This window comes from Schistocerca nitens, chromosome 4, assembly GCF_023898315.1.
Source record: "Schistocerca nitens isolate TAMUIC-IGC-003100 chromosome 4, iqSchNite1.1, whole genome shotgun sequence".
Classification (NCBI taxonomy): Eukaryota; Metazoa; Arthropoda; class Insecta; order Orthoptera; family Acrididae; genus Schistocerca; species Schistocerca nitens.
Window position 1 is genome coordinate 131134592 of NC_064617.1, and position 72089 is coordinate 131206680.

The window sequence follows — 72089 nt, forward strand, 5'->3', positions numbered from 1 at the left end:
GGGTACACGAGTGGGCCTTCGGCTCCGAAAGCCCATATCGATGATGTTTCGTTGAGTGGTTCGCACGCTGACACTTGTTGATGACCCAGCACTGAAATCCGCAGCGATTTGAGGAAGGATTGCATTTCTGTCAAGTCGAACGATTGTCTTCGGTCCTCGTTGGACCCGTTCCTGCAGGATCTTCTTCCGGACGCAGCGATGTCGGATATTTGATGTTTTACCGTATTCCTGATATTCACGGTACACTCGTGAAATGATCGTATTGGAAAATTCCCACTTCATCGGTACCTCGTAGATGTTATGACCCATCGCCTGTCCGCTGATGATAACACCACGTTCAAAGTCACTTATATCTTGATAACCTACCGTTGTAGCAGCAGTAACCGACCTAACAACTGCGCCACACACTTGTTGTCATATATATTCGTTGCCGACCACAGCGCCGTATTCTGCCTGATTACATTACACTGTATCTAAATATAAGATGAATTCTAAGGCTGTGATTATATACCTTACCAGACAAAACCGTATTTTATTCACCATAAGATGTGTTGAAAGGTGCGGGAATGTGAGTGAGTGTGAAGGGGGGGGGCGGGGGGGGGGTTGAGGGAGATGTCTTCCTTCAGCTTATCACATCGAGCCCGTAATACGAAATCACTGCTCTGCTTCGTTTCAGATACTTTTCACGAAGAACAGTTTAACACTTGAAGCTAACTTGGTCAAAGTAGGAGAGTAATCTACATCAGTTCAGACTTCTTATTTTCGCAGAAGATCTTTTAATTCCCATCACATGGATTAACTAAAACGACAACATTAAAATATTACTTATTTGTGTAGGTAAAACATGCACATTGTCATGTTCCTTGTGATTCATGACGGTAATATAGCACTCGATTTTTATTTTTGTGTTGTCTTACGCAACTTAATTGTTTTCGACTTTTTGTTGCTATCATCCTCCTCTCAATGTGCCTACACTGTTGCCTGCTAAACATGGTTTATATTAATTAAAAATTTGTTGTTATTTCGATTTATACAATCAATACACTTCAGCCATAAAAGTAACAACGTATCATAATTTGATCAAAAATCAGTATTGTTACTATGACGTGAAGTTCGTAGGACACATGGAGACGAGTCGAAGTGTAGCTTGAAAAGCATCTTTGCAGTTAAACTAGAGAGTACGAAGCTTAGACACGACTTATTCAAGCCATGCATCTTGCGTAACTTTCAAACAATCCAAGTGAAAGGGCTATTAAGCTGTTAATACTCACTTCAGCAGTGAACATTTTACAGCGATGTTAGTTCTAGTATATGATTTGATTTTGATTTGATAAGTAATATTATGTGTATAACAACTGCATAAATAATTTCATGTTACTTGGCTGCAGTCAACTCAGAGGAGAATCCGAGGAACTACGCCTATGTACGAGACACTGATTCTGAATAGTACAAGCTAAGTATCTTATTTGACAGTCTGTATGTTTATCATTTTAATCACTAGGTTTTTCCCAAGTAACATTGATTCCTAGTAACCCGTTTGGACGACACTAACAATTCTGATACATTTTAAGTGGAAGTATTACTTTCCGTCATCCATTGTCTATGTCCAGCTGGCAAATTCAATATTTCTAGAGCGATAGTCTGTCACCAAATAGCAGGTATACTGTGGGCTGCACAAGATATGAGCTGTTAGATGTACGGCATAATTTCATTTTTAATTTTGCTTCTTTGTGCATGGGTTTGTTGAGTTCACTTTTAAAAACATATGCAGGTGTGTCCACTACTATTCACATAAAAATTTTATGTACATTGAAAAGACTTAATTGTTTACGAGTTACATAATGTACAAAAATCTACTAAAATACAGTTATATGAGTGCTTTATTACATTCAGAAAGTTCCACTTGCGTGGAAAGAAGCACCATATTAATTTTTCTTTTTCAGCATTTTATGGCGTTTCCAGATAAAGCATTACATGACACTTCGCTTTCTGAAATTTACAACTTCTTATCAGATAAAATCTTTCTCTAGTTTGTAGGCATTTTCTTTAGCCAAAAATTAATTCTGTCTCTAGAAAATTCCTTCTAAGTCGTTAAGCGCTGCTGTAAAACCGTCAAGAGACGGTATTTTAAAACATGACATCAGCGTGCAGTCTTGCGTCTGTGTTCATGCTAACACACATGAGCCTAGCCTATGACATTGCCCAGTCACGGTGTTTTTTGTTAAACCACTTCCTGGAGCAACCACACAATCTGAACTGATTTCCGACAGCGCCAAATGTCCTCCATTATTTTGTCGATGTCGATTTATTCAGCGCACACCGGAAATGGCGCTGGGATTGCCATCGCACTGATTTCGCAGAATAAACCCTTCACATGGTCAGTAAACAAAACAGCGATGTCGGTCCATTTATTCTGACACTTACAGTGACCTGTCGTGGAATGTCTTCTACACAGAAATTAAAGTTATAGATTTCTATTCAATTCTCTTGAACTACCCTTGTAATGTTTTAGGGCCTCACATTCGGTCCCACAAAGCCATACCTTATCGAGGCTGCGGGCACTAAATTTAAGTCTGCACGTCTCTTGATGTAACCATGAGGCTGTTGCGACGTCTTCGATACAGACTAGTACTCTGACGTAATAAAACGCCCATTCAGTTTTGAAATTCTAAGAAAATTAATTTTTGTGTGTTTAGTTGAAGTTTAAGTGATTTTTTTTGATTTTATGATGAAGGCACCTATAGACGGTGTCGAAACCAGGTTAAAGTAAAATGTTGTTGCAGCCGGTTGGCTGTATTACACTCATCATATTCTTGTACGGTTACTGTCTCACAGTTATATTTGAAATCCACAAAATGTAAATGGGTCAATTAATTAGTTGGTCTATGAGCTAGAGTTGTTTATACAATCCAGTCAAAAAGGCTAAATTGTACATAAAATATTGAAAGAGAAAGTAGAGGAATGTTATATAGAAATATGAGCTATCAAGTAATGAAACGTTCACTTTGGTAAGTACTTTACTTGAGCAAATGGAAATATGCATAAACATTTCTTTACAACTGAGTGACTAACTGAGCAAAATAAATAATCTGTAGTAGGTAATACAGCAAGAACCTAAGCCATCTTTAAGGAACTCGTCGTCAACGGTAAATCTTAATTTTCATTTCTTTCAAAAAATGAATCGATCGAACTAGCTAATTCTGCCATAACGCACACTGCAAGATAGTGACAGGAAGGAACCTGTTCTAGGACAATAGCGAAGCGAGTGATTTCATGTTCAAGTCACTACTCAGAAACTTTGTCCTTTCCATCACGCACTCCCATCACATCCGCAATCGGAGGAGAAAACTGGTGATTCAAATTTCATGACAAGATCTCGTCGCAACGAAAAACGCTTTTGTTTTAATGATTGTCGGTCCAATCCAGTATCATGTCTGGGGCGCTATCCCCTCGATTTCGCGATAATACGAAACGAGCTGCCCTTCTTTGTACTTTATCGATGTCATGCGTCAGTCCCATCTGATGCGGATCCCACATCGCACAGCAATATTCCAGGATAGGGCGGACTAGCGTGGTGTAAGCAGTCTCTTTAGTAGACCTGTTGCACTTTTTACGTGTTCTGCCAATGAATCGCAGTCTTTGGTTTGCTCTATCCACAGCATTATCGATACTGAACGGAACAGATGAAGCCAGCAGCGCACCGATCACAGCACGCGTTTAACAGCGTCCACAATAATTCACGGAGCTATGTTCCGTCTTTGTAACTAAGTGATGGAGCATACCTCATGAATTCTGAAGCCACTGAGGAACGATGGAATCGGAAAAATGACAATACGCAATAATACACAAGATAATAATGAAGTGATTTTTAAATACCAGTTTCAAAAATGAAATACTTCTTTCAGTTAGGCAGAGTACATCAGTATCGTTCATACTACGCGTATGTAAGTAAAATGATATTCTTCTGTATAAAAAATATCTGCATAAGACTATATATGAATCTTTAAGAGAACTAAAAATAAAACTTTCTTACTTCAGTCACCGTTGGAAGTGACATAGTCTCCAGCAGTATCCATAGCAAGACATTGATAGGTAAAATTTCAAGAGATGTCTATTTAAAACAATATTTTGAAGGCGAGGCGTTGTCTGTTTCTAGTAAGAGTCTTAAACTCTTGATCTCAATGGTATCTGGAACAGACGTGTTTTTCCTTTAAATATAAGCAGTATGAAAGACTGCAGGAAGCTCCAGTGTCTATGGTGCACCAGTTCATGTTGGCAACGCTGAAGCAGGACTCATGCTTGGCAGACGCCATCCTGCATTATTTCCAACATACTATAGTCAGGAATTATTTGACTTCTGACGCTGGGGATCCAGAGTGTCTGCTGCGAGTCGCCACAGAGCTCCCATCTTTGTGACGAGACGAAAACTCTTCTAAAGTCTATACATACGGCAAACAGACATTCAAAGAATAGGAAATTTACCTGTGGAGTAGCTCTCAACTGTGCTTCAAAGCATGCCAAAAATCCATTCTTAACTTTAATAACGAACAGATGTTTCTATTCTGGGTGAAATTATCCCATCTGTAGTGTTTAATAAAAAAAAATAAATGTGAGAAGAGAGACCGTGAAAAAGGGAAAGAATGAAAAGCAAATCGGACTTCGTATTACAGAAAATCTATCGGACTTCGTTATTCGGAAAAGCTATTGTTGGGGTGGTCCTTACGGCGTTTTTGAGCAAACGTTAAACCAATTTCCACTACAAAATTTTTTTAAAAAGAACAGAGAACAACAAAATGTAACTGACAGGGGGAAATGGCGTAGCTTTGAGTTCATTCTTTACCAGATTAACATGTCTTCTTTCGGGCGGCGTCCAGGTCTTCAAAAATCTCCTTCATTTCTGCATGAAAAAAACTGCTCCGAAATCTTGCAATAGTCCTGGAATCACTAATTTATACCAATTAAAATCATCTTGATACGGTATGCAATTTAATTCACTTTGCTACTTCCATCATCCGAATTTCTTAACAACTTCCACAATGTCTAACATTACAATCAGACTAGCTATTAAGTTTTTTACGTCAGCATCAGATCACGTCTGCCTTCAGCTTCGGCTAACAAGAGACAATTGAAAACGGATAGAAAAACAAAAAAGGTTACAATTTTGGTATTTTCTCTGCCGTCGAGCGCTCATACCGCTGCGACGGGATATTTTTATCCGAGGGAACGAGCGTAGCGCGGCGAAATTCAAAGTCCCGCTACACATCCAAGAAACAGCTATAAACTTATCATGTTGTGTCTCGAAAATTGTTTTACTCAATGAAATAACCGGTGCTCAGCAACGGATCTTTTCAAAGTTGCGTATCACATTGCCTTGTTATTATTTAACTTTTAACTAATCCTATCGTCCTGCACTAATCACATAAAGGATTTGTAATTCGCTTAAGGTATTTATTTCTCTAGTATCTCTAAGAATGTCATGAACCTAATCTTAAGTTTAATCAGCGCCAGAGTTATGTTTCGTTTCTTGAAGCAGATGACATTTCTGCGTCCATAAAAGTCAGCTACTTGCGTACTGGCAAGCTCAGTGCTCTGCAGAAGTAGTTGTAAACGGTCGGATCTGACGATGCTAGTGAAATTCCTGTTGGTGTATAGACGGAGCAATTCACCACACTAACTTTCAAACTCGGACTGTAGTCAGTCAACTGTGTGTGAAAATACTTTATTAATTTGATGAAAATTTCATGTTGAATAAAGAAGTTAGTGAAGTTAAACGTATCGTTGAAAACCTAGGCGCTGTTGGAATCTCAAGAAAAGTTATATTCAGACATTGGTGTGCCACAAATGAGGTCCGCCAGCAACACAGATCGTTGCTGGGGGTTGGCGACACTTGGGCCAGCTAGCTCGTTGGCAGCGCCGCGCTGTGTGAGTTTCAAAATTAACAACGTGGTACTGCTAGCGCGGTGTCATAGAAAAACAAACACAACAATACAGGACAGTAACAACAGCAACGAGTTTTTGCCATACGTAGCTATGGCAGACGTATTTTTTTTTTGGCAGATGTATTTTATAGCTCCATTTCAGTGTTTACATGATCTTTTTCGAAGTACTCCGGTCACACTTCAACACAATTTTATAGTGTCTCTGCCGATCCTGGAACACATGATGCAGGTCACTCTTCATCAGCTCCTTGACAATCGCCTCACTTTTCTTGAGCACGGCTTCAGAGCTCAAAAATCCATTGTCTTTGGTGATGGATATAAAAAGAGTCATAGAGTGCGATATCGGTACACAGGTAATGTAGTATTGAGCCAGGAACTGCATGACTTGATTTGCGACCCGAGTCTGCGCAGTGTTATGATGAAGTCGGAAACCTGTCCGAGAAAGTTCTGCTCGTTTCTTTGCAATGTGTGTCCTCAGCTTAACCAATAATGACGTGTGGTATCCTGCTGTAACAGTAGTGTGAGGGGGAACAGTATGCTGATAAATCACCCCATGCCAGTCGAAAGAAGTGATCATCGTCACTCTCCCTGCTTGTGGAACCACTTCTTGCCTTTTTGGTATTGGAAAAACTAGTGATTTCCCCTCTGTGTTGGCTTTTTTTCCTTCAGGATCGTAGTGATGCAACCATAACTCATCACCGTCATAATCGACACCAGAAACGCAGATCCTCCATCATGCAACACCTCGCGGCTTATCTCCTTTTGCTCAGACTTTTATTCGGCAGTCAACAGAAGTGGTACCCAACAGACACAAACACAGGCCATATGGAGACGATCAAGCAAAATCTAAAAAACAATGCTGTATTAAATTCTCAAGACTTCACTGAGGTTACGTAACGTTATCCGCTGAACCTCACGGTCAATCGCAGCAGCGATGTTGATGTCAACTTCAGTCACAACAGAACTAGAAACATCAGGCACACCTTACCTAACGCACGCAAGTCAGCCTTCTTCGAAGTCCATCAACCACCTAAACACTGTTGCACGAGGTAGTGCACCTTCACTGCAATCTTGCTGCAGCTTTTCTTAAGTTTCAGCGGCTCTATGGTACAAAAGAATTCCCATTTTTCTTGAACCATACTGATATTCTCCCGTCACGTCTATTTTTTGGTACGCGAAATGCAAAAAGCGTCTACAAAACACAGCATTACTACCAATCAATCACTACAAGAATGGTACCGCCTATGGACATTATATATAGCTACCCGCTGTTTTCAAATATTCTTGGTACGGATAAGGAACTGCCACGGAAACTACAGGAAAAAAAATCGTCTTTGTTGATCGGCTCTGTATAAGGAATGCAAGTGGTATTTCTCCTGTCCAATTGGTCCGGTTGCATTGGAATGTTAATAATTTATATATCGGAGCGTATAGTATATATCATATTAAATTGACGAGGCACAACATTAGATGAATGTTGAAAATAACATTCAAATATAATTTATTACTGAGAAACCCGCTAAATAATTGTTCCTTACATGATATATGTAGATGCCGTTACTCCTGCCTAATTTGTCCGGTTCCACTGAAATGCTAATCATTTACATATCCAACCATAATTATCCGATTTTGCATTTGTCGTGTACTGTCTTAATGGCTTTGCAATTTTTGTGCCAAGCAGTACCCACAAGCTGCTTGACCAATATCTGAAAGAACCCGTGATCTGGTGCGCTTGTAATTAAACTCTTGTTATAGTTATGTAGGAATCGCTCCGGCATTGGGAACCGATTTAAAGTACAATGAAAACGCAGTCGACCAGTCGGGAGTTATACGGGCTAGAGTGAACAACAAACAGATAAAAACATTCCTATATCAGGCATTCCGTATCAGCTGCACTGTAGGAGGCCAGGCGTTTTGTTGGATCTCCGAATGCGCACGTGCTGCTTTGCCCGTCACTAACTCGTTCTTCATCAGATTACTGTCCACTTTGCAATAAATTATTTCTTGGACCGGGTTAACTTCATTCTGTCATAGGTGATCATAGTATTACGTCCACCCTTATCTGCTATTTACTATCCGTGATGTGGAGCGCTCGTTTTATTTTGGTGAAAGGTGTTGGAGGAAGTCAGTCTTCCGCCCCTTTCCCAATATCCCTGTCACCTGTTTATGAGCTATCACTAGTGTGGACAGACAAATCCATCTCGGTAGCACACAAACGGCTACAAATGGGACTCAGGACTTGAAGACCACATTCCAAGGAGAATCATCAACTTACGTATTATAGTGCCTCTTCTAATTTCGTTTCCAGTATTTATTCCCTGCCATCTTTCTCCTCTCCTGCCCGTTGTTGATGGTTACTGGGGCATTTGCCAGCTGCTACAAACTTTTTACACTCTTAGAATTAACTGACCTCCTCAGTATGGACTTTCGATGCAAAATACACAAAGTTACTCCCCTACTAAAGCAACAGAAGCATAATCAATCCTTTACAGGTTGCGGAACTTCAGTGATTAAGCAGTTAGTGTAATTCTGTGTACAATACACGTTAGGGATGTAATGCTGCAGGCACAGTTAACGACTTTATGCTGTGGATCACACCAGACGTGGACATATGGCTGGAGAATTTGTAACTGGTATTGGAAACACTAACTCTAAGTGACTGCTGAGGTCATCGGTCCCTAAGCTTACACACTACTTAATCTAACTTAAACTAAGTTGCACTAAGGACAACACACACCCAATCCCGAGGGAGGAGTCGATCATCTTCCGAAAGAATATGTGGAGAAAGAAGTGAGATACCGAAATTCTGAGGAATGACGTTGTGAGTTAGACTGTGTTATGTGGATACTGTATTCTACTCTAGGCAGTTGAGTTTAAGAAGAAGGGGCATCGCTGAAAACTGCAGTAACAGAAGTTAAACAGACAAATATTGTTACACGGAACTACGATAAAACCTCGGGTAACACAAGAAATATTTGAATAGAAAGATGAAAAAAAGGGAATACAAAAATGTTGAGAAAAATGCAGGAATAGAGCAATGTAAGCGATTTAAGAGAATGTGCCTCTAGGGTACAAAATTGTAGGGAAGAGAATAGCAGAGTCTGTAAAAATCGAAACAAAAGCTAACAGGTGCGTTTGAAATATGGAAAATAACGTGGGCTTTAAGTAACGATGAGATCCTCCACACAGTCGGTGAGCACAGTAGAGTGTCGAATCACTGACCAGAAGAAGGAAGATAATATTAGGATATGTGCCGAGATCAGGGAATGATTTCCAACATACTAGCGGTAGCCGTAGAGGACAGAAACTTTAGGTGGAAGACAAACAGTGGTTTAAACCTGAGATATAATTGAAAACGTTTGGTAAGGTGTTATTCTGAGATGAAGAAGTTGGCACTGGACAGGATGGTGAGGCAGGTCGAATTAAATCAGCAAAAGGACAGATGAAATTTGTCTACATGTAGAGTACAATTGTAAAACAGTAATGTTAGACAGGTATGTTTAAAAACTGCATTCTACACGTTTTGTTGCTAATGTTAGTAAACCATCTAATTTCTGTAATGAATCCTGCGATGAGTTCATAAAACGGTATTTAGTATAGAATAAGTTTTCACTGCTCTCAGTGAGCTGTGACAATTTGGGTAGATAAGTTATGGGAGGGAAGTCGGCTGAGGTGCCAAAGTATGAGTAACGATGTGAGAATGCGACCGAAGTCAGCAGCCCACGCCCAAGTGGCCGCCAGCCAGTAGCCAGTTTATAGCCAAACTCTGAACCACAGAGTCGGGTAGCGCAGGATGGCCAGGCGGGGCCGGCGGTTGAGGAAGAGACGCGCCATTAACTCCGGCAGCTCTGGTGAGGAACGGCGCCGCAGCTGCCGCACCAGTTACTCGCCTCGGCCGCTGGCGGAGCCACCTAGTAGAGCACTCACAAGCTGCGTGAAGGGCGGGACGTTATCGCTCCTGTGAAAAAGATATAGAATTCCTTAGAGAGTAACTCCGCGACGTCAGTGAGGTAAAATGAACGCCTCTTCACCACGTTTTATGTTCTGAAAACGAACAAGCGTGGTATAGGACAGTGGCAAAAAAGTGGCAGGTAATTACGAAATAACATTCACCTGTTATCGTTCGTGACGGTGGGAGTGGCCCAGCGGTTCTAGACGCTACAGTCTGAAACCGCGTGACTGCTACGGTCGCAGGTTTCAAACCTGCCTTGGACATGGATGTGTATGACGTTTTTAGGTGAGCTAGGTTTAAGTAGTTCTAGGTTCTAGGGGACTGATGACCTCAGAAGTTAAGTCCCATAGTGCTCAGAGCCATTTTTTTGTTATCGTTCGTCAACTACAGCGAGAAGATAAGTTACCTGTTATAGGAGCAGGCAAATATTTGATATACATCGCTTTTCAGTTGTCACTGTACCGCATAAATTATCTCACCAAAAATAGCTGGAAGCCTATTAGTGGACAATAATACGGCGTATGTCCATCCTTCACCTCTATGACGATTTGAACTCTGCTGTGGTCTGAAGTGTCTCAATGGCTTTCGAAGATTGGCAGCTACTTCTTAGAGTGATGTTGGAACTGGGTTCTGAGGCGAAGTCGATGCTCTAACTCATCAGAAATGTGTTTAAAGGGATGACATTGACTCTGAACCGGTCCATTTCAGGAAAGTGATTGTCACTACCTCACTGGGTGAATTGTCATCCTGCAGTCTGGAACCGCAAGACCGCTACGGTCGCAGGTTCGAATCCTGCCTCGGGCATGGATGTTTGTGATGTCCTTAGGTTAGTTAGGTTTAACTAGTTCTAAGTTCTAGGGGACTAATGACCTCAGCAGTTGAGTCCCATAGTGCTCAGAGCCATTTGAACCATTTCTTGAATTGTCATCCTGATACAATCACTGTCTCTGAACTGTCTCTCTACTGTACGTGGTACATAAAATTGTAATGGGACCACACCATAATCATAAAAATACCACCACACTATAGCACCACCTCCTCCGTATTTTACTGTTAATACTACCGCACAAGACGGAAGGTAACGTTCACCAGGAATTCGGCAAACCTTCCACCATCCTCTCACAATCATCACCATAAATCAGTCGTTCTCCAGTCAGTCGCTGTCCACTGGCGGCGCTGTTCACATCCGCTTCGACCGTCACTTAGAACTGACTATAGAAATGTGTCGAGAAGCTACTCAAGCAGTGTGCTTCCTTGTTCTTAACTCCCTATACTGTTACACTGTGCTTTGTGGACTGCTGGTAGTGCTTCGGAACTGAAAGGTGATCCGCTCCCCTGTGATTTTTTTACAGTCACATTCCGCAATGCTCGATGGCCCCTGACCATCACTAAATGAGGTCTGTCTTGTGTTGTTTTAGCTGTGGTTGTTTCTTCGCGGTTCCAGTTCACTATAACGTCACCAGCAACCGATCTGGGCAGCTTTGCAAAGGCTGTAACGCCTCTGATCGATCGATCTATTACTCAGGTGACATCTACTGACTAATCCGCGTTCATCAGCAATGACCTCCCCTGAACGACCAATTCTGCTGTTTCTGCTTCTCTACTGACAAATCAATACTCCAGACCTTTTTTGTTACTGATGGATCCACCTCTCGTGACATCTCGCGTCAACCACCCATATAGCCCTGTGTGCAAAAGCGGCCACTTCAGGCCCCGATTCGAATCCTCCCGGAAAGTTAACGAAGGCCGGATGTGTAACTTCAGAAATTTTCCGTGCGTATTTCTTCTTCTAATAATTTTCTGGTGTGCTGCCGGACCCCTTCGAGATTCTGCTACGATATTTCCGATATTTCGGCCTAGACACTTCCGACCACCTTCAGGTGAGCAGATAACTACTGAAGAGCGTTTATGCCAAAAGTCGCGCAAGCGAAATGTGCTGGTGTCTTTTGGCGCAAACGTCAGGTACTGATATGCGCGGGAAAGCCGAATTGTTTGTGCTGCCCTCGATGGTGGAAGTGAGAGATGATGTAACAACCATCGATTATCGAATGAACCTGTCGATTCCGCTGTCGCTCTATAATTCTAATGTCATCACCCGACGCATGTGCTGAAAGAAGCCAGCACATTTCCCATGCGCGAGATTTGGCATAAATAACGTGAATGCACCTGGGCTCTTCAGTTTTTGTCTACTCACCCGAAGATGGGAGGACGCCTCTGGGCAGAAATATCATGGCACAATGTCGGCGGGATCCGGATGCACACCCGAAAGTTATAAGAAGATGGCTGGATGTGGTTTTCAAGCGGTTTCCGCATCCCACTAGATGAATACCCGGCCGACGTCCAGCTTCATATAGGAGCTGCGAAAACAATTAGGAAACTTTCTAACCTCGGTACGAAAAATTTACTCTAGAGGCAGACAAATGGGATACCTTGATTCAGTCCTGGTTGACGAATAGGGCACGGGGAGCATTAGATGTTTAATCTTCTTAAAGACACAATCAACGGCAGCAGATATATAGTTTCGGCTCAGCATTACACAGTGGTGCCACGATTCTTTTGATCATATAGCGTATACCAAGTGTCCAACGAAAAGATTGATTTTATTATCGATGAAACTGATGATATGGTGTTGTGTGAGCACAGTTTAAAGTTCTATGAGACAAATGTGGATAAGATCGCTATATTATTAAACCGTGAACTGAGTAGGAAAACATAAAAAACTCCCTGTAAAACTCAGAGAAGAAACGGAAAAAGCAGGAGAAATAAATGAAATAACATAGCAGACAGCTATAGCTGGCTAATCGCTGGAAAAAACGGATATGTCAGCCAGTTTATAGCACCTAGAATCTCCAACCTAAAAGATTAGACTGAAGTCCGGACACTTCGCAAAGGTTTAAAAGTTTTACCGCACTCGTCATCGTAAAATGGATGGCAGACCCCACCGTCGAAGAAAGGAATATTACGCATAAAAGTCGCTTCGACATGGCGGTCGTTACGGATACAACACTAGCTCGCAAGGGTTCGAGAATGGGAAACGAAATCGGTTGTGTCCACGTATAGGAACAATCCCGTCATTCGCGCAGAATGATTTACAGGAATCACGGAAAACCCAAATCTGGATTATTTATTTATTTATTTACACGTCTAGTTCCGTAATATCAAATTAAGGGGCAAATCTCCATGATCACGAAACGTCTCAATAGATGAAATTGCAACATAAAAGTAATAATAAGTAAAATAAAACGTTCATGAGCCCAAAAAATTTCAAGCCATAAGTTTAAGCAAACGCAATCAACAATGAAACATAAGAATAAGCTTAATTTTCAAGAAAATCCTCAACAGAATCGAAGGACCCATGAGGAAACTTGAGTTTAGACTTGATTACTGCAAAATTTTTTTAAATTTTTGTGGTAGCTTATTCAAATTGGATGCAGCAGTATACAGCACACCTTCCCACACAAGAGTTAACGAAGTCGATCCAAATGCAGATTGGTTTTCTGCTGAGTATTAACTGAGTGAAGGCTGCTAATTCTTGGGAATAAGCTTATATTAATAACAATAAACGACAGTAAAGAATATATATATATATATATATATATATATATATATATATATATATATATATATATATATATATACACTAAGAGGCCAATGTCAAAATACCCAGACCACTGAACAGGATTCTGTAAGAGTTATGCAGACTTACACCTTATTGCCATAACTGCCCGTTTCTGAGCCAAAAATATTCTTTTATAATGGGATGAGCTACCCCAAAATATAAGATCATTCTACGCAAGCGAACGAAAATAAGCAAAGTAGACTAACTTTCGTGTCGAATGATCACTTACTTCAGATACGGTTCGAATAGTAAAAATGGCAGTATCAAGTCTTTGAACAAGATTCTGAACGTGGGCTTTCCAGGACAGTTTATTATATCTCTGATCACCTAGAAATTTAAAATGTTCAGTTTTACTAATCGTATGCCCATTCTGTGAAATTAAAACATCGGGTTTTGTTGAATTGTGTGTTAGAAACTGCAGAACCTGATCTTGCTGTGATTTGGAATTAGTTTACTTTCTATAGGCTAAGAATTTATGTTATGAACTGCACTGTTTGAAACAGAGCGAATGTTGCAGACAACAACATTTACTACCAAGCTAGTGTCACTAGCAAACAGAAATATTTTAGAATTACCCATAGTACTAGAGGGCATATCATTTATATAAATAGGGAACAGGACTGGCCCTAACACTGATCCCTGGAGCACCCCCATTTGACCGTGCCCTGTTCAGACACCCATATCACAGCCATTCTCACCACTGTAAATAACGACCTTTCGATGTCTGTTGTTAAAAGGTGAACGAATTTTGAGCTGCTCCCCTATTCCGTAATGGTCCAACTTCTGGAGCAATATTTTGTGATCAACACAATCAAACGTCTTAGTTAAATCAAAATACATGCCTAGCGTTCTAAACCTTTTGTTTTGTCCGTCCAGTATCTCACAGAGAAAAGGGAATATAGCATTTTCCATTGTTAAACGACTTCTAAAACCGAACTGTACATTTGATAGCAAATTATGTGATATAAAATGGTCAATTATCCTTAACATACACAGCCTTTTCAGTAACTTTAGCAAACACTGGTGGTATAGAAATAGGTCTAAAATGGTCTACAACACTCCATTCTCCATTTTTATAAAGCGACTTTACTACTGAGTACTTTAATCGTTCAGGAAACTGACCATTCTCTAACGGTAACATACTAATATGGCTCAGCACAGGGCTAACCTGTGCTGCAAAGTACTTTAATATTTTGCTACGCCCTCCATCATGTGAGTACTTATTCTTCAGTGATTTAATTAATGCCTCAGTCTCCTCCTTGTCAGTCTCACAGAAGAATATTTCAGACATCAGTCTCGGAAAGCCATTTTCCAAGAGAGTTATATGATTCCTTGTAGAAACTAGGTACTTTTTTTTTAAAATTCACCAGCAATGCTTATTTGAACCGACGTCCTCTGGGATGCAAGTGCAGTGTGGTCACCACTGGTTGCCCACGTAGACATACAAGCGACGTCGGCGCAGAAAATTCGGTCGGCAGCTCGAACTAACAATTGTTGCAATAGATGTGCACTCTACGATTTAGTTGTGAACAGGCAGCGGCAAGTGCAACCACAGTGTGTCATTGTTGTTCCGTCACAAATTGGAACAGAGCAACATATCTAAATCAGGTGCTCTCCAGAATGTTTTCAAGAAAAGAGAAAGTGTGTACTAGATTTGTCCCGCACACCTTGACTCCCAAACACAAAGAAGGAGACGCCTGCCGCAACTTCATTAAGAAGCGAACTGTGAGCAGTTCTTTTGTGCAGAGAAACCCGATAGGTGACGAGACTTGGTATTATCAATACGAATCTACCACAAATCCACACAGAGAATAATAGTGCGTAAAGGGTCGATGCTTTGATGACAATGGACTTTCAAGCCGTTGTGACTGGAGAATTGAGCAATGTCTCAAAGGAGCACTATTCTGACAGTTTCACATGGTTCCATGAACGTTCAGATCTTGATACTCAAGTGGTAGGAGACGTTGTAGACCACCTGAAGCGTCCAAAACAATAGTATTGACGTTTCTCTTTTTTTATTGATCCGTTCACGAGACGTTTTGCACAGACTTGGTAAAAATGCTGTAGTCCTCCATGATCGATTGCATGAAATTCACAATGAGAAGACACTGCCCTGACAATTCAGTTTGGAATCATTCTTCGTGTATTTAATACACCCCTCAGTATACGCAAAACATGTCCATTATAGAAAATTTCCATTATCAGTGGTTTATGTGCGTAATTTATAAGTTGCGTAGCACGAGTTTGAAAAAAGTAATATAAACTGTGTGCCACCTGGGTCAGACATGGAAACTTCCATTCACGGATCAGGTACAACACGATTTAATCGACTCATCCAGTCAAAGAAGTTGTTGGTTGATTGTAAGTTTGCGAAATAGCTAAACAGCCTATCCTCTGAATCAGTTTATCGTCTCCTCATTGCATAGATCCAAGTACTATAGAAAGACTATCCAACTACCTACTTACTAATGGATATCAAGATTAGTATATAGTATACATTTTTATACTTTTATTTTGTCTAGATATGGCACCTATTACAATCTCAAGTTACAATTTTAAACTGGTAACTACTCATTCACAGAGAATTACAGACCTTTCTGTTCATAATCTATATTTTGTAATAAGAAAGCATACTTCATTTAAAATTTAACAGAAGGTGGCAAAAACAGTTATTGAAGTAATGACTACTGCAGATGTCATTTACTTAATAGTACTCAAACAAACCGGCACAATTCATCAGATTTTCTGTTCAGCAGCTATGCTTTCAATAGCATAATAAATCTTGTGATCCTATGTTCCTGACGTTTCGAAATAGTTACAAAGTCTACTACAAACATTTGTCAAAATTCTCCGTCTTCACAAAATTCTGGGAATGTTATATGATGTACAATAAATGGCAAGGGAAACCAGGATGAAACAAGCTTTGTTAGTCAACTGAAATAATACTTCAGTGTGAACAAAACCAACTGAGTTACGGGACGTATGTAAAAAGACGTGCACCAATCATCAGTCTCTTCTCAGATACGCGCGTGCATTTATACACTGAACGTACAGCAGACACAACTACTAAAACAAATTTACCTGTTGTGTAACTTACAAAAAGAAACACCCACTTTGTCACTGTCGGAACAACTCCACATTGATCACAAGAAACATTTTGGCTAAAAGACGAGGCACCGCAGGGAGCGCTATACGACGGTTTACAGACCCTCAACGTATACGTATTATGTAGCACTTAGTTCTTTCGTTCCAGCCATGTAACTGTCTCTTATTATCGTAGTGAATAGATTCTCTCCCGTGGAACATGACACGCCGCGCGGGATTAGCAGAGCGATCTCAGGCGCTGCAGTTATGGACTGTGCGGCTGTTCCCAGCGGAGGTTCGAGTCCTCCCTCGGGCATGGGTGTGTGTGTTTGTCCTTAGGATAATTAGGTTAAGTAGTGTGTAAGCTTATGGACTGATGACATTAGTAGTTAATTCCCATAAGATTTCACACACATTTTAACTTTTTTTTTGGACATGACACGCTAGTATGGGCCACGTTTTCGTGGGCTACAACCCGTGTGAACGAAGCGTCCTGGCAAATCCAGTCATGTCATAGGCACGTGTGAGTGCCCATTCTACATGGAGACGTAGTTTTGCCTCCACCACGTCAATAACGCGTCCGGTGATAAAATTACGAGAGAGTCAAGCTCTGCGGTTTCTGGTACTGTATACAGATGAACTAGTGATGTATGGTTACAGCATGGAACATTACAGAAATGGAAAAATTACAATGATAGCATCAAAGAGAACTTTATTTGGACTCGTAACACCTCGTAACACTACATTGTCATTGTGCGATTGTGCCATTGCCATTGTGATACTCTCATTGATATCTATTCATAAATGTACATAATTTGTAGTGATAATGAATAGTTTTTTGTGTATTTTAAGCATGAGAACCTGTTTATATTACAGAACTTTGCATAGGGATTGACAGGCAAAAACGTTTAGTTATGGAAGGAGAAGCTGGAGGAAAATCCTTCTGTGGGCATTACGTGGTTAGTGCGCCATACAAGAGCTCCAAAAGGAAACCAAGATGAAAATTCAGTGTTTTACTGCCTATATTTGGTTACTCCCTCTACCTGCTTAACTACGTAGTCGCCGCACCGTGTGCAAATATTATACTATGAGCATATGGACATACCTGATTTTTAACAATTTTGCTTATAAATTTTGCAGCGAATAAATTGTCTTTCATTTTTGAGCCAGTGGTGTCGTGAACTTACGTCGAATTTGGTATCCTTGGTTATAATTGTCTTCTTCCGCCATAAGTTTTTTTCATTCTTGACCGTGTGTATAATATTAATTATTAATCGCACTTCCTCTTCAGATGCAGGCAGCTTCTTGATATGACATTGGGATAATGCGCGGAAGAAAAGAAAACTTTCCTGGTTTTGCACAGAAACGAACTCTCAGACTTCTTATTCTCATAGGATTATTATTCGGACAACACACTGTATTACAAGAAACGTCTTATCGCCATGAGAACTAAAGACAGAGTCTATGTAGTAACTGACAAAAAAATCTGAAGGGAGTTTTTATCGCTTGTTATTCGCCTTCCGGCGTAGCAAAATAAATCTTTATCGACGCTTACAGCGGCCGCGATAATGATTATTACCATAGGTTTTAAATTTTGTCGTAGTTTGTTGGGGCTTTTCCTCATGTACCTACACAACCGAATAAGACATTTTTCGGAGCATGATACCAGCTTGATAAACCGTCGTCCTAGAGGGCAACTGTCTGTTCTTTCCACCAATTATTTACGCTGGTCTGCAGCGTTGTCTGTGCCAAAAATACTATCACCACAGCCAGCGTTTCACCCATACCGGGGGAGTATAGTGGGTAAACAAGCACTTCTGATGTAAATCGCAATAGGAGTATGTTTGTTGAAGGTGAACTGTGCGCCCGAGGATTGTCATAAAAAGGGACAATGGACACTGAATACATTTTCAACTGTCAAGATCGCTAAGGTCGTTTATTCACACACATGACAGGTTTCGGCACCTACGTTTACACGGAAAGTCATTCAGTGTTCATAACACTAAAGATCACCCCCACGCTGACGACTTCAGAAGTATATAAGGAGGACAATGTCTGGTGACACCTCCTCGCTTGTTCTGAATAGTGCTTCGTTGATGATTCTCTGCAATCGGTTTATCCAACCGCTGAGAAAGATCATTGATTGACACTCGTTTTCGTGTCTGACTGTCTGCGTCATTTAAGTCCATATAGCCTGCTTAAAAGTTCCTCCACCACTGCCGCTCTGTGCTGCCACTCAGGACAGTTCACGTCATGTTGACGCCAAGGAAATGAGGCGGAATGCTTCAATAAGAAGAAATCGAATGGCAGCACGCTCTTCCCATTTCATAGGAGACTCCATTGTTCTAGACATCTTTACGTGTTCAAAACTGAGAAGCGCGATGTTCGAAATGGTTCAAATGGCTCTGAGCACTATGGGACTCAACTGCTGAGGTCATTAGTCCCCTAGAACTTAAACTAGTTAAACCAAACTAACCTAAGGACATCACAAACATCCATGCCCGAGGCAGGATTCGAACCTGCGACCGTAGCGGTCACGCGGTTCCAGACTGCAGCGCCTTTAACCGCACGGCCACTTCGGCCGGCGAAGTGCGATGTGACGCGATCGACAGGCAAGCTGGAGACCGATTGAAGCTTGGGAAATAAAAATAGCATTTGTAACAGGTGCAGGGGTGCCGAACCTTAAACTGTTAACATCTTGGCCGGCCGCGGTGGTCTAGTGGTTCTGGCGCTGCAGTCCGGAACCGCGGGACTGCTACGGTCGCAGGTTCGAATCCTGCCTCGGGCATGGGTGTGTGTGATGTCCTTAGGTTAGTTAGGATTAAGTAGTTCTAAGTTCTAGGGGACTTATGACCTAAGATGTTGAGTCCCATAGTGCTCAGAGCCATTTGAACCATTTTTTGTTAACATCTTGGAGTGGAATCGAGAATACCTATCAACACACTTACTGGAATGGACACATAACCAGAATATGGCAGCGTGAAGTGGTTGTGTAGTGGTATATGATGTTTAGTTGTGGAAAGAAGAATAATGTTAGAGCAGGTTGTATGCTGGACCACAGTTATGTAATACTAACGAATGCCATTTCCGCTGCAGCTAGACGCGTTGTTACCTCCAGGCACTATATGTTTCTTCGATTTGTAAAAGTGCAGCAATCAATGTCTCCTTTACTGTGGTCTGATACTTAATCTCCATGAGTTACAAGAGAGTTATTGATGTTACTCACGTAACCGGTACTAGAATCCTGCTCCTTATTCCCAAAGTTTTCTGATTTTCAGTAATGTTGTATCTAATTACTAAAGGGGTGTTTGTTTTTGTTAATAATAATACCTGAAGTGCTTAAAATATGGTTAATATCGCATGTGAAGTTGGAGAAGGCTTAGATTCCATAATGTGAAATGAAAATTCCCTTGGTGGAGAAAGTATCTAACGTCATGTTTCAATCTCTTTTGAAACTATTATTGAATAAGCAATTAACACAGAAGTTGAATTTTGAGTAATGCATTTTTGTTTTAAAAGTGCTCTAAATAAGAGTTGCCATGTTCTATCGTATTGTATAAGGACCCAAATATTCTACAAGTACGTTTGCTTATCTCTTGGATAGGTATCGTAAGAGAGAAAGACATTCAGTTAGCAAACGTGGTTTGGAGGGAGAGGTTCGCTAGTCTGTTGATACCTCTTGCTGTGAGCTGCGTAGAAGTCGTTCTTTGATTTACTGAATTTCTCTTCACCCAATAAAATGCTAAAGGGTTCTATTTTAGATAATGAACCCCTGAAGAGTAAAATCATTAAATCTTATTACTAAATTGTATATGCGATTTGCGCTATCGACCGTAATTGAAACTGTCTACAAAGAATTACAATCGCTAAATAAAACCATGTTTAAACATTGCTTCTTAATCTAACCACTCTCCAGCATAAAATAATGTCGCGTTTTGGAGACTACACTAATCGTAACAATCCAGAATGAGATTTTCACTCTGCAGCGAAGTGTGCGCTGGTATGAAACTTCCTGGCAGAGTAAAACTGTGTGCCGGACCGAGACTCGAACTCGGGACCTTTGCCTTTCGCGGGCAAGAACTGTACCAACTGAGCTACCCAAGCTTGATTCACGGTCCCCCCTCACAGCTTCAATTCGGCCAGTACCTCGTCTCCTACTTTCCAAGCTTCACAGAAGCTCTCCTGCGAGCTGAGAAGAGCGTCTGTGAAGTTTGGAAGGTAGGAGACGAGGTACTGGCAGAACTGAATCTGTGAAGGCGGGTCGTGAGTCGTGCTTGGGTAGCTTAGAAGATAGAGCACTTGCCCGCGAAAGGCAAATGTCCCGAGTTCGAGTCTCGGTCCGGCACATAGTTTTAATCTGCCAGGAGGTAATCGTAACAATGCTTAAGAACGATCAGTTGCACGGTCATGGTCATAGATCCTGAAAAACGAAAACACTAATTAATTGACTGTTAAAGGGATGTTATAATCTGCATCAAAAAAGGTAATTTCGAAATTTAATAACGTGAGGAGTAGTTATTGTCAGGAGGTGACGAAATACCTAGCGATCAAGATGCTATAGTGATTAAATTCACATACCAAAGCTCTTTCGGTTTCAGAGAATGAGTCCCTTCATTCACCTGTTTCTTCAACAACAACTCACACAATCGAAATTGACAAGTAAAGACGTTTCGTATATATACACTGAAGCACCGAAGAAATTGGAATAGGCACGCGTATTCAAATACAGAGATATCTAAACAGGCAGAATACGGGGCTGACGTCGGGAACGCCTATATAAGGAAATTAGCGTCTTGCGCAGTTGTTAGGTAGCGTACTGCTGCTACAGTGGCAGCTTATCAAGATTTAAGTGAGTTTGAACGTGGTGTTATAGTCGGCGCACAAACGATGGGACATAGCAGCTGCGAGGCAGCGATGAAGTGGGGATTTTCCCGTACGACCATTTCACGAGTGTACCTCGAATATCAGGAATCCGGTAAAGCATCAAATCCCCGACATCTATCCTACCGGAAAAAGATCCTGCAAGAACGTGGCCAACGACGAATGAGGTAAGTGGAATAAATCACAATTTGCAGTACATATCCTCTGGAGAGCCTGTCTTTCCACCCTATTCAAATGTTTGGTTTGCATATTTCCCTGGATCGAACTGATTTTCAACTTTGCCGCAACCCTCAATTTGTTTGTTATTTATTGAACTCTGAAGCTACTAGGGGCTGGGATTATTTCTGTGAGTACATCGGGGGTCTCTAAGCGAATCACTTCGTCTCTAGTATTAAGCATATTAGTGATGCAGGTTTCTTCCTGCACAGTCATTATTGCTTCCGGGATATATACGACGGGACGAACTTCTTCCTTGGGGATCAGAAGTTTTGTTCCCCTTACGTGCATTGCGCAAATTTTGACGAAACGTTAGTCCTGCGTACTAGTTACAATTTCTCCTTTACGCTTACGTTCTGGAGGGTGCTGCTGATTGCGTTCTCTCATATTCGTTCGTTTGCTATCACTGTTCTCTCGCGACCTCTCTCTCTGCTATTCGCTGTAGATGACTGGTGACGGTGTATGACGCAATGGACCTTGCAACGGAGCTGTAAACATCTTGTTACCTAACCTTTGGCCCATGTTGCGCGCGGCACCTCGCAGCGCTGTTATTGTGCCCCGGGCTGTTTGCTTTCTCTGCCTCGCACTGCCTCCGTCTATTTGCGCTGTGCCCCTTAACGCTTCTGTGTTTGACTGCGAATTTGTAACTCGCTCCCCCAGTATTGGCGGCAGTGTTCGTTACTCTGGCCAGCTTTGACATCCTTGTCCCTCCTATTGCTTTTTTCGGCTCTAACCATTCGTTTCGCAACTTGGTTCTCCTGTATGCATAATCGAGTACTGCTTCATATCTCTTTAGGAAATCTCGGCTAGTAATCCGTCAAGTAGTATGACTATTTTGTCTCCTACAATTAAGAATTATTGATCGTATTCAATACCCGCTTTGGTGTGCAAGTGCAACTTAAACTGCTCCACTGTTCGGATCTCTTCATTAGCTATACTCCGGATTGTACTGCCTTCCTCACGTCTACTTCTTAAGACGATGGCTTTAATCACACTGAAATGGGCCGGCCGCGGTGGTCTAGCGGTTGTAGGCGCTCAGTCCGGAACCGCGTGACTGCTACGGTCGCAGGTTCGAATCCTGCCTCGGGCATGGATGTGTGTGATGTCCTTAGGATAGTTAGGTTTAAGTAGTTCTAAGTTCTAGGGGACTGATGTCCACAGATGTTAAGTCCCATAGTGCTCAGAGCCATTTGAACACTGAAATGGGTCTCGCTGTCTATTCATACGAGGGCAGTTCAATAAGTAATCCAACACATTTTTTTTCTGAAACAGGGGTTGTGTTATTCAGCATTGAAATACACCAGGTTATTCCCCAATCTTTTAGCTACACAATACTATTTTTCAACGTAATCTCCATTCAATGCTACGGCCTTGCGCCACCTTGAAATGAGGGCCTGTATGCCTGCACGGTACCATTCCACTGGTCGATGTCGGAGCCAACGTCGTACTGCATCAATAACTGCTTCATCATCCGCGTAGTGCGTCCCACGGATTGCGTCCTTCATTGGGCCAAACATATGGAAATCCGACGGTGCGAGATCGGGTCTGTAGGGTGCATGAGGAAGAACAGTCCACTGAAGTTTTGTGAGCTCCTCTCGGGTGCGAAGACTTGTGTGAGGTCTTGCGTTGTCATGAAGAAGGAGAAGTTTGTTCAGATTTTTGTGCCTATGAACACGCTGAAGTCGTTTCTTCAATTTCTGAAGAGTAGCACAATACACTTCAGAGTTGATCGTTTGACCATGGGGAATGACATCCAACAGAATAACCCCTTCAGCGTCCCAGAAGACTGTAACCATGACTTTACCGGCTGAGGGTATGGCTTTAAACTTTTTCTTGGTAGGGGAGTGGGTGTGGCGCCACTCCATTGATTGCCGTTTTGTTTCAGGTTCGAAGTGATGAACCCATGTTTCATCGCCTGTAACAATCTTTGACAAGAAATTGTCACCCTCAGCCACATGACGAGCAAGCAATTCCGCACAGATGGTTCTCCTTTGCTCTTTATGGTGTTCGGTTAGACAACGAGGACCCAGCGGGAACAAACCTTTGAATATCCCAACTGGTGAACAATTGTGACAGCACTACCAACAGAGATGTCAAGTTGAGCACTGAACTGTTTGATGGTGATCCGTCGATCATCTCGAACGAGTGTGTTCGCACGCTCCGCCATTGCAGGAGTCACAGCTGTGTACGGCCGGCCCGCACGCGGGAGATCAGACAGTCTTGCTTGACCTTGCGGCGATGATGACACACGCTTTGCCCAACGACTCACCGTGCTTTTGTCCACTGCCAGATCACCGTAGACATTCTGCAAGCGCCTATGAATATCTGAGATGCCCTGGTTTTCCGCCAAAAGAAACTCGATCACTGCCCGTTGTTTGCAACGCACGTCCGTTACAGACGCCATTTTAACAGCTCCGTACAGTGCTGCCACCTGTCGGAAGTCAGTGAAACTATACGAGACGAAGCGGGAATGTTTGAAAATATTCCACAAGAAATTTCCGGTTTTTTAAACCAAAATTGACCGAGAAAAAAAATGTGTTGCATTACTTATTGAACTGCCCTCGTAATTTCACATCTACTTTTTTTTTTTGCGAGTTAACAGTCTTCTGACTGATCTGATTCGATCCGCCACGAATTCCTCTCCTGTGCTAATCCCTTCATCTCAGAGTAGCACTTGCAACCTACGTCCTCAATTACTTGTTGGATGTATTCCAGTCTCTGTCTTGTCAACAGTTTTTGCCCTCAACAGCATTATACATAGTCGTTCTTTCCCGTGCAGTCTACTACGAATTATCCGTGACGCACTACACACGCGGTTCATTTCCCGACGGACTTTTCCTGCTTATGTTAGTCCACCGGGTCTCACTGCAGTCTTTTGCGTAATGCCTGGTACGGTGACAGATAAAGAAAGTGACTAATTTCGCTCACGTGTGTTCCCTATTAGACGGCGTTGCGTACATCTGACTGGAGGGGGACACTCAGATCGCCCTCCGATCTCGCAAGCATCGATCTCGGCAACAGATAACATAACTCGCTCTGAGCGGGGGTGTGCTGTTTGCGATTGGCGAATTTTTAGAACTTGAACACTTCATCTGGAATCACGTGCCATGTGTCAGTCCCTCCCACAACTAAAGCACATTGTTGTTATCTTGCGGGCCTGTTTTGGGGATGACATTGCCTTGTGTTTTTGTCCATCGGATGTAACAGCACGTTCTTCAGTGGACGCTAGATTGAGTGCTTCTGACAGAGTTCGCCATTCCCCTTGTTTGGTTCAAATGGCTCTGAGCACTATGGGACTTAACATCTGAGGTCATCAGTCCCCTAGAGTTAGAACTACTTAAACCTAACTAAGCTAAGGACATCACACACATCCATGCCCGAGGCAGGATTCGGACCATCGATCGTAATAGCGCGGTTTCGGACTGAAGCGCCTAGAACCGCTCGACCACAGCGGCCGACTCCTCTTGCTTGCGCACCACCATTTTTATCCCGTCAGCAAGCAACCCCTGAATAATTACAGCTCCACCCAGTTTGCCAACTAGTGCACTGTTACCGGACAGCTACTGGACAGCGTTCGTTACCCTCTTCAAAGTTTCACGGAAATGAAGTTACATCGTATCCTCATGAGAATCCATCTGAACCACACTTCCTCCTTTCTTTTGTCCACTGTTAGACGTATGACACCCATATTAATCGAATGCGTTTGTTATTTAGTAATTTACTGTGGTCAGACCCAACGATTTGTCCTACAATATACTTAAGTAACACTTTTTCGGCCTTTGGCTCAGCTGAACCATAGGCGCTGTCAGAGTTACTCAGAAATTACGAAAGCTTTTTCCTGTCACTGTCAAACTTCCTAGGCACTAGTTTAGTGGCTACACTGTAACTAAGATAGCGACAACCTGCACTAGTCAAAGGGGACTGTACTGGATTTGCAGAATTTTCCATTTTGTTCACTGACCTTTCGTAGTGGATGTGCTGTTCGATGCGTAGGTTTGCTCACTGTCTAGTCTCTGCTACCTCTCCTAGCTCTGATCGTTCGCAGTGGTGATGTAACGCCTACGGCCGGCCTCTTGCCCACGTCGACAGCAAGGGGCGACACATCTGGGACGGTGGACCTCTTGCGCAAGTCAGCAGCGGGTGGCAAATCTTCTGATACCGTAGGCCTCTTGCAGGTAGCAACGTCTGACTGGTATCCCTTTTCTCAGAGCTGGGCCGATTCTACCAGTCACCCAACACCTACTCCTAAACCCTGAAGTTTTTATCTAGTGTACTACATCCCACGCGCTGCACCTGGCATCTGTTTTTCTACCTACCATTGTTGTATCCCGAGAGGGAGTGTGGTAGACGTGTAACAGGAACTGTTACCTCATTAGACTATTTGCTTAGTGGAAGATATCGTGGGTTGACTGTAGACCGCCAACTACTTCTTGCCTGCGAACTGTAAGTGGTACAGAGAACAGAACTTGGTGAGGCTGATTAAAGCATCAGTGTAGAAATCTCTAGAAGTCCCCTCTACAGTATAACTTCAGAAGACTACTCTGGCACTGACTCCTAACCCAACTACTCATTAATGGCGCATTGGCAGCTACTGAGGATAGTCGAAAATAAGTAAGTCCGGCATCAGGCACCCTGCAACACAGAGATGCCATCTACTTTTGACTGTTGTGTCCTTCTCTACCTTGGGTACTGACGAACCCCTATTTGTATGGCTCGTGTGCCTGCTTTCCCAACTTTCCTAGCCATTCGTCACGTACACAGTGCTTTTCCAGTACCATATTTGGTTAGGTCTGGCAACTCTGTGCTGCTGCCATCTTTGGCCTTTGGCCAGTCACGTATTCAAGAATGAACTGTCTCCCGTTTTTTATCAGGCGCCGCGAAACTGTGTTGCATTGCCATCTCGTACAAACACTGTGGCCCTGTTTCCAGGCTCCACTGGCCACCCACAGTTGGACGGTTCCTAAACTTTTCGTTGAAGTGTATGGCCCGCGGAAATGCGGTCCGCAACAGTACTGGCGTAATCAATTTGTTTCAGTATCATAACAGCTTCATCAAACCTCCTGGTAGGTATTGTGTCCTACCTAGTACTTCTTGGACAGTGTTATGGGAGTAACAAAGGCAGGTTGGTCTGTACTTGTGTTACAGTATTCTGCCATGCTCGCTCGTACTCACCCATAGAAGTGTTGATGTTACACTCTTGGTGCCTGTCAAGCATTGTAGAAATATTTATGCCTAGCGGCTGCATAGCAATGATACATCTGTGTGCTATCTTGCTTAGCACATACACTAGTATAATGATTTCACAATAAAGGGGTTCCAAAAATGGTTGGAGGCTACATTTCGAAGCCATTTTACTGTCTTTCGCAATGGACTTTCATATACAGTCATCTGATCTGAAAAGTAAATAGCAGTTTTTCCCTTATTATATTCAGTTTCAATTTTGGTTCCCGATAAAACTGCCTTTCGGTTACTACACTTTGCAGTGTTTGATGGAAAGGACCAAAATGTCTATGAGCTGTGCCACAAGCATCGACAGTAGTGTCATGCTTTGAATGGTACCAAGTGGTCTGAGGCAGCACGCGGAGACACTGGCTCTCAATTGGTTCTTAGCGGACTTTGAGGAAGGGGTATAGAGGCCGGCCTAGGTATGGTGTGTATGCTGAGTTGGCAGTAAGGGGCCAGCAGTGGCACGTGTTGAGTCTGAGTCCAGTGCGGGCCACGCCTTGGACCTCCCCAGTGGATTTTCCAGCTGTCTTCCGCTGTAGCTTCTCGCTGTCGGCTGTGCCTTCCTGGCACATGTATGTGTTTCAACTGCGGCACGGTTCTGCTCTGGCTTGTGTGTCTGACCACTGCTACAGCTGACGACTACGTGGTGAGCGGATACTTGTGTACTGCTTGGTCATTTGCTAGTTGCTTACTCAAAATTTTGAGGAAATTAGAGTGGATTTAGTGCCAGGGTATCTTCGCACTTGGCTCAGTGCTACCTTGTGTTACGCTGAAAGTTACTGCTCATCCTTCCGTTTTATAAGCCTGCATACTTTTGGCCTTGAGTAACCTTTAAACAGTAATAAGCAGTCCTTGCTCATTAAACTGAATCTGGTAACTGCTGTATTATTTCCTTTAGCAGGGTCCAACTAACATTTTGTTGTAATAAGTCATTTTCATTAGGTGGTTTTGACATACTTCCTTTGCGTGTTGTGAGTTTAAAGGCTGTTGTCATTTTGTGAAAATGGTTTGGTTCTTTAGGTACACTCACAATTTTAAAGGGGCTACAGGCTTGTGCCATTTCTCATTTAGGCCCTGCCCTAATTTAAATTTTTCCTCTTTTCATATAAACATTCTTTGGAGTTAAATTTATTTCCGTCAAATATATTGTCATATTGAAAGATTCCTAACATACAGTAACAATATCTGGTGGGCTTGATTAACATTTTATTAATTTAAAAAAAAAGCTCTAAGAGGGAATTTTTGTTAGTTACATCGATTTACATACAACATATACAAATAATTGTATTAATTCACTTATAAGTTAAAGTTTACATTTTATAACATTTATTACAACCAATTTCTTCAATTAAAACGTACTCATTGTTCACAATATTATGTATATAGGCAATATTTTGACAAAAAGTTATTATTCACTGTTCACATAAAATTGCATTTTTCTTAATTTTTCAACATGTCACAAACAAGAAGCACGAAGAACGACACTATGTTCCTTACAAATGTTGGTTTTACATTTAATGCATGACATAGCACTTTTCTTGTGTTTATTATATGGTCAGTAATTTCATCTTCTTCTTGTTCCTGAAAAAGGTAGTTGATTCGGCAATATGACATCTTTTTGAACACCACATCTCTGCATGGCATCAACGGTTTTCTTTGGAAGATTAGGGATCTGAATACGAAGTTCCGTTAGTGGTCCTATTATTTCTTCTGCTAAATCTCTTAGGAACAAACGCGTTTTATCACTTTTTCCACTATGGTATGTCAGATGTTGGGCGAAAATAAAATTTCATTGTTCATTGCTACGACGTCCATCATATTCTCTTGCAAGTGTAATAACGAATTTTCTGGTCCATTTGATCTACTCCACCTTTCGTAGAGTTATAGAACTTTATTATATCTGGTTTCTTTTTTGCATGAGTGTCATCAATGTTTCTGTCGTGATGCATTGTGCTAATGAGAACTAAAGACTTTTTCTTTTTGGGAACATAGCTCACCATTGTAATGTCACCTCTAAATGCTAACAAAGAGGAATGAATTGCTCTTGAGGGAGATGGTTTCATCTCATTAGGAATTTCTGGTTTATTGTTTCCACCACTGTAATTTGCTTCTGAAGCATCTCTTCTGACATCTGAACACTAGTGAAGAAGTTTTCAACAGTAATATTTTTTGATAATCCTTCAATGCTTTTAGCAAGATCTTTCACCACATTCAATCCTAGATTTTTCTGAATATGTTCATGGGGCTTCCTTCCGTGTAACCAATTCCGTCTAAAGCATATGCAGATCTAGCATCACATAACCAAAATATTTTTATGTCATACTTGGCTGGTTTAGAGGGCATATACTGGGTGAAGCTGCATCTTCCACGGAATGGGACTAGCTGTTCGTCAACTGTGGGCGAATCATTGGGAATCATTCTATTTCTACACTTGTCAAGAAATAGTTCCCATACATAGCGAACAGCTGAAAGTTGGTCATCTGCAGATCGAGCTTCACAGGTGCGCCTGTCATCAAATCTAAGCATTCTCCTTATATCCTCGAATCTATTTACTGACATGGTGGCCTTATATGAAGGATTTGCTTCCCATCGAAGAGTAATTCTCTAATAGGGACATCCCAACTCTTCTCAACACCAGAAAGCAGTAAAAGACCAAGAAAACCCTCCATTTCAGCAAGCGAAACGTTTTTCCACTTTTTTCCACGTAAAGTAGCCACTCTTCTGCCTTCAATATTTGTGCAGTTGATGATTTTCTCTTGTATTTCCTTGGATATGAAATAGTTCCAGGCATCATTCGGTTTACAGGTTTTCAAACCACGGGGTGGACCAGGTTCCTTCTTTATGATATTATGGACAGGTGTACGAAAAGTTGCAGGAGGATCTAATTTCAAAATCGTTCCAATCCGACTAATGTATGTGTGGTCTTTTATACCTTTTTGTGGTGGTTCTTCATTTTCAGACTCTGATGAAGGAATATTATCGGAAGGACAGTCATCTGCCTCAATATTCACGTCTGCAAGTTCATTGGCTGATTCTTCAGTACTTGCATCTTCAAAAATATTTCCTTCATCGCAAGAATCATCTTCTTCAAACCACTGAGCCACAACACTTTCAAAAATAGCCGCATTTGCACGTACTGACTCTCTTGCTTTGCGTGTCGAAGCCATAGCAAAACTCGTGTCTCTCGAACAGCAGCTTGTGCAGCACTAAACGAGCCATACTCGTAACAATATGGGCCTTGCAGCAACAAACAAACTACAGTAACAATGAGGCTGACAAGAGCAGCACAGGATAACAATACTACGCAATAATAAAACATTCGATGGCAAAAAAGGTCAATAATACACCGACATCGCCAATATCTGAAAGTAGTGTGTATTATTTTTTAGTTATGCTATTACTACTACAGCTACTGCTGCTGTTGGCACTCCTGTTGCTGGAAATATTACTACAGTTATTGTTGAATTAATAACTGCTCCCAAATAAATGTTGAAGATAATATATGCTAAAGAACATTTATAAATGTGTGAGGGCTTCTGAAGCCCTGCTTATGCATTCACAGTGTATTGTTAACGTACTGAATTATACAAAAAACTGAAGAAGGTATCTCGTTCAGACTTGATAGGAGGAATGTGACAGTTTCAGTGAAAGAGTACTGGAAAGCAGTTGGAAATCAAACAAAAAATTACAGAATTTTTTTAAAAATGAAGACACACAAGGGCCTCGGAGGCCCTGTATATGCATCCTAGGGTTAAGATGCATTTCCTGTAAAGATTATGTTACTGTATGTTGAAGAACCTGGAGCTCTCAGTTCTTTGAGGTGGCCCGTGTTGTAAGGCGTCCAGAAATTTTCCGATGGCAGTTTTTTGTTACTTCTGGACCAGAGCATTTCCTTATTTGTGTGTGATTTGTGTTGAGATTTAAATGGTCATGTTTCTTGTTAATTTTGTGATGAATTAATTTCATTACATCAATTGATATTTCAAAAGGTTCTAAATTTCTGTTTAGCTTCTGAAATTTTAAGAGGCTGCTAAATTTCTATTTCATTTCACTATATTTCGTTTTTTTTTAAAAAAAAAAAAAGAAGGAAGGTAGAGGCTCTAAATAAGATATTCATTACAGGCTCTTCCCTTAAGAGCTGGAACTTTGTTCCAAATTACCAAAACACAAGTAATGAGACTGTAATTGACTTTGGAGGTAGGAAGTGACTTGCTTGTATCGAACATCGTTGGTGACATGTGGAGTTCGCGGTATTCTGTATTGTGTAATTTGTTGTTCCAGAACGCATTTGCGTTGGACCTGTATAAGGTGTAGTCGGTGGACCCATGGAGCGCAGAAAAGTTATTGTAATCAGTTACCTAAAGAGGAATCAGCTGAAGTATAAGTAAAGGATTTATGGGGAACCGGAAGGAGAGGCTGTGACAGAACTGGCGACGCGGCTGTGTTTGGTGCCAGAGAGGCCACTGCAGGTTGACGCTACTCTTGATGGTCGGATGAGTAGGGCCTTAGGACATTGTGCGCCTTCTGTCGGGGAAGGCTTGGGAAGTAGTCAGCCCTCGATGTGAAGATGTATGAAGATGTACCGTGTCCAAGTACTGATCACATTGGTTCAGTCAGACAGGTGATCTGAATTTTGTGTTTACCGATTCCAAACAGAATTTGGAAGTGAGTGTGTTGCAGGCACAAGTGATGCAATTACAGGCGACGTTAATAACATTATGATGGGCAGGAAGTACCATGCTGGCACCTCTCGTAAAGTGTGAAATTAAGGTGTGATTAATTCCTGTAATTTTGCTAAAATGCCAAACCTTATCTTAGTTTTGTTGCCCAGAGTGGAGTATCTTGCTACAGGTACCGTGCAACAGTTGGTGAAATTCTTGTTCTTTTTGTCGAATTAGGAAGGAATGTGAATATAACGTAGACTGGTTGCTTGTTTTTCAATTACTGTACCCTTTGTGTCGGGGTTCCTTAACCGAAGCAGTGGGAGATATATTGACACAACAGGTGTTTATGCCTGATTTGTGTTCCCGGGTCTCAAAAGAGAGGTTGTCAGCTAGAATAAAAAATGAGCGGATCAGCGAATATTTGTTTCAGATTTATCGTTCAGGTGAAGTGCGCAGAGCCGAACTCACCTTTGCCGGCCGAAGTGCCGTGCGGTTAACGGCGCTGCAGTCTGGAACCGCAAGACCGCTACGGTCGCAGGTTCGAATCCTGCCTCGGGCATGGATGTTTGTGATGTCCTTAGGTTAGTTAGGTTTAACTAGTTCTAAGTTCTAGGGGACTAATGACCTCAGAAGTTGAGTCCCATAGTGCTCAGAGCCATTTGAACCATTTGAACTCGCCTTTAAAGTGCAGTTGTCGAGAGGGAAATTGTGACTACGGTTTTACAAGGACTTGGTCTGGAGAAGTGCTTGCACATGTTGTTTGCGCAAAAGCGTTTGGTGAATGAGATCAGTTAGTCACAGACGTTGATGGTATCAAGCAAACGGACTTGAGGCAGGGGCTGAGCGGGTATCTTATAATTCAAATGAGAGGGCACCACTCCCGGCTGGAAGTGTTAATTCTAACAAGGGATCCCTCTCCAGTGCAGGGCTTCAGGATATATTTTTTTCCGTCAGTTTCATTCTGGAGCGATACAGCGGCCGAACAGCTGACTCCAGAAGAGAGAGAGGAAGTCGCTTTAGTAGTGTAGTGCCCAAGTCTTGTAATAAAGGCTGGGCTGTAACTAGGAATTCCCTTCTTCGGGTATGTAACAGCGTTAACCATGAAATAGAGTGGGTGCTGTTGGACTCCGATAGTAACGTTTCTTTATTGAGCCAGTGGTATCGCAGGTACCGAAGTATTTGCAAGTTTTCTCAAAATTGTAGAGCCAAAAATGGCCAGGTGTTATCTGAAGTTGGATCGTTGCGCGATTTTTGTAGTATCGTAAAATTTTCTTTGCCTTTAGATGTTCCTGTGACAGGGGGGCTGTGTACTAACTTAATAATGGACTGTTAATTTATGAACAGTGTGGGGATAATCTTGGATTATTCTGGAGGAAAGTGTCACTTTAATTTAATCCCATCTTTAAGTTCCGTTTGTGTCAGCATGTTAGGGATTCACAGTAGCCATTGTGTCCACGGCATTCGATGTGGATGACGCCCAAGAATTGTTGAGGGTCTTGCAAGAATTTTCAGAAGTGCTCAAGTTGGGAGTTATCAATAAAACTACCTTGTTTAGCTACGGATCAGATCCAAGTTAAACAGGTCCCCTATAGATCATCACCTCTCACGATGAAAGTCTTTCGGCATTTGGTAGGAGATATGATGAAAGACGAGACGTACATCTCCGTATCCCTCGTCTATTTTGCTGGTAGCTAAGGGTGATAGGTTTCGACCTGTAGTGGATTATCGTGTGTAAAACAGTAAGGTAGTTTTGAAGCCTGTTTCCCTCCTAGATCTCCATAACAGCCTTACATGGTTTGCTGGAGCAATCTTTTTCACCTTGTAGGACCTTAACCAGGCCTACTACCAGATAACTTTAACGAAGGAATCCAAGCTGATGACCGCCTTTTCCGCCAACTGGAATCTGTACGAATTCCAATGGGTACCACTTGGTTTGTCGACCGGTGCCGCGGTGCTGTCCACACCACTTGATCTTTTTTTCGAGACATTAAAGTTAAAATCGTTTGCGGTTATCTTGATGATGTGGTAATTTACAGCAGAACTTTTTGGAATCCTTGGAGCATATTAAGCAGGTCTTGTAACAATTAAGGTCAACGGGGCTGACCGTAAAGTCTTCGAAGATTAACCTAGATGAAAGAAGATTTCCTTATTGCGGCATCTTGTCGCTGCCGAGGGAGTCCCCATAGATTAGAAAGAGATTTGCGCTAAGCATAACTTTCAAGACCAGCGGACCAAGAAAAGAATATCTAGCTAGGTTCATAGGAATAATGAACTTTCTTCGTAGGTTTGTGCCCATGTTTGCTGAACTTGCCAGCCCTTCAAATCAATTACGTATAAAAGGGAAACCTTTTAAATGCACTGTCAGCCAGAAAGTCTGTTTTTAAGTTCTGGAGATCTTCTTGAGAAAAGCCCCTCGTTTAGCTGTTTCTGATCTCCAACGCTTCTAACTCGGTAATTGTATTACAAGAATAGAATGGTAGGTGTAGACCGGTAGCATACGCATTTAGGGAGTTGACTTCAGCTGGAAGCCGCCATTCCACCTATGAGTTAGAAGCATTTGCGGTCCTTTCCTGAAAGTTTTAGATTTTACCTGGAGCACAGAGAGTTTTCTCTTTAGACAGGCAACCAAGACCTCAGTTTGGTCCTTATGCGTCCTAGGAAGACTGAGAGAATCGCTCGCAGGGCAATACGTATTTCAACATTTAGATTCACGGCTAAACATGTAAGAGAGCCGAAAACGTTATTGCAAATATACTCAGCAGGAAGTTTGAGGTAGAAGAGGATAACATCGCTCCTCCAGAGGTCACTGTGCTCGATAACTCGGCGTGAGCCGTACTAACCGAGGTTCCATCGTTGTCTGATGACATCAAGGAGCAGGAGGATCCCAACGCCCGCATAAGATCTATCAGGCGTTCTTTCGCCGAGGGCGAGCAGGTGCAGTGCTACGAGCTTCAGAATGGGTTACTCTGTTCCTTAAGACTTGATTCCAGTGGTGCTTACTTATTGTCATGATTCCGTAACTGGGCGACATATGTGGATCTATAAGACTATTCTTAAGGTAAAGCAGTTACTAACTTGGCTCTCACACTAAAGGACGTGAGAAGAATGGTTGGACAATGTCAGGTCTGAGAGATTACGAAGCCCAATTACGATGATTGTAGAAGGTACCTCACGTCAGTCAGTTCTGAATTATAAAGGGGTACAATATTTCTGTTTAATTGGTGAAATTTTAAGAGGCTGCAACGCGTCTAATAATGAAGTCTTTCGCGACGGAGTCCTTGCATAAAAAGTTCTCGGTTTACATGCCGCGTCCAATTTGGATAACATCCCAAGCTTTCGATGACTACCTCAGTCATCTTCGTCAGGGGTGAAACTGACTGTCGTGGACCGTTTTTTTTCCTTTATTGAGTTTCGATTCCCCCTAAAGGGGGTGGGCTGCCAGCAGCTTACTACGCCGCTCTTCAGCCTACAGAATTTGTTGTAAAAAGATGAAGATAATAAAAAATAATAACAGTTGACGATAAAATCGGTGACTTAAAGGTAAAATGGCAGAAAATTCTGGAGCTTAAAACATAAAACACAGGGTTGATGATGCTAATAAAATACACAGGAAGCAGAAAAATAATAGACAGACAATTAAAAAACACGGCGACAGTCTGGGTTCTGTTCGCAAAAGATATAAAATGCACACCCAGTGACAGCATGATTTCTGTTCGCAACACTGTGGGAAGACGCACAACACTGAACACTCACTTAAACACTGCACTAAAAAGTTGGCACAAATATGACATACCACACCCGAGAGCACGTGGGGGGAAACTGGTCAGATGACGGGGAAAAAAGGGGGGAAGGAGAGAAAACACAGGATGGAAGGGGGGAGGAAGAGGAAGCCCAGGGAAAGGACGGAGGAAAGGAGAGGGTGAGGATCAGAGTTTATAGGAGGGATAAATGGAGGGAGAGATGGCACCATCCGGGAGGGGGAGTTGATGGAAGCCACCTTGGGAAAGGAGATGTAGGGTGTAGAGATGGAGGGTAGGGGGGATACAACAGTGAAGACGTGGCAGGGGGCGGTGATGGGAGAGGAGAGGAGCAACCAGGGGGTGAGGGGGTTCAAGGCGGCGGGAGGTGTAGAGGATGCGGATATGTTCGAGGAAGAGGAGCAGATGGGGGAAAGGAATGGGATCATAGTGGATCGGCGTGGGGGACGGGAGGCGTATACGGAAGGCGAGGCGGAGTGCATGACGCTCAAGGATCTGTCGGGACTTATAGAATTAGGGGGGGGGAGGGGGGTAGATATCCAGGCAGGACTGGCATAACAGAGGAGTCGTGGACCGGTGAGGCTTTCGCTTTTATAAGCAGTGGACGGCTTCTCATTGGCTGGATGACGTAACGGTGAAAACGGCGCGTACCGAGGTGGCGGCCTCTATATCCATAGATTTTGTTTGCGCGCTTTATCCAGCGTTGCTTGCAGCGCCATCCATCGCAACAGGCGGAGAACTGCGAGGAATGTACGAAGTCTCCCTCTGCACTCTTTCTTTATCTACTGCGCGCTTCCATGCACTGCTGAGTGCGTAACCGGAGTCTCTGTTGAAATTATTTTCACAGAGTCTAATTTCAACTGCTTCCCTGATGACATAGTCCCAATAGTTTGAAGCGTGAGCAAGTAGTCTTGTTTCATCGAATAAAATCTTATGTTTATTTAACAAACTGTGCTCAGCCACCACTGATTTTTCTAGATACCTGTTTTTCAGATGACGCTGATGTTCCACACAGCGATCGGCAACAGTTCTTATAGATTGGCCCACATAATTTTTGCCACACTCGCAAGTAATAATGTAAATTCCCGGCACTCTCAGGCCAAGATTATCTTTCACGGGTCGCAACATCTCCTTAATCTTCCTGGGTGGCCGGAAGACCTGACTCCCTGTCGATTCAGGACTCTGCCGATCTTGCTGGTCGTTACACCGCAGAATGGTAGCCGCGTGATGTGTTTGTCCTCTTCATCTGTTCGAACAGCGTCTTTCCTAGGTTTCTTTGCCAGAGTAGATCTGATATCACGATCGGAATATCCATATTTTCTGAATACCATCGTCAGGTGGTTAATCTCGGAGCCGAGATGATCCTTGTCCGAAATAGTCCTTGCTCTGTGTACCAAGGTATTCAGCACAGCTCTCTTCTGAGATGGGTGGTGAAAACTACGCGCGTTTGGATATAAATCTGTATGCGTCGGTTTTCTGTACACAGAATGTCCGAGACGTCCATCTGATTTTCGCTCCACCAGCACATCTATGAAGGGTAACTTCCCATCCTTCTTCACCTCCATTGTAAATCGTATGTTCTGATGTATACCATTCAAATGATCAACAAACTGCTGCAGTGCCTCATTGCCATGTGGCCAGATTAAAAATGTATCGTCAACATACCTGAAGAAGCAGGATGGACGTAAGGGAGCACTGTTCAACGCTCGTTCTTCGAAATCCTCCATGAAGAAGTTAGCTATGGCAGGTGACAGTGGCGAACCCATGGCTGTTCCGTCAGTCATTTCATAATATTTTCCACCATACAAAAAATAGGTGGTCGTCAAAGTGTGTCGAAATAACTTCAGTATTTCAGGAGAGAAATGAGCAACTAACAGTTTTAACGTATCTTCCACCGGTACCTTTGTAAACAAAGAGACCACATCTAGGTTGATCATGATGTCATTCGGACCTATCCTCATCTTCATGATGTCAACAAACATTTTTGAGTCATTAATATGATGACTACAGTGGCCGACTATAGGTGCTAATAATTTGGTTAAGTATTTTGCCACCTGATATGTAGGAGACCCAATAGCATTAACAATAGGTCTCAGCGGGACCCCATCCTTATGCACTTTGGGTAGACCATATAACCTGAGTGGCCTTGGTGCTCTTGGTCGCAGATTCTTGACTAGTTCTTCTGGGAGGCCAGAGTTCTTCAGTAGCTCCCCTGTCTTCCTGCTAAGTGCTGCTTTCATTTCGTTTCTGTAGATGTTGTAGTTTCTTCCCTCGCTTAAGATTGTAGTAGCAATATTCTAATGATATGAATATTTCATTGCAATTTGTAAAAGGCTTTGTCTAAGTCCACAATGCAAGAAAAGAATCCAGACACATGGACGATTTCATCGACTGCCACACGCTGTCTTCGAGCACCAGAGCCTCCACTTCCTCTGCGATTCCCGTTTCTTCACAGAGAGATTCTCTCCTACTCTGTTCATCGTTACTCAGAAGCATTTAACCACACTGGAAACGTATGCAGTACCTAACCACCGACCGAGGGGGCGCAGTGGTTACCACACTGGACTGGCATTCTGGAGGACGGCGGTTCAAACCCGTCTGCGGCCATCGTGATTTAGGTTTTCCGTGATTTCCCTAAATCGTTTCAGACGAATGACGAGATGGTTCCTTTGATAGGGCACGGTCGATATCCTTCCCGATCCTTCGCTGATCCGACCTTGTGCTCCGTCTCTAATGACCTCGTTGTCGACGTGACGTTAAACACTAATCTCCTCCTCTTCAATTACCTATGTTATGGAGAATTGTTGCCGAAAACTTCCACCAACACTACACGGATTGCTGTGGGCTTGTCCCCCTTCAAATGCAGAAAACTAAATACCGTAGGATTTTGTTTTTGCTGCTCTGGGGGCTGAAAACTGATTGGTAGGTAACCAGAGAGCGCACAGGATAAGGTTAAGGTTGTGTATTGGGCCGTAAACAGTTACTGTGACTTCCACAATCCAACAGACAACTTTATTTTCCTAAGAACCACTTATTTGCTCACTGCACACGAAGACCCGGAAATACTAGCGGCCACTGCGAAGATACACTCCTGGAAATGGAAAAAAGAACACATTGACACCGGTGTGTCAGACCCACCATACTTGCTCCGGACACTGCGAGAGGGCTGTACAAGCAATGATCACACGCACGGCACAGCGGACACACCAGGAACCGCGGTGTTGGCCGTCGAATGGCGCTAGCTGCGCAGCATTTGTGCACCGCCGCCGTCAGTGTCAGCCAGTTTGCCGTGGCATACGGAGCTCCATCGCAGTCTTTAACACTGGTAGCATGCCGCGACAGCGTGGACGTGAACCATATGTGCAGTTGACGGACTTTGAGCGAGGGCGTATAGTGGGCATGCGGGAGGCCGGGTGGACGTACCGCCGAATTGCTCAACACGTGGGGCGTGAGGTCTCCACAGTACATCGATGTTGTCGCCAGTGGTCGGCGGAAGGTGAACGTGCCCGTCGACCTGGGACCGGACCGCAGCGACGCACGGATGCACGCCAAGACCGTAGGATCCTACGCAGTGCCGTAGGGGACCGCACCGCCACTTCCCAGCAAATTAGGGACACTGTTGCTCCTGGGGTATCGGCGAGGACTATTCGCAACCTTCTCCATGAAGCTGGGCTACGGTCCCGCACACCGTTAGGCCGTCTTCCGCTCACGCCCCAACATCGTGCAGCCCGCCTCCAGTGGTGTCGCGACAGGCGTGAATGGAGGGACGAATGGAGACGTGTCGTCTTCAGCGATGAGAGTCGCTTCTGCCTTGGTGCCAATGATGTTCGTATGCGTGTTTGGCGCCGTGCAGGTGAGCGCCACAATCAGGACTGCATACGACCGAGGCACACAGGGCCAACACCCGGCATCATGGTGTGGGGAGCGATCTCCTACACTGGCCGTACACCACTGGTGATCGTCGAGGGGACACTGAATAGTGCACGGTACATCCAAACCGTCATCGAACCCATCGTTCTACCATTCCTAGACCGGCAAGGGAACTTGCTGTTCCAACAGGACAATGCACGTCCGCATGTATCCCGTGCCACCCAACGTGCTCTAGAAGGTGTAAGTCAACTACCCTGGCCAGCAAGATCTCCGGATCTGTCCCCCATTGAGCATGTTTGGGACTGGATGAAGCGTCGTCTCACGCGGTCTGCACGTCCAGCACGAACGCTGGTCCAACTGAGGCGCCAGGTGGAAATGGCATGGCAAGCCGTTCCACAGGACTACATCCAGCATCTCTACGATCGTCTCCATGGGAGAATAGCAGCCTGCATTGCTGCGAAAGGTGGATATACACTGTACTAGTGCCGACATTGTGCATGCTCTGTTGCCTGTGTCTATGTGCCTGTGGTTCTGTCAGTGTGATCATGTGATGTATCTGACCCCAGGAATGTGTCAATAAAGTTTCCCCTTCCTGGGACAATGAATTCACGGTGTTCTTATTTCAATTTCCAGGAGTGTAGTATGACAGTGACGCTAGGAAATCGTATAAGAAACGGGACGGCAGTACCGCAAACACAAGATGTCAAGTAATAAACATCACCAACGCGAATCGCGCACGGCTCAGCGGCTAGCTGCTGTACAATTGTGCGAAAATTAAACTGTGTACCAGGACTCCACTCATATACCTGCAAAAATACAAATTATTAACTACTAAACATAGGAAGTACACAGCCAACCGGTGGCAAAAAACTGATTGGTACATTGACCTAGGTTTCGACACCTCTAAGGGTTTTGTCAGCAGAATGATATTAGGACAAACCGTAAAATTATATTGGGAGAAAGCAATGGTGAGAGTTTAGAGAACCTATACTTAAGTCAAAAATAAAATAAAACACGTTCGAGCCATTGACACGTATGCCTAGAGTTGTCAAACGTATGTCAATGTACCAAATACGTAGTTATTTCCAACCGGTTGGCTGTGTAATACCTGTGTTTGAAAATTATATATAGTTGCTGAGGAAAAGTCGTGTTTTATAAACTGTAATAGCTAACAACACAATTTCGTTTTGTCAAGATGATAATTAAACCTGTTCAAATTCCCATAGTTCCTTTTTCATGAGTGCCCGTCTTCCCACATACATCTCACGAAATCACTTGGACGCTAATGACTGCGAGTGTGGATACTGAGCTTCTATCACTTAAGTTGCAGCTCATGCCAAAATTTATGTCGTGTGTTTGTTTTTATGTATTTTCTCCAGCAAATACCACAGTCAGGAAAACTTGAGGATCTTCACATGGATATGTTACTGATATCTAACATGGCTCTATGATAGTGTGACTGTATATACAAAGAATTACTACAGTATACTACCGTAGATAAATGAAACAAATACCCAATGAGTCGAACAGAAATGACATTTTTATTCAAGTAAAAGCGATTTTTGATGCTCCTGAGGACACTACAGATACGGGACATGGACCTTATTAGTGTCTGTGATCACGGATAGCAGTAGAAGCTGTACGGCGTGTTCCCCTGCTGAACACAAGGCCAGTAAGCAGTCTATTCGCCGAGTATCCTCTCGTACCAAGAGCAATCTGTTCACCGAATATCCTCTCGTTCTAAGAGGTCCTCCTCTTGATGTTATATGAGGCCGTGCACAGACATCCATAAGAAATGAAGTCAGGCCCGAATGTAATCCTGAAGAGACGCGCATGTGGAATGTGTATGGTGGCACAGTAACGTTGATTGGTGAGTGTTACGTGGTCAAAGGTTTAGAGGTCAGCACGCCCATGAATCTATAATATACTGTATTTCACATGCACTGATCTCTTCTGAATACTGGTATATGCTTAAATACAGAGAACGATGACCACTGTAACTTTCAGAACGTCCAGTTGGGCGATGGCGGTCGGTATGTCCTGACGTTGTCTTGAAGCACAGTGTTGATACTACTGAACCATCTGACTGAGTGCCACGTGGCTGCTCGTATCTGCGTTTGGCTGATGGATGTCCATTTGGGACCTATTTGAGTGACGCTAGCCTGAAGAATAACATAGACGTTGTTGTGCGCGCTCTCTACGGCGTCTGACCAGAACTACGTTGCGCCAGTCAGGAGGCATGCCAGGCTATGTGGCACCTTATATAGCTTTCATTCGTAACTCTGGAGCACATGGCAATAGGAAAAGTGGTGACCAAAACTTGCGAGATTTAGCATTCACACTGATGTGCAAAACTTAAAGACAAAAGTAAGTTACGGGTGATGTTTTAGTGCCAACTAACATAACTGGACGAAATTTGGACTATACACAGAAAGAACTGCAGCTGTATGGTACAGAAGAATTTTATTGCCTCTCGCCCCGTAACGCCTCGCCCACCAAAACAATTATGTTCGACAGTGATCCTGGATGCATTACTTTTTCACACTTCTTTCAGCAAAAGGGTACGTGAAGTATGTGACTTAAATCCCAACGACCACGCGTGGGGAGGGTTTGGGAGCATGTACACACGCAGCCACGAACATCCAATGGTTATCAGTCACTCTAGTGGAGGAATGGAACGCCCTGTCACAAAACTCCTTACGTACCTGACAGAAGGTTGTTGCAACATCTTCCAGACTCTACTTCATTACAGATAATGGCATCACCTGAAAAAAAAAAGTTTAGGTTATAACTAATACTGTCCGCAAAGTCATTAACAAACAACATGAACAGCAAGGGACCCAACACATTTACCTGGAGGAACCCGAAGATCCTTCTACATATTCCGATGGCTCTTCAGAGGAGATTACTTGCTTTATCCTCCCTATCAAAAAGTCCTTAGTCTAGTCACAAATTTCGCTTGATAGCCCATACGACGGTAATTTTAATAATAAGCGTACGTATGGTACTAAGTTAACTTCTTATCGGAAATCGAGAAATACTGCATTCATCAGTCTTGATCCAAGAATTTTAGTAAGCCATGTGAACAAAGTGCGAGTTCTGTGTCATATTATCGACGTTTTCTAAATCCGTGCTGATTGAAAAGGAGGAGGTAACTCTGTTCAAGATATTTTATTACGCTTGAGCTCACAATGTGTTCTAAGATTCTACAACAAATAACAAATAAATGTTATGAATATTGAACGGCTTCGTTCCATCTACTGGGAACGGAATTTTTGTTCCAGGAAATTTATTTATACACTCCTGAAAATTGAAATAAGAACACCGTGAATTCATTGTCCCAGGATGGGGAAACTTTATTGACACATTCCTGGGGTCAGATACATCACATGATCACACTGACAGAACCACAGGCACATAGACACAGGCAACAGAGCATGCACAATGTCGGCACTAGTACAGTGTATATCAACCTTTCGCAGCAATGCAGGCTGCTATTCTCCCATGGAGACGATCGTAGAGATGCTGGATGTAGTCCTGTGGAACGGCTTGCCATGCCATTTCCACCTGGCGCCTCAGTTGGACCAGCGTTCGAGCTGGACGTGCAGACCGCGTGAGACGACGCTTCATCCAGTCCCAAACATGCTCAATGGGGGACAGATCCGGAGATCGTGCTGGCCAGGGTAGTTGACTTACACCTTCTAGAGCACGTTGGGTGGCACGGGATACATGCGGACGTGCATTGTCCTGTTGGAACAGCAAGTTCCCTTGCCGGTCTAGGAATGGTAGAACGTTGGGTTCGATGACGGTTTGGATGTACCGTGCACTATTCAGTGTCCCCTCGACGATCACCAGTGGTGTACGGCCAGTGTAGGAGATCGCTCCCCACACCATGATGCCGGGTGTTGGCCCTGTGTGCCTCGGTCGTATGCAGTCCTGATTGTGGCGCTCACCTGCACGGCGCCAAACACGCATACGACCATCACTGGCACCAAGGCAGAAGCGACTCTCATCGCTGAAGACGACACGTCTTCATTCGTCCCTCCATTCACGCCTGTCGCGACACCACTGGAGGCGGGCTGCACGATGTTGGGGCGTGAGCGGAAGACGGCCTAACGGTGTGCGGGACCGTAGCCCAGCTTCATGGAGACGGTTGCGAATGGTCCTCGCCGATACCCCAGGAGCAACAGTGTCCCTAATTTGCTGGGAAGTGGCGGTGCGGTCCCCTACGGCACTGCGTAGGATCCTACGGTCTTGGCGTGCATCCGTGCGTCGCTGCGGTCTGGTCCCAGGTCGACGGGCACGTGCACCTTCCGCCGACCACTGGCGACAACATCGATGTACTGTGGAGACCTCACGCCCCACGTGTTGAGCAATTCGGCGGTACGTCCACCCGGCCTCCCGCATGCCCACTATACGCCCTCGCTCAAAGTCCGTCAACTGCACATACGGTTCACGTCCACGCTGTCGCGGCATGCTACCAGTGTTAAAGACTGCGATGGAGCTCCGTATGCCACGGCAAACTGGCTGACACTGACGGCGGCGGTGAACAAATGCTGCGCAGCTAGCGCCATTAGACGGCCAACACCGCGGTTCCTGGTGTGTCCGCTGTGCCGTGCGTGTGATCATTGCTTGTACAGCCCTCTCGCAGTGTCCGGAGCAAGTATGGTGGGTCTGACACACCGGTGTCAATGTGTTCTTTTTTCCATTTCCTGGAGTGTAGTTAAAAGAGCGTCTAAGTCAGACGAAAATTCGGTATAAAATCTGACAGTGATTCCACCGGCCGTAGGGCATAGTTCTGTTTTAACGATTTCAACTCTTTCTCAGCGCTCATGACACTAATATCTAGTTCACAGGTCTTTAGTACGGTACGAGAATAAAACTGTTGCAACACTCCTGGGTTTCCATTTGTTAAGGGACATTTGAAAACAGACTAAAAATCTCTATTTCAGTTCATGTCTAGTCCTGACTGCACACTAACTTCGGTGTCACTAACAGCCTTTACGTACGACCTGAATTTATTCGGGTTTTGTGAAAGATATTTCGACAAAAATCTGCTAGGCTTATCCTTGAACGTTCTGCGCACTATTCTACTGATAACCAAACATGTTTCATTCAACATCTCTCTATCAGCAGTCCTATGCTTTTTTTATATCCATTGTTCAGTAGTCTCTGTTGCTTTACAAGTTCCTTTTCGGTGATATACGCGTCGGTCTTTCAAGGCATTGTACTCAGATGTAACAGGAAGGATAAGAAACGAAATATCCTCCGTCAAATACCGTAAGGTGGCATGCTGACGAGGAGAAAACTGCAAGTGCCACAACCGGAATTCTCAGAAACTTCGCTCAGTGGAAGAAGGATGACAAACAGCGAACACGTGCCTAGGATTATCAGGAGATATTTGACCATTTCTGAAAAAAAAATTCGAGGTGCTTCATGTGCCTCTTTAAGAACAAGTAGTTCTACCAAAGAAGTGGCACAGTGGCTAACGTCTCCGTTTCACACTTTGGCGCCCCGTGTTCCTGTTAGTTTTGTTTCCCATTTATGTAGCCATTCCCTTGCAGAATTACTACAGGAATGTCTTCAATGTACTTTGAAATAACGTGGTCCTTGTTCGTCTTCTACCTGTAACGCTGCTGAATGAATCTGAAACAAAATAAATACAAAAAATAATAAATGAACCTAAAAATTATTTGAAATAATTTTCGGTGATATTCCTGTAGTGTATCTTGATTCACAATCAATTACAGCGCCACTTTCCCCTAAAGCGATCCGTTAGGCGTGGTTTGCTGTGTGTGAAATATTCAGCAATGTTACCGATGTTTGTTTCCCGAGTGAGGGTCATACGAAGAAATGTCGCTGAGGCATGCCTTCGCTCGATGCTCGTGGTTTTCCTAACTTGTGTATTTCGAAATGTTCGGTATCATTCAAGGAAATTAACCAAATCTTCTGGAAGAATAAACTCCGAAATAAATACAAGAACTAAGAATTCATATCACAATGAAATGCAAGAATGTGAGAATTTAATAAGATTATAACCCCTGGGGCCGGCTGGAGTGGCCGAGCGGTTCTAGGCGTTGCAGTCTGGGACCACGCGACCGCTGCGGTCGCAGGTTCGAGTCCTGCCTCGGGCATGGATGTGTGTGATGTCCTTAGATTAGTTAGGTTTAAGTAGTTCTAAGTTCTAGGGGACTGATGACCTCAGAAGTTAAGTCCCACAGTGCTCAGAGCCATTTGAACCATTTTTTATTACCCCTGATTATATCATACACACATATCTAATAAATGTATGACAGTTATTGTGAAACTGAACTGAAATTTTATAATTAATATAATGCTCTTGTATCCCCTAACTTGATAGGAAACATTCATTCACTAAACTTCTACCGAGATTAGTAGATAATTACAAATAAATAATTAAGAACACTTATTCGTTTTCGAAAACGGGGTGCAACAGTTTGTAGCCGCGACGCTAGGCACTGTGCTTCCATTTCGTTAACTCTCTAAAAAGTGCATCACGTACCTCACAATTTTTTTTCCTTTATTGTTGTTTTTATACCTGTACAATCAGGTAGGCTGGCAGCGGCTTGCTACGCCGCTCTTCAGCCTTAGAGTTGACAATGATATAACACAGAAAGAAGATCCAGAATAATCATAGTGACGGGCAAAAAATAGTGGACACAGAAATACAAAAAACACGGAGCCGTTCACACTCGACGATAACGAGACTGAAAACATGTTGACACAGCGCACATAACATTGATGAATTCGGAGGCACATGTGAACGTATGAGTGTGACGGCGAACACTAAAGAACACAAAACGACGGCACACACACGCGAAACTGATGGCTATGATCTCCGGCGTGCGAATGTCCACATAGCGTGTACGAGTCCGGGGACCTGCCAAGAGGTGAAGAAGCGGGAGTGGGAGGGAGAGGAGTGAGCAAGGATGTCAATGGCGGAGGAGACGATAGTAGGAACGGAGGAAGGGCTGCAGGGGAAGCCCGGGGGAGGAGTGGGCAGAAAGGGAGGAGGGAGGGAAGGGGGAGAGAAGGGAGAGAGGGTGCCCATAGGAAACAAACACAGCGAGGGAGGATCAAAGTTGGTAGGAGGGGTAGATAGAGGGGAGGAGGGCATCATCAGGGAGAGGGAGCCGGCGGAAGCCACCTCGGGAAAGGGTGTGGAGTGTGGAGAAATGGAAGTACAGGCACGGCATTGGATGGGGGCAGGAGAGGAGGGGAGAGACCAGCGGGTGAGGAGGATGGAGTTTGCGGGAGGTGTAGAGGATCTGTATCCGTTCGAGGAAAAGGAGGAGGTGGGGGAAGGGAATCAGGTCGTACAGGATCCGCTTGGGGAAGGAGATGCAATAGGCGAGGCGAAGAGCATGGCGTTCCAGGATCTGAAGGGATTTGTAAAAGGTAGGGGAAGCGGAGATCCCGGCAGTGTGGACGTATCAAAGGATAGGGCGAATGAGGGATTTATAGGTATGGAGGATGGTAGAGAGGTCCAGACCACAAGTTCGGCCAGAGAGGAGTTTGAGGAGACAGAGGCGGGAGCGTGCCTTAGGTTGGATCGTCCAGTGGTGGGGGGGGGGGGGGTCTAGGAGAGGCGACGGTCAAGGGTGACACCAAGGTACTTAAGGGTGGGGGTGAGGGTGATAGGACGGCCATAGATGGTGATGTAGAAGTCGAGGAGGCAGAAGGAAGGAGTGGTTTTGCCAACTATGATCGCCTGGGATTTGGCAGGATTGACCTGGTTGCACCAAGCGGTGAACTGGTCAAGATGGGATTGGAGAAGGTGTTGGGAGCGCTGCAGGGTGGGGGCAAGGGCTAGAAAGGCAGTGTCATTGGCGTACTGGAGAAGGTGAATGGGGGGGTGAAGAAGATGGCATGTCCGCCGTATACAAGAGGTACAGAAGAGGGGAGAGGACGGAACCCTGGGGCACACTGCCAGAGGGGAAAAAGGTGTAGGAATCCATGTTGTGGGTGGTGACGTAGGAAGGACGGTGGGAAAGAAAGGAGCAGATCAGACGGATGTAGTTAATAGGAAGGGCGAAGGTTTCGAGCTTGAAGAGGAGACCGGAATGCCACATGTGGTCATAGGCTCGTTCAAGGTCAAGGGAGAGGAAGATCGCAGAACGACGGGAATTAAGCTGTTCGGAGAGGAGATGAGTGAGGTGAAGGAGAAGGTCATTGGAAGAGAAGGACGGCCAAAAGCCACACTCGGTAACGGGAAGGAGGCGGTGCTGGCGGAGATGCTGGTGGATGCGTTGGGTGAGGATGGATTCCAGGACCTTGCTGAAGACTGAGGTAAGGCTGATGCGATGGTAGAAGGAGACAGCGGATGGTGGTTTATTGGCTTTAAGGAACATCAGGATATGGGAGGTTTTCCACAGGTCGGGGTAGTAGCCGGTGGATAGGACTACATTGTAGAGCCTGGCCAGGGTGGAGAGGAAAGAGGCAGGAGCTTCATGAAAGTGACGATAGGTGACACGATCATGACCAGTTGCTGTGTTACGTTTCGTGCGGAGTGTAGCGCTGAGATCCTGTGTAGTGATAGGGGCATTCAGTCCTGTGTGTGCAATGTTGTCCAAGTACTGGAAACCAGGCGTGAGGGGAGGGACATGAGTGTCAGATCGATCGCGGACATCTGGGAAGAGGGAGTAATCGAACTGGGGATTGCCAGGAATGGTAAAGACATCAGTGAGGCAGGAGGCAAAGTGATTGGCCTTACTAATGGCGTTAGGGAAGGGTTGGTTGTCATGAAGGAGAGGATAGTAGGGGCGGGGGGCTTAGATCCGGTAAGGCAGCAGAAGGCAGACCAGTACTTGGACGAGTTGATAGGAATGGTAGCATTTAAACGGGTGCATGTCTGTCGCCAGTCCCGGCGTTTCTTAGCCGCGAGCAAGTTACGGGTGTGTCTCTGGAGTAGTGTGTCCAGGTCATGCGTGCAGAGGAATGCACGGGAGAGATGGCAGGATTCACGGAGTAGGAGGACGGCCTGTGGGGGTAAGGTAGGACGGTGGGGTTGGATGGCGATAGATGGGATGTGGGCCTTCATGGCCTCAGACAAGGTCTGCTGGAGAAAGGAGGCGGCATGTGTAACATCGTCAGGGTGGTGGTAGGTTATGGGGTGGCCTTAGACCTGGGTGGAGAGGGTATCCCATTAGGCATTCCAGTTGGCACGGGAATAATCATGGACGTACTTTGAGGGAGGGTCATGATGGGGGTCGGAGCAGGGGCGACGACTGTCTGAAATGGTGAGGCGGACATGGAGATGGTCACTACCAATGGGGTCCAGGACATCCACTGTTATGCGGCCAAGGAGGTTAGGGGAGGAGAGGATGACATCCGGAATGGAGTTAGATTCGGAGCAGGAGTGCTGGGGAATGGGGACAAGGTCACCTTGGAGGGAGGAGAGGAACCGATGCCACTGCCGTAACTGGCTGGCGAAACGACTATGGATGTTGAGGTCAGCGGCGATCACGAAGGAGGAGAAGTTATGGTCAATGTGGGAGAGGAAGTCAAAAGGAATAGAGGTGTTAGGGCGGACATAGATGGTGGCGCAGGTGTTGGTAAGGCCAGGAAAGAAGAGACTACGGATAAGGTGTTCGGTGGGGTCAGGAAGGAGATGTTGGAGCCGAACTGGGATTTGGCGGTGGTGACCAATGGCAACTCTGCCACGCAATATTGGGAAGGGATTATCGGAGCAGTGAAGAGGTAGGGCGAAGTGTGGAGAGTGTGGTGGGGCTGAAGAAAGGTTTCATTGAGGAAGAAGGCATCCACGTGGTGCGTGGCAAGGGTGTGCATGAAGAGCTTCTTGTTGGCGGGAAGGGAACGGATGTTGTTGAACAGGATACAGTGCTGTCGCGCCATGACAGAGATTTAGACGAGGGTGTCGAGACGGGAGAAGGTGAAATGGGCCTGGTTGTGGGCCTAGGTGGCATACAATTTTAGGTGAAAGCCGGAACGGGCAGAGAGGGATATCTGTTGGAGGGTGTGAGGGCGCTGGAAAGGGTCGACATTTGGCAGTACAATGGTGAGGAACCTGATGATGTCCTCAGCGGTGGGAGGGGGCGAAGGGAATTGCCAGGAGGGATGGGGGCGTCTAGAGGGCGGACAGGGACAGTGAGTTCAAGAGGGGTCAGTGGGTGTCATGCCTTACATTTTTGGGAGTAGGTGGGATGCAGGAGATAGCTGGTATTACAGGAGGGAGGGGACTGAAGGTTAAGGCACTGCCAGAGGATGTGCGCTTGCTTACAATACAGGCAGGTGGGGGCCTTGCAGACATGTTTGGCAGCGGAGGGATTGAGGAGGGGAACGGGAGGGGTCAACCTTGTATCTCTGGTGGAAGAGGAGGGCACCCTACTTCAGAAGGCAATCAATGGAGGGGACTTCCTCTGAGAAAACCTGCACAAGGCAGGTGGGGCTGGTGGAGTTAAAAATGTGGTGGACCACTCGCACCTCCAGAGAGGGATGCACCTCGAGCTCCGCCAACACCTCCTCCTCCGTGATCGGCGGACTGAGTGATCACGGCGGTGAGGGTCGGTGGGCGACGCGAGGGTTGGGGTTGGCGGGGAGGGGAAGGAGCAGGGGTGAGGCAGGCGTTAGGGCCAAAACTGGTGATGGGGACGCGGGAGAGGATGTCATAGAGGGTGGGGCTGGGGGAGGAGATGAGAACTCTTCTGGGAGTGAGGAGGAAGATGGGGGCTCCAGGAAAGTGTTGGCAGAGAAGGAGTGAGAGGTTCCAGGCCTCGAGTAGGGAAGGATCGGGATGAGAGAGGAGGTATTTGTAGGAAGAGGGAGAGGAGGAGGAGGAGGGGGCGGAGGGAGTAGGGCCAGGCAGGGAGACATCCATGGCATCCAGTGGGGAAGGGAAGGAAGACGGGGTGGGGCCTTTTTGGGAGCGGATGAGGTGGTGGTGGTGCCACTAGGGCGTTTAAGGGCGGCAGAAGGGTAAGTGGTGCCATGAGGGATGGGAGCTACAGGGAGGTGGCGGGAAGTGACAGGTCCCGGCGTGGAGACGTCGATGGTGAAGGTGACGGCGACGGCGATGACGGTGATGGCGAAGGCGATGGGGAGAGGTGGGCATGGGCAGTGGCCCGTTGGGCCACCACCCTAGCTGGAGCTGCAGTGACAGGCTGGGGGAGTGGGGGGAAGGGATCATAGGTAGAGGAGCGGGAGGATGAAGCTGGGGAGGGGGCGACAAAGAACGAGGGTGAAGGGAAAGTTAGAAGAGGAGGGATGGAAAGAGGGGGGGCGACTGGGCACACCATGTAATGGTGGTGGTGGCGGCGGAGGGCGAAGTATACACTATGGCAGTGGCGGTAGTAATGGCAGTGGTGGTGGGGGCTGATATGACGAAAAAGAGAGGAAAAACCGAAGACAGACGAAGACAGACGAAGACGTACGAAGATGGAGACCAGAGTCCCACGCTGCTGGCGCTGGCGATGGCTGGCAGGAACGCCGCAGCTGCTGCTGCTGCAGACGGGTCCGGGGTCGCTGCTACTGCTGCTGCTGCTGCTGCTGCTGCTGGCTGGCCGGACCACTGCTGCTGGCTGGCTGGCTGGCTGGCTGGCTGGCTGGCTGGACCGTTGCTGCTGGCTGGCTGGACTGCCGCTGCTGGCTGGCTGGCTGGCCGGACCGCTGCTGCTGGCTGGCTGGCTGGCCGGACCGCTGCTGCTGCTGCTGCTGCCGCTGCCGCGGCTGCGGCTGCTCCTCGGCTGGACCGCTGCTTCTCGGCTGGACTGCTGTTGGCTGGCTGGCACCTGCAACCCTAACGCTTCGATTAGTGACAGGCACGAATCGAAGGGCGATACTCAATGCGAGGTACGGCCGGAGATGACGTACCTCACAAACTTCGATCATCATTTTCTCACAAACGGTCGAGTATCTACGGACGAGCCGAGACACATTGTAAGTAGGCTGTTTAGGTTTTTTTATTGGTAACGCCATGTAGCGCTCTATATGAAAATCACTGGCTGTGCTGTGTGCAGTCTGTGGCTGGGTGGCATTGTCGTAATATTCGCCATTGTAGTGTTGGGCAGCTGGATGTTAACAGTGCGTAGCGTTGTGCAGTTGGAGGTGAGCTGCCAGCAGTGGTGGATGTGGGCAGAGAAATGGCGGAGTTTTGAAATTTGTAAGACTGGATGTCATGAACTGCTATGTATATTATGATTTTTCAACACTATTAAGGTAAATACATTGTTTGTTCTCTATTAAAATCTTTCATTTGCTAACTATGCCTATCAGTAGTTAGTACCTTCCGTAGTTTGAATCTTTTATTTAGCTGGCAGTAGTGGCGCTCGCTGTATTGCAGTAGTTCGAGTAACGAAGATTTTGGTGAGGTAAGTGATTTGTGAAACGTATAGGTTAATGTTAGTCAGGGCCACTCCTTTGTAGGGATTTTTGAAAGTCAGATTGCGTTGCGCTAAAAATATTGTGTGTCAGTTTAAGCATAGTCATTTGTAATTTTTCTAAGGGGACGTTTCAACATGTTCGCTTATTTTGGCTTTTCTTCCACCGACAAGGGACATCTTTGTTCTCGATCGCTCCTAACTTCACTAAATCATGCTTAGACTAGCAATAAATCATATAAACGACAGTGGTCTGTATCTTTCCATCCAAAACTCCGCACTTGTCTGCTAGCGCCATCAGACGATGCCATGTACCTTCAATAGGGAGCGCGCGAGCTGCCTGAATGGCATAGTTACAGGACAAATGTTTATCTTGGGGCGTCCACCTGCGGTTTACTGCGAAAACTGTGTACAGTGATATCATGAAAGGAATTAATCTGATGAATGTGGTCCAAATAAGAGAGACAAAGTTGCAACGTGCCGAATACGGAAACGAAATCGGGTCAAGTTCGCAGCTATATTACATAACATAATAATCCAGAAAAATAATGGGCAAGTCACAACCCCCGCAACTCCTTACCAATATGGGGTGTGGAGCAATGAAAATAACAAGAAAGAAAAAACATATAATACGGATGACGCGGAAATAGATGACGTTAGGATGGATAGATATACTCATTTTGAAGGACAGGAAGAACATGAACCTTAAGGTTGGTGTTGAAACAGTAAAAGACTTTCATCTCCAGGTCAAAAATAAAAAAGTTCAGCCATTATTCACCCTTGGCTCTTGTACATATTTTATATTACCTGTCTCTCCATATAGCTTAATCCTATTTTTCTGAGAATATAGAACATCTTGCACCATTTTACATAATCGAACGTTGTTTGCAGATCAACGAATCCCACGGAAGTCTCTTGATTTTTCTTCAGTCTTGCGTCGATTTTCAACCGCAAAGTCAGAATTGACTCTCTGGGGCCTTTGCCTTCCCTAAAACCAAACTGATCGTCATGTAGCACATCCACATTTATTTTTTTTCATTCTTCTGTATATTATTCTTGTCAGCAACTTGGATGCATGAACTGTTAAGCTGATTGAGCGATAATTCCACTTGTCAGCTATTGCAGTCTTCCGAACTGTGTGGATGATATTTACCGAAAGGCAGATGGTATGTCGCCAGACTCATACTTTCTACACACCAATATGAATAGCCTTTTTCTTGCCACTTCTCCTAATGATTTTAGAAATTCTGATGGAGCGTTATCAAGCCGTTCTGCCTCATTTGATCTTAAGTCCTCCAAAGCTCTGTCAAATTCTTATTCTAATACTGGATCCCCTACGTCCTGTAAATCGAGTGCTGTTTCTCCTTCTATCACATCAGACAAATCTTCCCCCTCATAGAGACCTCCAGTGTACTCTTCCCACCTATCCGCACTATCCTCTGCATTTAGCAAAGGAATTATCGTTGCATTCTTAGTGTTACTACCCTTGTTTTTAATTTCACCAAAGGTTGTTTAGACTTCCCTATATGCTGAGTCCCGATGATCATTTTATTTCGATTTCCACACATTTTTGAGGAAACTATTTCGTCTCAGCTTCCCTGAACTTCCTATTTATTTCATTCCTCAGCGACTCGTTCTTCTGTTTTCCTGAATCTCCTTGCACATTTCTGTACTTCCTTCTTTCACCCACCAACTTAATTATTTCTTCTGTTACCCATGGTTTTCCCGCCTTCTTTGTAGCTGTGTTTTCGTTTACAGCTTCTGTGATTGCCCTTTCTAGAGACGTCCATTCCTTTTCATCTGTACTGCGTACTGGGCAATTCCTTAATGCTGTATCTATAGCCTTAGACAACTACAAGCGTATCTCGTCATAGTTATTTCCGTATCACACTTTCACATTATTTGCTTATTGATTCTTCATGACTAATCCCTTAAACTTCAGCCTACTCTTCATCACTAGTACATTGTGATGTGCGTCTATATCTATTACTTGGTACGCCTTACAATCCAGTATCTGATTTCTGAATTTCTGTCTGACAATGATATAATGCAACGGAAAGTTTCGCGAATCACCCGGTCTTTTCCAAGTATACCTCCTTACTATTACAAGCTCATATTTATTGCAGAACTCAATTAGTCTTGTGTCTTTCCTTGTCGCAAGCGATATTCTCCTGTAACTGTTTCTTCTTCTCCTACCCCTATCACTGCATTCCATTGCCCATAACACATTTTCATTTTCATTTACGTACTTTACTACCGTTTCAGTATCCTCCTACTCTCTCTCTATCTCCTCATCTTCAGCTTGCGACCTCATTATGTACAGCTGAACTATTGTTGTCGGTGTCGCTTTGCTGTCTTTTCTGATAAGAACCATACTATCACTGAACTGTTCACAGTAACACATTCTCTGCCTTACCTTCCCATTTATAACGAATCCTATGCACGTTATACCATTATCTGCTGCTGTTGATTTTACCCTGTATTCATCTGACCAGAAATCCTTGTTCTTGTTCCATATTCACTTCACTGGCGCATACTGTATCTAGATTGACCCCTTTGCATTTCCCCTTTTTAGAATTCCTAGTTTCCCTATCACATTCAAGCTTGTTGCAATCCACGCCCCAACTCGCAGATCATTATCGTCTGTTAGTTAGTTAGTGCTTTTCTCATGGTGACCTATCCCTTGGTAGTTCCCTCCCGGAGATCCGATTGGTTCCTATTCCGGAATATTTTGTAATGGAGAGATCATCATGACACTTTTCCAACTACGGGCCACGTGTCCTGTGGATACACGTTATGTGTATTTATTGCAGTAATTCCATTGCCTTCTTCTTCATCATCATGAGCAGTTGATCTTTGCAGATTCTACCGCCAGTAGAGGCACCACGAGAACAAGAGAGTAACCTGAACCAATCTCGTTTCTTCCGTCCTCTTTGAAAAGGCCGCCGGCAGAATGAGTGTGACTTCTTATGCTGGAAGTCTTCGGCCGCCGATGCTGGGATCCGCATCTAATAGGATTAACGGTGGACATCGATGAAGTTCAAAAGAAGGCAGCCCGGTCGTATTTTCGCGAAATAGGGGAGAGAGTGTTACGTATACAGGGTGGTCCATCGATCGTGACCGGGCCAAATATCTCAAGAAATAAGCGTCAAACGAAAAAACTACAACGAAAGAAACTTGTCTAGCATGAAGGAAACCAGATGGCGCTATGGTTTTCCCGGTAGATGGCGCTGCCATAGGACAAATGGATATAAACTGCGTTTTTTTAAAAAGGATCACCCATTTTTTTACATTTTCGTGTAGTACGTAAAGAAATATGAATGTTTTAGTTGGACCACTTTTTTCGCTTTGTGATAGATGGCGCTGTAATAGTCACAGAAATATGGCTGACAATTTTAGACGAACAGTTGTAACAGGTAGGTTTTTTTAAATTAAAATACGGAATGGTAGGTACGTTTGAGCATTTTATTTCGGTTGTTCCAATGTGACACATGTACCTTTGTGAACTTACCCTTTCTGAGAACGCATGCTGTTACAGCGTTATTACCTATAAACACCATATTAATGCAATAAATGCTCAAAGTGATGTCCGTCAACCTCAATGCATTTGGCAATACGTGTAACGACATTCCTCTCAACAGTTAGTAGTTCGCCTTCCGTAATGTTCGCACATGCATTGACAATGCGCTGACGTTGACGCGGAGGATCACGATAGCAAACATCCTTCAACTTTCCCCACAGAAAGAAATCCGGGGACGTCAAATCCGGTGAACGTGCGGGCCATGGTATGGTGCTTCGATGACCAATCCACCTGTCATGAAATATGCTACTCAATACCGCTTCAGCCGCAAGCGAACTATGTGCCGGGCATCCATCATGTTGGAAGTACATCGCCATTCTGTCAAGCAGTGAAACATCTTGTAGTAACATCGGTCCGCAGCTCGTGGTCTCGCGGTAGCGTTCTCGCTTCCCGAGCATGGGGTCCCGGGTTCGATTCCCGGCGGGGTCAGGGATTTTCTCTGCCTCGTGATGACTGGGTGTTGTGTGTTGTCCTTAGGTTAGTTAGGTTTAAGTAGTTCTAAGTTCTAGGGGACTGATGACCATAGCTCTTAAGTCCCATAGTGCTCAGAGCCATTTTTGTAGTAACGTGGGTAGAACATTGCGTAGGAAATCAGCATACATTGCACCATTTAGATTTCCATCGATAAAATGGGGGCCAATTATCCTTCCTCCCACAATGCCGCAACATACACTAACCCGCCAAGGTCGCTGATGTTCCACTTGTCGCAGCCATCGTGGATTTTGCGTTGCCCACTAATGCATATTATGCCATTTTATGTTACCGCTGTTGGTGAATGATGCTTCGTCGCTAAATAGAACGCGTGCAAAATATCTGTCACCGTCCCGTAATTGTACACGACGTTCAAAGTCGTCGCCATGCAGTTCCTGCTGCATAGAAATATAGTACGGGTGCAATCGATGTTGATGTAGTATTCTCAACACTGACGTTTTTGAGATACCCGATTCTCGCGCAATTTGTCTGCTACTGATGTGCGGATTAGCCGCGACAGCAGCTAAAACACCTACTTGGGCATCATCATTTGTTGCAGATTGTGGTTGACGTTTCGCATGTGGCTGAACACTTCCTGTTTCCTTAAATAACGTAACTACCCGGTGAACGGTCCGGACACTTGCATGATGTCGTCCAGGATACCGAGTAGCATACATAGCACACGTCCGTAGGGCATTTTGATCACAATAGCCAACATAAACACGATATCGACCTTTTCCGCAATTGGTAAAAGGTCCATTTTAACACGGGTAATGTATCACGAAGTAATGTTACGTGATACCACGTTTGGGACTATTACAACGCCATATACCACAAAGCGAAAAAAGTGGTCCAACTAAAACATTCATATTTCTTTACGTACTACACGAATATGTAATAAAAATGGAGTTTCCTATTTAGAAAAACGCAGTTAATATCCGTTTGACCTATGGCAGGGCCATCTAGCGGGCCAACCATAGCGTCATCTGATTTCCCCCTTCGAGCTAGACGTTTTTCGTTCTTTGTAGTTTTTTCGTTTGATGGTTATTTCGTGAGATATTTGGCCCGGTCACTATCAATGGACCACCCTGTATGATAAGTGAGGTATGTGGAAATCATTAAAACAATGTCTTCTCACGAAATTTCAGTCAGTAACTTTGTCCACCGATTACTAAAACATTTAGCGCCTCTTACAAAGGGAGAAATGGTCGTAGTAATGAAATAAGAAAAATCAGAAATCGCAGAGAAAGATTTAAGTGTTCGTTTCTTCCGCGCAGTTTTCTAGAGTGGGGCTGTAGAGAAAGAGCTTGAAGGTGGCTCGACGAACCCTCTGACAGTCACTTAATTGTTACTTGCAGAGTAGTCGCGTGGATGTAGGGTGAACACTGGAAATCATCATCTTCATACTCAAGTTACCTAATGTATACTTAAAGTTAAAACTTATTGTAAGTTGTTGGTAATCTGTGATGCTCTGGTTGCTGCTGTAGTTTCCCTAAATATTTGACCGTTTGACGAGGCTGTCTACTTGCTGCGTGCATGCAAGTCACCTCAATATCAGCAACTACTTTCATTGATGAAGAGCTCTCTCTTTGCCACATTTCATGATATCGAAAGTAGTTTTCGATTACAACGTAAAATCTATTCTTCCAGTTCTCGGTAGTGTGCGAAATTTATCGAACACCATCATCAAGACTTAGTATCTGAAGATATTGCTACCGAAAACAGCAAAATATTGCCAACTGCTTGATGTTTACTTTTTCGGCTACATAAACTCTGTATCAGAAGGATTGCTGATTTTTTTTAAGACTACAATGTGCCAACCCAGAAATGAGGCTACTTGATCGTTATGTCATCTTGAAAATTAACTCTGAGATTAACAATCAATTTTCTGCACCAAAGTACACGCCTACGTTGCAAAATGCCTGGTGAAAGGCAATTTATTGCATAGGCATACCCAAATCATTAATTAAAAATGTAGTTAGTGTTGTTTTTTATATTGAATTGCTTGAATGAGAAAGTCATCCTGAACATAAAAACGTTGCCATTTGAGATCTGCGGATTATTCTCTTCCACTTTGTTTTAACCACTTCACCTAAATACCTTATCTGCTCTTTGAAGAAAAGTGTAGGAACTATCACGTGTGTTGGATATTTGTGTTTTGCGTTATTATAATTACTTCAAGCAGGGGGTATTTTGCACTGTTGATTGAAGATGTAATGATAGACTAACGCCACTGAGTTACGTACAATTAACGAAGGTGGTTCAATAAGTAATGCCTCATTTTTTTCTCAAACATATTTATTGTTAAGAGCCAAAATTTGGTGACAATAGTCGGCCGCTGTCTCCGCGCGGTTCTAGGCACCTGAGTCCAGAACCGCGGTGCTGCTACGGTCGCAGGTTCTAATCCTGCCTCGGGCATGGATGTGTGTGATGTCCTGAGGTTAGTTAAGTTTCAGTAGTTCTAAGTCTAGGCGACTGAGGACCTCAGATGTTAAGTCCCATAGTCCTTAGAGCCATTTGAACTATTTGGTCACAATATATATCAACATATCTATGTCCTATTTTTCTACGTAGTCTCCATAACGTTCTGTAGCCGTACGCAAACATTGTGGAAAAGCATGTATCCCCTGTTGGTAAAAGCTCTGGTGCTGTAGGCGCAGCCATGTTTTCGCTGGGCATGACTGACACCATCGTCATCTTTAAAGTGTGTTCCCCGTGGATAATCTTTAAGCGACTAAGGTCCGAGGCTGCAAGGTCTGTACGGTAGTGTGGATGAGGCAGTCATGTCCAACCCAGTTTGGTGATTTGAATATCTGAGAGCCTCAAGAATTTTCAGACGCATTTGCAATGCAGACCGACAACTGTAGAGCCAATTGTCGAGTTATGATGCGCTGGTCTGCACGAATAATGGAATCCGCACGATTCAGCATGTCTGGAGCAGTGGCTGTGACAGGCCATCCCGAGCGTGGCTGCTCATGGATCTCTCTGTTTCGGCATTTCCTGAGGCAGTAACTTTCTTTACTCATCGCCTAATTCTACTCCTATCAACGGCACCGTTGCTGTACACTGCACACAAACGTTCATGAATGTTCACCATGGTCTATTTTTCTTCACACAAGAATTCAATAACAGCACGCTACTTGTAATATGGGTGGTATGTAGACGTCATTTTGACGCTGTACTGCGGTTCTGCCATGTGCCAGAATGATTCGAAAGTTCACCGGCGCACAGAACAAACATCAAATGTGAGGCACCACGAAGGTCGTTTGTCTATGTATATTAACGCCTTTTTTTAAAAATATGTTGGGCATTATTTATTGAACGACCCTCGTACTTCCTATGGTTTTGATATCTTGCTGCACTACTGGCCATTAAAATTGCTACACGATGAAGATGACGTGCTACAGACGCGAAATTTAACCAACAGGAAGACGATGCTGTAATATGCAAATGAATAGCTTTTCAGAGCATTCACACAAGGTTGGTGCCGGTGGCGACACCTACACCGTGCTGACAGGAGGAAAGTTTCCAACCAATTTCTCATACAAAAACAGCAGTTGACCGGCGTTGCCTGATGAAACGTTGTTGTGATGCCTCGTGTAAGGAGGACAAATCCGTACCATCACGTTTCCGACTTTGATAAAGGTCGGATTGTAGCCTATCGCGATTGCGGTTTATGGTATCGCGACATTGCCTCTCGCGTTGGTCGAGATCTAATGACTGTTAGCAGAATATGGAATCGGTGGGTTAAGGTGGGTAATATGGAACGCCGTGCTGGATGCCAAAGGCCTCGTATCACTAGCAGTCGAGCTGACATTCACCTTATCAGCTTGGCTGTAACCGATCGTGCAGCCACGTCTCGATCCCTGAGTGAGAGGTAGGGACGTTTGCAAGACAACAACCATCTGCACGAACAGTTCGACGACGTTTGCAGCAGCATGGGCTATCAGCTCGGAGACCATGGCTGCGGTTACCCTTGCAGCTGCATCATAGAGAGGAGCGCCCGCGATGGTGTACTTAACGACGAATCTGGGTGAACGAATGGCAAAACGCCATTTTTTCGGATGAATCCAGGTTCTGTTTACAGCATCATGATTTTCGCGTCCGTTGTGGGTTACATTGCGGTGAACGCACATTGGAAACGTGTATTCGTGCCTGCCGCTGTGGCCGAGCGGTTCTCGGTGCTTCAGTCTGGAACCACGTGACCGCTACGGTCGCAGGTTCGAATCCTGCCTCGGGCATGGATGTGAGTGATGTCCTTAGGTTAGTTTAAGTCCCATAATGCTCAGAGCCAGGCGTGCATTCGTCATCGCCATACTGGCGTATCAAGGCCGTTATCACGGCCAGAGGTGGTTGTTCCGGGTCCTGATTTCTCATGATCTATGCACCCAAATTGCATGAAAATGTAATGACATGTCAGTTCTAGTGTAATATATTTGTCCAATGAATACCCGTTTATCATCTACATTTCTTCTTGGTGTAGCAATTTTAATGTCCAGTAGTGTACTTTTTCTCCATGTATTAACGTCACTTTTGGTATAATACATTGTCTTGCATGAAAATGACACAGGTACTGCTTTTGTATGATTGAGTGTTATTCTAAGCATGGTTTCGCACGGTTACGAGAGTTCTAGGTCAAAGGTGCGTCTTGTTAGGAAAGTTCCTGGGAAAATTGATTATCGCACCTGCCGTGTTCTCCTCGTGAGTACAGATGTAGATGTATTGGAGCGACTAGTATTTCGCCGCAGTAATACTGGCCCGCTATGCGCGTGTCCGTGGCACGTTGGCTGCGCCATATCGCGGGCCGTTGTAGCTTGCGGCGGTCACGAGTCGCCCCTGCCGCACCGCAACACGCAGCGCAGCGCAGCGCTCGGCTGCGACGCAGTGCGCAGTCCGCGGCTCGCCGCAACCACAGCCACGGCCCGCGCGCGGCCTGCAGGCACAGGTGGAGAGCACACAGGCAACTGCGGGCTGTCCGGTAGCCGGGCAGCGCGGCCGCAGCTCGGGAGAGCAGAGGCAGGGAAAACGTTTTGCACTGATTAGCAGTGTCGTTCTTGCTGTGCTTGTTGTCCACAGCCCGAAGGTTTGTTTATTGCAGTTCCCCCCGCTGGTGTATCCTGTGCGAGACTCTTCCTCTCTGAACAGCTGCTGCAAATTAAATTCCATTTGAACTTCCACCGCTACTTTCCTCCACTACCAAAGGGACTATACCTTGATCTGTCATGGTATGCCCTATTACTTCTTTAATAAAATTATAAACAGCCGACCAGTTGCAATGGATAAAGAAATTCTTTACCTAGGTCTCGATAAATATAAATTTGTCTTCTACAAGGTAATAATTTTACCTTAGTAAGGATTAATGCACCATCGACGTTTTTACAATTGTCGGCATAGATCCATGTGTCAAAAATAAAATATAGCCCTGGAATTACGGTTTGTCACGTTAATATAAAATAGCTCGGTTGTGAGCTCTGCAAGATCCATGAGCTATTTTATATTAACGTGACAAACCCTAATCCTAGGGCTATAATTTGACACATGGATCATTGCCGACAGTTGTAAAAACGGCGATGGTACATTAGTCCTTACTAATGGAAAATTGTTACCTTCTGAAGAAGACAAATTTATATTTGTCGAAACCTAGGTAAAGAATTTCTTTATCCATTGCAACTGGTCGGCTGTTTATAATTTTATTACGCGAAACCTTTGCTGTTGTGCAGCTATGTTTAATATATTGAATCCCTTCTTTCTTAAATTCCTTTATCTCCTCTTCGATTCACCGCCTAGTTACTCTGTCAACCCAGCATGTTCACCATTCTTTCATAACGGAATATTTCAAAAGCTTCTGCACTTTCCAGTAACATTACAAAGACCACCTATTAAAAGCCAGAACAACCGCAGTTTTATAGTGCAGGCGTGCAGGAAGAGTCAGTGAGGTACCGGCAAGGACGTGGAGCTGTGCTAAGTTTCTCGGCCGGATCTCTGACCCGAACTGCCCGATGAGGTTGTCCCACAGTTTCTGGACTGGGTTTACATCAGGGTAGTCTGGTGGCCATGGGAGGATGGAAAATTCATCCTGAAGGTCTTCGAACCACGCACATACATTGCGAGCTGTGTGATACGTTGCATTGTCCTGCTGGTAGATACCATCCTGCCGAGAAAAACGAAACTGCATGTTTAAAGGGACAAAGTCCCCAAGGATAGCTGCATACTTATATTGATCTATTGTGCCTTCAGGAATGACAGGAACCCCCACTAAATGCATGGAAACATTTCCCGGACCACAACGGGCCTCCTCCGGCCCCGTACACGCCAATGGCCACCTGTCCGATGCAGCATAGAGCGTGATTCATCTTAGAAGGCCACCTGCTGCCACTCAGTTGACGTCCAGGATTGACCCTGGCGTGCTAATTCCAGCCTTCGTCGCTGATGAATAGCAATCAGTATGGGAGCATGAACCAGGCACCAGTTGCCGATGCCAGTACGCAGCAACGTTCGCTGCACGGTCGTTCAGTAGACGCTGGGTATTCTTATTAGATGCATACTAGCAAACAGTTGAGTTTTAGAGGAGGAGACCTGATATTTGCGAATCTGGCAATAATTGTCTGGAATACTTTACTATGGTGATCTAAACTTACTTGTAATGGTATTTACTTTACGGATGGAGTTGATTTTTTGTTGAATATTTCAAGAAAACAAATGCACGTGCAAGAATGAAATGTTTGTTTGCAGAACTATTAATTGAAGGAAGCGGCTCTAAGCACTATGGGACTTAACATCTTAGGTCATCAGTCCCCTAGACTTAGAGCTAATTAAACCTAACTAACCTAAGGACATCACACACATCCATGCCCGAGGCAGGATTCGAACCTGCGACCGTATCACACGTGCGGTTCCGGACTGAAGCGCCTAGAACCGCTCGGCCACAGCGGCCGACAATTGAAGAAAATCTGTGTCCAGTAGATAACTAATAACATTGACCATAAGTATTAATTTGAACTTTCTATTTTCATTAAGTCACAAATAAAGCAATTGGTTTAAGTGTCCGTGTTTATTGTTGTGAGTGAATTTCGTAATTGTAGAGTCTTGTTACGTTGAGCAGCCTTTTCTGATAATAACCAGTGCTCTATTTTTCAAGAAACCTTTTCTTTATAATCAAACCCTCCGTCATTCCTAGCAAAGTTTTAAACATTTCGTTGTGTGCACATTGCAAGTTACGGCATATACCGTCACAGATTGTTTCTGACAAACAAAGATAATATCAAAAACAGTCTTGATCACAAATTATTTATTCCGGTGACCGGTTTCGACCAAAACTGTGGTCATCTTCAGACCAATGAATAAGAACCTCTTTCTGGTCTTAAATCACCACCAGAAGGAGGTTCTTACTCATTGGTGTGCAGATGACCACAGTTGTGGTCGAAACCGGTCAACGGAATAAATTATTTGCGATAAAGACTGTTTTTGATAGTAAATATTTGTAACAACATTGATCACTGTTCACTCCCACAATGCATTCAAAAGTAAACAAAGAAAAGTTTGATAGTGAGTTGATTATTTTTCTTTAGCTACTGCAGTTGCTGATTTCAATTTGGTTTCAAGAACGTCAGTACACCGTACACAAACCAGCATACTGAGCAAAAAGTAAATTATTTTCTTTCAGGGCGCATCTCACTTTTCATTCTTGTGAGCAAACGGAACATAGACAAGAATTTTTAGGTGTTGTGTTAAGTAAGCAGAGTAATTTACAGTGAACAGTGAAGGTAATCTTAAAAAGTTATTTTCTTACGAATTTACCAGTATTTTATTTAGTGGAAAATTCAAGTCAGACATTGCACTTCATGTTACATAACCTCCATAATGTACGTCAGTATTGAGTTTCAAGCAAATAGCTTTCACTGAGTACACAATTACCTGCTTTTGGGATTTTATTATATTTATTTTCATTATTTCAAATTAAGCATTTCACTAAGATGAGAGTTCTGTATCATGACACTGTTCACAAGCGCAATACAGGGCCGACCAAGAGTCTATACTGCTTAGCAGTTGAACACGAAATCTTAAGGACCCGTATCATGAGGAGAAAAATTTTTGAAAAAGAGTATTCAGTATTTTATATATAAATAAATACCATAGAAAGATTACAAAAGGGAAAAATTAAGTTTACACCGTTCGTAGAAATGTACGAAGTTCCTAGCATTGTTGACTGTACTGCATTGTATAAAATTCTTAAGATTTTATGGTTGAAATATATTGAAAGAAAATTTATCTACAACTAGTACGGAAAACAGACTGCAATTGTAACAGTCGCAACGTATGAAAACAGTAGTTGAGTTGGTAGCCTATCCAATATGTTATTCAGTCCGTAAATTCAACAAAGTGTGAAGGAAACTAAGAATAACTTCAGAAAAGTAATTAAATTTAACTAGAAGAAGTAAATCATGCTCAGGAGATGTATGTGCCTAGCAAGTGGATTATGGACGAAAAGGAACCACCGTAGTTTAACAACGAAATTCGGAAAATGCTGAGAAAGCTAAGGCTCTTGAACTCTCAGTTCAAAAGAAAACGTACAAGAGACAACAGGCAAAAGTTAGTAAAGATTCGTGCGTCTGTGAAAATATCTATGTGTGGAGCATAGAGCTACCACTGCCATACCCTAGCAAAAGATCTGACAGAGAAAATTAGGATCCTCCGTAAAATTCGCTAAGCGCCTCTGAGGCATCCATGCAGTCACTTGTTGACCACTCTGTTGTGGCAGTTGAATATACCAAAACTAAAATCGAAGTTTTAAATTTCACGCTTAAGAAATAGTTTACGCAGGAGAAGCGTACAAAAATACACCGATTGATTCTCACAAAGAGTTCCGTATGAACGTCATTGTAATAAGTATCCAGGCGTATAGAAACAAGTGAAAGAGTTCAAAATAAGTAACTCACCAGAAACAGCTGAAAAAATTCAAAAGAAGTACGTCCCTAAAATCCCAGTTCGTATTTACAAAGAGTATTCTACTGCATTGCCCCTTACTTATTTTGCATTTATCGCCAATCTCTCGCACAGCGCAAAGTCCCAAGCGACTATGAAAAAGCAAGACTCGTATATATACAATAAGGGTAAAGGAATGGACCTGCAAAATTACATATCTATGTCCTTAAAACTGATTTGTTGCAGAATTCTACAAGTGATCATGACGTCATCATATTCTGAGTGAGAACATAATACATTTTCTAGAGACCAAAAAGTTTGTGTCTTTGAATCAGCATGGTTTTAGAAAGCATTGTGTGAACGTCACCTTGACCTTTTCTCACACGATTTCCTGCAAGCTATGGATGAAGCGCAACAAGCATATTCCATATTTGTCACTGCGGACTGTTAAAGGAGGTACGAGCATACGGAATAGGTTCTAAGATATGTTAGTGGCTCGAAGACTTTTTAAGCAATAGAATACAGTATGTTGTCGTGGGTGGCGAGCGTTCGAGACAATATTATCGTCAGGAGTGCATCAAGGAAGTGTGATGCGTCCACTATTATTTTCTAGACGACAGGATGTGCAGCATTCTACGGTTGCTGCGGCGTACGGGAAGGGGTCGAGAATGAGTGACTGTGGGCTGGTACAAGATGACTCAAAGTTTCTGGTTGAAGTAATTAATGGCTTCTGGGTCTACATGAGGAAAAATATTAGTTAACGCGGATGATTAGGAAAACCAGAACGGTAATGTTTGGATACAGCGTTAGGCATGTCCTGCTTGACACATTCAAGTCATTTAAATATCTCGGTGTAACGTTGCAAAGCGATATGAAATGGAGTGAGCAATTGAGGATTGTGATTGAGAAGGGAAATCGTCGACTTCGGCTTATTGGGAGAATTTCAGGAATGTGTGGATGAGTACTACTCGAGTGTTTGGGATCAGCAACAGGTTGCATTAGAGCATGATATCGAAGCAATTCACAGACGGGCTGCTACACTTGTTACCGGTAGATTCTAACTATGCGCAGGTATTAAGGAAATACTGTGGGAACACAAATGGAAAACCATGGAGGGAAGGCGACCTTCTTTTCGAAGAACGCTAATGAGAAAGTTGAGAGAACTGGCTTTAGAAACTCCCTGCGGACAATCATACTGCTGCCAACATGGATTTCGATTAAGGATCTCGAAGATACGAAGGCATATATATAGTCGTTTTTTCCCCGCTGTGCCTGCGAGTGGAACAGGAAAAGATACGATTAATATTTTCACTCAATACCCACCGCCCTTCACCATTCCGTGGCTTGCGGAGTATACATGTGGTGGTAAATGTAGTGGAGATGGGGAAGTAATACCAGCTACCCTCCGCAAGCTTATAATTGGCCAACCAAGGCCAATAACTCCCTAACGGTCTTCAAAATCGTGTGTGGTCGTATCTTTGTGATATTTGGAGTTACATAACATTGTACAGTTTTTTTGTATTGAAATTTATTCATTATAGTAAAAGTGGAAACATTACAGCAATCTTACATACTGTTGGTCTTTGCTTACTTCTTATGAGTATGTCAAAGCAATAACATTTTCCCTAAAGTGCTTTTGTTCGTACTAATCATCATGTCTTATGTGCTCTGCATATTCTAACATTAATTGACTGATATCATCAGATTTAGTATTAATATGAGACGGTGCTTGTGACGTGACATATATAGGGGGTACACATATATCCACTACAAATACAACACATTACAGTGCCTAATACTGTGTTGGAAAATTATTGTCATTCAAAAGAGTTTCCAGTTGTCTTGAGATCGGCAAGTATAGATCCCCCGTGGTTTTCACGTGAATATCATTTTCGCTGCAAAATAGTTGGTGATGATGGAAGTGGATGGTTATCACGCACCCTTCTCTCCAGTGAAGATCACAAAAGCTCAGTAACATTCATCTGGTGACTGTGGTGGTCAGGTTAGATGCGACAATTCATCCTCGTGCTCATCAAACCAATGTTAGTAGCCTATCCGTCTTGCAATATAGCGTCACCATTGGGGAACAAGCATTATGCCATGAGATGGGCCTGATCAGTCAAAATGCTCACACAATCCCTAGCAATAACGCAATCTTGCAGAGTCCCAATGGCATCCATGGAATACCACCATATGACTGCCCAAATAATCTCCGAACCCTCGCTATGTTTCACGCTTGGTACATAAACCTGACCAGGAGTTTGAAAGTTTCAAACAATACTCATCCGATCAAATGACTTTCGTCCATTGCCCCATAGTCACGTTTTATGGCTTCGGCACCACATTTTCCATCACTGATAATTGGGGTTGGAATTATAGCTCGTCCTGCACTTCCCGGTTTACTGAACTCCATTCGTGTTGTTTTGGTACAGTCTTGGCTCGCGAGTTCAACAAGATTCATCCGACCAAATGGCTTTCTTCTGTTGATCCGTAGTACAGGTTTTATGGCTTCGGCACCACGTTATCTTGCTACGAGCATTGTGTCATTGACGTGAGGTATGGAATACCCTCTCGCCCTGAAATTTGCACGTTATGGAGCTCCTTGCGTTTTGTTTTGGCCCTGGCTGCGCTCACGAGTGCGATGCTCACCTATGCAGTTACTTTTCAGCTGTCTTCCTCTTATGTTTCTTCACAGTCCTATTCACTGACCGTCTGTCACGATCACTCAACACACTTTCGTTCACGTTGTGAATTAATGGATGACCTTTCTCCGCATTCTCTGTATGCGGAGTAAGTCTTCCATATGATGAGTCTTGAAACATCAAAGACTTCGGTTGCCTTTCTTACGGAAGCACCCGCCATAGGAGCACGAACAATTAGCCCACGTTCGAACTCACTTACAGGCTGACAATGGAAATGGAAATACCGTGTAGCTAGGGCCTCCCGTCGGGTACACCGTTCGCTGGTGCACGCCTTTCGAGTTGACGCCACTTCGGCGACTTCCGTGTCGATGGGGATGAAATGATGATGTTAAGGACAACACAACACCCAGTCCCTGAGCGGAGAAAATCTCCGACCCAACAGGTAATCGAACCCGGGCCGTTAGGTAAGACATTCCGTCGTGCTGACCACTCAGCTACCGGGGGCGGACTGGGAGACAATTATTGAACTTTCTGAAATAAAATCGTCATAACTTAAAAACGGTTTGCGTTAGGACGTTCAAACTGCACGGTTGGCCTCGAGGTATGATGGGAATTAGTATGCACATGCGCATGGTTTGGTTTAGCGACGAATCTCACTTTCATTTGAATGGGTTCGTCAGTAAGCAAAATGGGCGCAGTTCGGAGGCTGAGAATACGTATTTCGCGATAGAGAAGTCTCTTCACCCTCACCGGTGACTGTGTGGTGGGCAATATCCAGTCACGGAATAATCGGAGCGATATTCCTTGTTGGCAAGGTGACTTCCGAACGGTACGTGAAGGTTGTGGAAAATGACTAAATCCACATTATCCAAAGTCACCATGATTTCGACAAGATATGGTTCACACAAGACGGAGCCTAACCCCATCGAAGCAGGAGAATGTCTGATGTCCTGGAGGACTACTCTGGGGTTCGCTTTGTGGCTCTGAGCTACCTGGAGGCCACTGGCATGGGTGTCGATTGGCCGCCATACACTCCGGAGCTTTTTGTGGGACTGTATTAAAGACAAGGTATACAGCAATAACTCTAAAACCGATGCTGAGCAGAAAACATTCAGGAGGTCATCAAGAGCATCGGTGATCCAACACTTCAGCGGGTCATCCAGAATTTCGCTATTCGTCTGCGCCACATCATCGCCAATGATGACAGGCATAACCTAAATCCTAATAAGTGTGGTGACGTTTACATGTTCAATAAAGTACGTGCACGCCGTAGTTAGTAACTAATTTTTTTTTTGTCGTATTGTTCAATAACTGTCGCCCTATAGCTCCACAGAACGTTGCTCTGATCACAGCTGACCCTTGCAAAGTATTAAGGTCTTTTCACAAATACTATTCGTGATCAAATGCAACACTGCAACCTCCAGGATTGGCTAGCATCTGAATTTATGTTCAAGCAAGCATTTCCAGATTTTTGTCCAAACTTTGTTCCTAAGAACAACATACACTCCTGGAAATGGAAAAAAGAACACATTGACACCGGTGTGTCAGACCCACCATACTTGCTCCGGACACTGCGAGAGGGCTGTACAAGCAATGATCACACGCACGGCACAGCGGACACACCAGGAACCGCGGTGTTGGCCGTCGAATGGGGCTAGCTGCGCAGCATTTGTGCACCGCCGCCGTCAGTGTCAGCCAGTTTGCCGTGGCATACGGAGCTCCATCGCAGTCTTTAACACTGGTAGCATGCCGCGACAGCGTGGACGTGAACCGTATGTGCAGTTGACGGACTTTGAGCGAGGGCGTATAGTGGGCATGCGGGAGGCCGGGTGGACGTACCGCCGAATTGCTCAACACGTGGGGCGTGAGGTCTCCACAGTACTTCGATGTTGTCGCCAGTGGTCGGCGGAAGGTGCACGTGCCCGTCGACCTGGGACCGGACCGCAGCGACGCACGGATACACGCCAAGACCGTAGGATCCTACGCAGTGCCGTAGGGGACCGCACCGCCACTTCCCAGCAAATTAGTGATACTGTTGCTCGTGGGGTATCGGCGAGGACCATTCGCAACCGTCTCCATGAAGCTGGGCTACGGTCCCGCACACCGTTAGGCCGTCTTCCGCTCACGCCCCAACATCGTCCAGCCCGCCTCCAGTGGTGTCGCGACAGGCGTGAATGGAGGGACGAATGGAGACGTGTCGTCTTCAGCGATGAGAGTCGCTTCTGCCTTGGTGCCAATGATGGTCGTATGCGTGTTTGGCGCCGTGCAGGTGAGCGCCACAATGAGGACTGCATACGACCGAGGCACACAGGGCCAACACCCGGCATCATGGTGTGGGGAGCGATCTCCTACACTGGCCGTACACCACTGGTGATCGTCGAGGGGACACTGAATAGTGCACGGTACATCCAAACCGTCATCGAACCCATCGTTCTACCATTCCTAGACCGGCAAGGGAACTTGCTGTTCCAACAGGACAATGCACGTCCGCATGTATCCCGTGCCACCCAACGTGCTCTAGAAGGTGTAAGTCAACTACCCTGGCCAGCAAGATCTCCGGATCTGTCCCCCATTGAGCATGTTTGGGACTGGATGAAGCGTCGTCTCACGCGGTCTGCACGTCCAGCACGAACGCTGGTCCAACTGAGGCGCCAGGTGGAAATGGCATGGCAAGCCGTTCCACAGGACTACATCCAGCATCTCTACGATCGTCTCCATGGGAGAATAGCAGCCTGCATTGCTGCGAAAGGTGGATATACACTGTACTAGTGCCGACATTGTGCATGCTCTGTTGCCTGTGTCTATGTGCCTGTGGTTCTGTCAGTGTGATCATGTATCTGACCCCAGGAATATGTCAATAAAGTTTCCCCTTCCTGGGACAATGAATTCACGGTGTTCTTATTTCAATTTCCAGGAGTGTAATTGAAACAAACTATAAAAATGGCGCAGTCTAGCTTTTCCTTTAGTTTTTCGCTGGCGATTACGTCGGACCTATAATACGTCTTCCAGTTTTCATTTTCCCGAGATGGAATAGTTATTAAAGCGGATGTTTAATATACTTGCGAACTTCCTGATCGAGTTTCGGTGAGCAAATGCAACTTGTGACGCTCATAAAGTAATTTAAAACTTTCCCGGCGGGGAGCGCTCCAGTTTTATGAGGGTGGCAGTGGCGGCAGTAACAAACAAGGGGATGACGCCAGCGTCCACCCACCGCCGTCCGGAGAAAGTTTGTCCGTAGTGAGGGCAACATCCGAAACAGAAAGCTCACTCCCCGTCTGCTGCGAGTAATTTATTTACAGTTCCATCTGTAAGCCCACAACATGAGTTTGCTCCAACTGCTCACAGCATCTGTCTTATGGCTGAGGAAATGGACTTCCCCCTGCTATTATTTTATGCTAATCTTAATGCTCTCGTTTCCATCCACTATATCCAGAAGACATATTCGTATTAAAAGAGAACGACCCTCATACGAGAAAACTTACTGAGTGAACAACGAAAATAAAATTTTACTCTGAAGAAAAGCTAAAGAGGGAGAATCAACCATAGCTCTTTTTAGAAATATTAGTGGGTGATATACAAGCACACAAATTCCCTCGCTAATCACTAAGAAGTTTGATACTGGAAGGCAAGGTTATGAAACATACTCTACTGTTCTGAAAAAAATTGGTAACTTTTACAACGTTTTTCTGGGTGTCATGACTGATTTCATGATTACTCTTCTCTTAACTCTGTTCTTTACTACGTATGTGGACATTTGGAACATGAGACACAACCAACGATGGGTTCATGATTTTGGTAGGAAAATGGTAAATAATATAATCTTTCAATACTGAATATTTAAAAATTCTTTCATCTTGGCGTGATGGGTCAACAACCTGCTATTCCTACTGTTTCAAAAAACAGTCGTTGGGTGCAGAATGTTCTTTATTAACTTAAGAACGACCGGTTTTGCCCGGCTAGGGCATCATCAGGTTAGGTTAAGAAATAATAAATTTTCGCCAAAAAGCATCCGTCAAGAAGGCAAATACCACATAAAACGTAGTAAAAGGCGGCCTCATGTTCTGTGCTGCTATTCGTGCCGTCAGCTCCATGAGGTTGCCTTTTAGTACGTTTTATGCGGTATCATGCCTTCTTGGAGGATGCTTTTTGGCAGAAAATTTCTGATATTTTAACATAACCTGATGATGCTCTATCCGAGCGAATAATAAAGAACATTCTGTAACCTACGGCTGTTGTTGAAACAGTCCTGGACGTATATGTCTCAACACAATCCCCATTGACGTCAATACCATTACTTCACATAGATTCTATCAATTGTATCTTCTCATACAAGAAATTATTTACAAATAATACATGTACTCTATTAGAAACACTTCATCAGGGATAATTCCTGAGCCGTGCTGCGGCTCGCGTTGGTGCTGTTTGTAGGTTTCCGCCCTCTGATGGAGGTCAGACGCTATCGTTAGTTGGCATGGTTGCGGTTGTTTGTCTTCTTCTCGTGTTGACTGGCGCCACTCGGTTTCGCAAGCGTTGCCTGTCCGCTAGTGGCAGCAGCGGCGGTTATCGATATGTACTAACTGTTGCCCTATCTTTGGGGCGACGTCGTTGTTTTTCCGGGTCGTGTGACTGGGCCAGTTCGGTTGAGGACTCAGGAGGAGCCAGGTCCGCGCAGTGCCAGAACACGCCGGGACCGTTGGATGGACTGCCGGACGGAAGGCCTGTGGTCACGAGGGTGCACGACCCCGTCGTAAACCGGATCCAGCAAGCTTTAAGACGAGTGCGTTTCAATCCAAGTAGAGAAACCTCCACCACTGTGACATCTGGCGATTCTCCAGTGACTTCGGTTCGTGTTGCTGCTCGTAATGTCGCCGAGTCGAAGAGCAGCTAGTGGAGTGCTTGGGGAAAGCGG